Here is a 72,089-nt window from a genome sequence, read left to right on the forward strand (position 1 = left end):
AGATCCTTCTGAGAACACGTGCCTGGATATACCTGACTGTATTATTTGCGATGTGGAAGTTAGAAACAATGCCCTTCCCTAGGGGAAAGGATAAGTAAAATGCGGTGGAGACATACTATGAAAATATAATACATTATCTAAAACAACCAATGGTACGCGGAGCGACACAGAGAGATATAAATCACAAGTGGTGGGGTATTTGTAGCACTATCCCACTTATTAAAAGTACATACCTACAAAACCCATGATATATTTTCCAAAAGATATACAAACTAAACATATTGTGGTGATTGTCTTCTGGAGGAGAAGAATGGGTGGGAACTGGGAATTAAGAGAAAAATTAAAATAGAATAGGGTCTTGCATGCACTGATAATGTTATACTAAAAACCAAGGTGTATAATTAGCTCATTTCTGCACCTGCAATTTAAACACAGACACACATACAACAAAACTTCCCTCCCCAAGTTCCTCCTGAATTTCTTTCAGTGCATTATTCTAGCAAGGCAAATCTTCAATGAGGACACTGGAATTAATTAGACAGTTGCTTAATCTTATTAAACATTTTTGGCTACACTATCTCAGTGTTCACAAGCCATGGGCAATTTGTTGTCCCACCCCTCACAGGGATATCGGGTATTTGGCAATGTCTGCAAACATTTTTGGTTGTCACCACTTGGGGAGTGGGTGCTACTTGCTCCTGGGTGGGCAGGGGCCAGGGATGCTGCTAAACATACTGCAATGAAGGGGACAGGGTCCCACAACAAAGAAGCATCCCTTTCCAAATATCAACAGGGCTGAGATTGAGAACCCCTACACTATCTCACTACATTTTCTATTTAGTTCTTTGGTTTTGGGGAGGCTGCCCTTCAAGCTGACCAAGATGCTCCTTTCCTCCTTCCCATCTTACTCGTCCATTACTCTCCTTCCATCTTCCCCTTCCCATTCTTCTTTTATTTCTGCTCAAGCACAGTCTACTGTCTTAGGCTGCCACTCTCCCTCTAGTAATCATTAATCTACTTAAATACCACACTGATTTTAATTGCTCATAAAGACTGTGAACGAGATAAACTGATAGTAAGCCATTAATAATTAAAGACAATTAATTGATAAAATGCCTCTCGCCCCTTTTCCTCTTCTTTCTCATGAGTTGCTCTACCACACACCCATCTATTAAAATAAGAAAGGTACCAATCTGAGAGTCACTGAGGGCCTCTACTAAATCTTCATGAATTGGGTGAAGGAGCTAACTAATATCTTAGAAGACACCAGTTAAAACAACAAACTGGGCAGGAGGGGATCAGAAGTAGGCTTTGAGATGGCAGCCACAAAGGGACAATTTTGGGCCAAGGTGGGGGTGAAGTAGGGATTGAGCTTCACCAACTGGATGTTTGATGCTCAACTCCTTCACTGAAACAAGAGGAAGGGAAAGAGCAGAGAGAGTGACTATGACTTTTTAACTGAATTCCGGAATCCTCTGAGCAACAGAATGGGACTAATGTGTCCCAGGTGGGATTTAAGTGTAAATGAAAGGATTGATTTTCAGATAATGGAGACTGTTAAACATTGAATTTCAATGTTGTGGATATCCTGCTCTGTTGGTCTTATTTTTTTTAAAGGACTTAAGTATACTGTATTACAGTCCCATTTAGACTAATGAGCAGATCAAAATTCTTAAGAGCTGTGATTTGTGATTTTGTGCATTTTCCTTGAAGTTTCAATTGCCATTTGATAGTTTGTCCCTTGGGCATTCACATCTCTTCTTTAGTGCCTTGGAGGTTAAATTATCATAAGTTATCTCCAAAGGACCCATTATCCATTTCTTCGATATACCCTGTTTTTTGTTCTTGATGCTGCTAATGATGGCAGTGGTGTTTTGTTTATTTTCTTTCTTTTTGTTTTTTTAAGAAACAAAAGAAAAAGTCTGGAAGGTCTCTGTAGAGACATTATCCTCCCCATTTTATTCAGTCTGAGCAGTAGAAATATGAATATGTTCAGTCCTCAAAGCAGTCTTTTTTCTTCTCCAGATAAATTCCTAATTCTTATGACTCATCTGGACTTGAAGTATTTTTTTTAAAAATAAAAAAGTTAAAAGAGAAGAAAGGCAGGAAATATCTGGCACATTTGCACGTTACTCCAAGCTCCGTCCCCACTCCAGCTACCCAGGAATGAAACCACCAGGCGTGATGCTTTAGAAATAACCCTCCTGTCTCTTTAACAAACTGTAAATGAGAAGAGGGCGGGCCTCCAGAGTGTCGAAGGTTCTGATTGGTCCTTCCGGCTGGCAGGAAGTGGGCAGTGAAAGCATCGCAGCTGTTGGTGTCCGAGGCTGCAGGGTGAGAGGCCGAGGCCTGGCCGGGCTTCAGGACACTGAACCCGCCGCAGCTTCAAATCGTAGGAGTGGGGACGAAGGGTGCAAAACGGGGTCCCTTCATCGCGGTGGGCGCTGGGCCCTGGCGGCCTTTTCGCGGAGGTGCAGCGGCCTAGCAGCCGTGCGGCCGTGGGCCCTGGGTCCGCTCAGACCACCGAGACTGCGCAGTGGCCCAGGAGCTGGAAGGAAGGTGTTGCGCGGGCTCTGGCCGCTGCCCTCGCAACAGGGCCGAGGCCCCTGTCTCAACCTAGTTTCTTTTTTTCCCCTCTTCTGCAGGCTCGCTTCCGGCGTCATGGCTCAAAGGGCCTTCCCGAATCCTTATGCCGATTTTAACAAATCCCTGGCCGAAGGCTACTTTGATTCTGCCGGGAGGGTGAGTTTGGGATACCTCTGCCTGCATCCCTACGTCCAGCCCTAGTGTTGAGAAAGGAGCTCAGTTTTCGCCTGAAGGAAAGGGATGAGCATCTCCCTTTAAAAATATACGTAATTTCAAGATAAATATATAAAATACGTGTCAAAATAAACAATGAGTTCTACTTCTGTAAGAAGTCATTGTTATTAATATTCATAATTGAAATAGCCTCAGTCATTAATAATTTAAATTATAAAAATTGGCGAATATGTCGTTTTTATATGTGATTTGGCATTTTTTTTTAATCAATTTTGCTTTGCTTTTTAAAGAGGGGAGGAGGGGCGCCTGGGTGGCTCGGTTGTTGAGCATCTGCCTTAGGCTCAGGTCAGGATTGATTTTCAGATCAATCCTGACCTGAGCCTAAGGCAGATCAGCCCCGCATCGGGCTCCCTGCTCCGCGGGAAGCCTGCTTCTCCCTCTCCCACTCGCCCCTGCTTGTGTTCTCTCTCTGGCTGTCTCTCTGTCAAATAAATAAAATAAAATCTTAAAAAAAAAAAAATTAAAGGGAGGGGAGGAGTCCTGGTGGTATGTCACATGTGCCGTGTTATTGCTTTATATTTGCATGCAAACAGGGGCAGGGTCAACGATGAGAGTAAACGGGGATGTGTGGTAAAGACATCTTTAAACAAAGTGCTGAGAAAAATTAGGGACATAGGCCTGAAATTCTTCCTACTTTTGCCACTCTTTGCAGGACATCCCCACAGCTGGGGGCGGGGGGGCGGCGGGGTGATAGTAACTTAATGTTACTTATAAGCCACAGAGCAAAAGAGAAGCTGGATTTAAGGTACCCCACAGGCCTGTTTGAGTGAACATAATTTTCTCATGCCTCTTTGAACGTAATTAAGAGGAAATACAGTTCTTTTTAAGAATGCCTAGCTGAGAAATTATGAGTGTGTTAGGTTGGAAGAGTGATCTCTTTAAAGTGCGCACGTATTTTTTTTTTAATTCTACCAGTTTATTTCTTCTAAGCTCACCATACGAAAAGTGCTTCACATGAGATATAATGGCCTTAGAGATTTCGTATCTGCCAAGTTTATTTCTTCCAAGCTCACCATACGAAAAGTGCTTCACATGAGATATAATGGCCTTAGAGATTTCGTATCTGCCAAGTTAACTTTATGTGGCTCTTTCGGTTCTTCCCTGGAAACATTTGTCACGATGGATTAATTTAACATCAGTAATATAAGTAGGAGGAATGAAAGAGCTGGAGAAGAGTTGTAGAATAGAAGGGTACCAAAATATACAGGAATCTAGAGTCAATCTGATTTTTTTTTTAAGATTTTATTTATTTATTTATTTATTTGAGAGAGAGAGAGAGAGAGGGAGGGAGAGAGAATCTGAAGCAGACTCCACACTGAGCGCAGAGCCCGACTCGGGGCTCAATCCACAACCAAGAGATCATGACCGGAGCTGAAACCAAGAGTCAGATGCAACCGACCGAGCCACCCAGGCACCCCTGATTTTTTTTTTTAAGACCAAAATTGAACTACACAAGCAAAGCTTCTTTTAATGATCTTGACGTCAAATGGCTTCCTTTTGGCCATTTGGACCTGTGTTCTGTCTACCTCTGCAGATCCTGATTTTTTTGTCCTGTCTTGTTGGAGGAAGACCTGCTGTTTCATGCAGACTTGGCAGAGAGAACGCTTGAGGATTTATCCTAATGACAGAAGCCTTCAATAAAATATATCTCACTATTCAGGCTGTTTATAAATTAAATGCTTTTATAAATTTAACCATTTTATGAGAGAAAAAAATATATTCACACATTTAAACTCTGACCCCAAAAAAATAATTTATCACCTAACACATGATTTTGGACAGATTCCAGAAAGAAACTAGCATACCAGTTCTAAAATTGTTTAATGTTGAACATCAAGATTCAGACTCTGGAGATCTGTCCTCCTTAATTTGTTAACACAGACATTTCAACAAGGAATTGGTCTGTTTTCTGGCATCTATCAGAAAAAAAGGGCTTTTGGAGACTGCAAATTATTGCTAGAGTTTGAATAATTTTGTGGTCTGCCACAAGCAGTCAATATTCTCTGGCAGGTCACCTTTATTAAATGTAGTTATGTGACAAATAGAAAGTAACTTCCCTTCCTGAGACTGAGGTGTTCTCATTCTTGGTCTCAAAGTAAGGCCAGGCAAGATGATAAATTATCCATGATCTATGAACAGAAGATGACATGTTCTCATATAGATGTACTCCTCTGTCTAGTTGAGATTTATAGACCTTTTATATTAATATTGAAGTATATTTTACCTTATTAAATGTATTTTCAAGACTTGTTGAAATCTTAACCTCTTGGCAGAAATCGTTAAATAATGGGAGCATGTCCGTCAAACAATGTGGTTTCTTCTTCAGAGTGTGAAATAAGGGATCATGGTACTTCAGAAAAATTATCCAGATATGGTTGATAGTCTGATTTGCCTTCTCAGGGATGCTCTTCAGAAGTAAAATTTAATATATTTTATAATAATTCTGATACTGCCTTCTTTCTTGTTCCAGTGTTAATATGCCCTTTTTAAAAAATGAGATTATGATGTTAACAGGTAGTAGTTAGGTTTGTTTTTATAATCCTTACATGGTGAAGTGAAATGTTTGTGTCCATGTAGTATTCCCCAACATTGTTTTGAAATTTTACTGCTCTGTAAAATCCAAGTCTGGGAATCACAGCAGGTTTCTAAATTGTGGAGGGATACAGTAAAGTGACCTTTTAAGACACTTGATGATTCAGTGTATACAGAACTTGCAAAATATTTTTCAGTTGCCTTTAGGATGAATAACAGTGCTTTTGTGGACCTCACAGTTTGCCCAGCATCTGTGGGCCTTCGTATGGATATCACTACCCCACAGCCCCAGCTTTCGTGTGCTTTTTAATCCATACCCAAATTATTACTTGTTATAGACCCTTGGACTGCTAAAAATTATAAAAATATCAACAGTTACATCCCTGAATGTGAGAGACCTTAGGCACACAATCTCATTTGATCCTCAAAGTATCTTTTGAAATTGGTGGGGCAGGTATTACTATCCTGACTTTATAAAGGTAATTGAAGCATAAAGAAGTTATGAGTAGAGCGCGATCACTCAGCTAATGGTGGATAAAGATGTAGCCAGCCTCATTCATTGGGCAGTATTTATGAAGCCCCTCCTCTGCTAGGCACTGTGCTGGGCATGGGTTTTGTGATGCTAGGTCTGATGTTCTCGCCACTCTGCCTGAGCCTCCTGATGTCCATGAATTTATTTTGACTTTCATATGCTACTTTTACAGTTTTTAAAAATTGTCTATCCATTTTTTACAAATGGATTTTTATAAATGTTTATCTTCATTTTTTAAATAACAAAAGCAATGAGAGTGTTTCCTTAGGGAATTAACATTGCTGCTGCTTGAATAGCTGGAAAACAGCAAACATCTTCTGACTTGTGCTTAATTTATTAAGATGACTTTTATTATAATAAGAAATATTGGCTTAAATAACAGATGCTCCCTATTAATTGGAAATTACTGCATGCCAGTTTTTCATCAGCAGTCTACTTTAGTATTTAATTATAAATTTGATGTAAGACATTTAGTTACAAAATATTTCCTGCCTTGAGTAGGAAAATGTCATAGCACTTTTTAAGTTTTATTAATTTGTGGTTATTAAGAATAAAATAATTTTCCAGTTCTCCCAGGCAGTAGAAGTGGCCTAAGTGGAAATGAAGTACCCTCCTATGTTGATAGCCTGTAGTCCAGGAAGTTGAGTGGTCCATAATTTTTGATACTTGTTTTCCCTTTAATATCTACAGCTGACTCCTGAGTTCTCACAACGCTTGAACAATAAGATTCGAGAGCTGCTTCAGCAAATGGAGAGGGGCCTAAAGTCGGCAGACCCCCGGGATAGCACTGTTTACACTGGCTGGGCAGGTAGGAAGTGCTGACTGTGAGCTGGCATAAGCAATGTAGAGGAGGGCCAGAGCATCACCTTGTGAGAATGTGTGACTGACTGGGACACCCTCACATGCTTCCTGTGTCTGTGAATGAGTAATTGTTTCCAGGAGAATGTGGTGCTCTCAGCCTCGCCTTGGGATTTGGGTCTCTAACAGTGCTCTAAATGTAGGGCAAGGGAAGTATATTCATGGAATTCATACCTGCCACAAATTTGGATGGCTGCTTGTGGAAAGAAAAATTGATGTTTAGCATTACCTAGTTAATTTGAAGATGGAACGTCAGTGGGAAGAGTTGGGAGGAGTCCCAGAATACAGTGTGTGAAACAGAAGTACGGAGAATTAATCCACAGAAAATAAAACATGCCCAGATGTGTCATTTTTTTAAAAAAGTTACCACATAACAAGGATCCATACGTGAACACAGAGTAAACCAGAGATTCCATGAACTAATCATCTTAAATAGTCACTGCTGGTTGGTTTGCATTCACTGTTTTGCTAGTCATTGAGAGGTTGGAGAAGTTTGGGAAGAAATAGTACCTAGATGTCAAAGAAGTGAGAGAGAGACAGAGGAAAGAAGGAACGTTGAAGAACTTCAGTTAGTTTACTAATGAAGAGAGACAGAAAGATAGCTTTATAATCTCAAAGACGCACAGTTTAGAGACTCAGTGTTTTCCAGTTACTCTGAAAAGGAGACAAAGTGGAACAACCTTTCAGCTCGAGGAATTTAAATTTCGTTTTAAGGCAGTGGTGCTTGTCATGAGCATGCAGGTTCCTGAGCCTCACAGTGGAGATAATCAGTGTCATAGGTCTTGAGCGGGGCCCAGGAATATGCATTTTGCAAGCCTCAGTGGTCCTGATGTAGATAGTCTTCTATGGACTGCACTTTGAGAGCTTTTCTCTGGCAGGAATTTACTAAAAGCAAACCTTGTGGTAATGGCAAGTGATTCTCTCTGTCCTTATGAAGACAGGAAGGCAGATAAAAATCAGAATAAAATTATAGTCTCAGGGATGTTTAAAGTCAGTATTTTATAAAATAAGAGGAATGGACTAGTTAATGTTGGGCCCTCCCTCTTAGCTTAGTTTTATGATTTGGGGTGATTTTAGAAACTTAACACAAGATGTGTTAAAGATGAGAATAAATGTGAAAGTATTTTGCTTCAAGAAGGAAGTTACAACAACAGTTAACATTTAAGTGAACATTACTGTTCTCTATTTAAAATTGTGAGAATTTGAACAAAATAGGACAGGTACAATGCATGGTTATTTTTAGCTTTCCTCTTGATTTCCACATTGTTTAAAGCCCAGACTTGTAGATCTTTTCCTAATAGGAGTTTTTATTATTTTGTTATTCCTGGCAAAAAAAAAAGATACTGAGACAGATGGCTAGATTTAATTCCCTAACTGTCTATAAAAAGAATGAATTAAACCTCTATCCTATTCACTCATTCAGGTGAGCTTATATTATTACATATTATAAGGTACCTTGCTTTAGGGGGAGAAGAAGTGGAGATTGACTTCAGTTTTGAATTAATAGTTGGACAATGTTAGGGAAAACCATCAGTCAGGCCCTCTACTGCCAGGACTATTTGAGAAACTGAAGGTTAAATAGAAATGGAAATGGAAATGGAAAAGAAATTTGACTCCAAAGCAAAATGCAAGTGTGTTTAAATTTTTTGGCAATATGAGTTAACAGTGTCCTCTCCTCTGAATGCCAGTATCCTTCAATTTTTTATCTTTAAGTATTTATGATACTTATTGCTGGCTCCTGAAAGCAGCTTATATGGCAAGTGTCTTAGCCAAATTGGCATACTAAGCAGTTTAGATTGTTTCATGATGTAGCATAACATCTGCCAGATAAATTTGCTAATGGCTTTTGAGGCAGGAGTCCTGATGTCTCTTAATTGAGCTCTGTTAAAAAGCCATTATTCCCACATAAAATGGACTGTCTCCTCCAATGTTTTCATAAGTAAAATGCTTTTCTTCCCCTGCCAGTGTTTAGACAGTCTAAATAGCATGAAACTAAAGTTTCATAAGAAACTAAAGCTAATTTGACACATAAAATCATGTCAATATCTTTTCTTCCCATTATTGTATCTTACCAAGTATGGTGTCTTTATTATTGCAATTTTATTGCCAGAAAATGCATTCATAAACATTTTAACACAATAAAAATACTTGCTGTTGTGTGTCAAAGCAGTGTTTACATAATTATGTGTAGATTTGTATGTTACTGTGTGTGTTCCCCATATTATCTTCCAAAGAGTGATACCTTTTAGAAAATAAGGATTCCATTTCTTTAACTTTGTTCACCAAATTTAGTGTCATATTTTTATAAATATCTTGTTGCTAACTTGTCCAAAATTATATTATTTTGGGAAACACTAATTTATTGTAGAAAACCTTTAAAACTTGATCACTTTCTTCAACATTGGTATTTATTGAGCATTTGTTGTCAGTCTACAATGAAAGCTTTTGCAAGTTATCATTACGTACTTTGTATAAGAAACCTTCATGATTATTACTAATTAGAACTTTAAATTACCATCCTATTTTGTTAAGTTTCATTCCCCAATAGAAGTATGATCTGATAGTTAATTGTCAGATAGAATTAGGATTTAGAGTAGGGTTAGGTTCTGCTGCATGTACCCAAAAGAATCAAAATTGCAGTGACTTAAATAAGATTATTTTTCTCTTATGTAAAAGAAGGCCACTGTAGTCCAGGGTTGATACAGTGACCTCAGGATGTCAATAGGAGCCCAGTTCCTTTCTTTCTGTTCCATCATCCCTCAGCCACTGGCTTCTACCTCTTGGCCAGATAGCTGCTGAAGATTCATGCATTTCATCAGCTTTTCAGGCTGCAGAAAGGAAAAAGAGGCAAAAAAGAATGCATTCCTCCCCTTTTAAAAGACTTCCTGGAAGCCCCACTCAACATTTCAATTCTACTTACGTCTCATTGACTGGAACACAGTTACATGGTCACACCTGTCAGCAAGGAAGGATAGTAAATGTAGTCTGTTAGCTGGTTATGTGAACTTGGGGATAAGACCTAGAAATGTCTGCTGTAAGTCGTATATAGCAGAGAATAAAGCAAAATTTATTCATTTTAATTTTGTTTTCATTTTAATAAGTAATAGTCTTTTCATAAAGCCTGCCATAGAAAGTATTGTAGGAATGCCAAATCATAAATAATTTTTCTAGAGCTAAGGGTAACTTACTTCAAGAAAGGGAGTGCAACTGGTTCTAAACTTAATACTGTGAAATGTTAGCATTTTCTCAGCTTGACTGAACACTTCTCTGCCTCCTTTCCACTTCCCCTCAGACTCTTCTTTGCTTGTCACAGGATTATGAAGTTCTTAATTTGTTCGTACCATGCATTAATCCATAGTAAACCCCATAGTCATATGATTGTGTTTCTGCTTCATGACTATAAAAAAAAGCTACAGAGGTAGGCTGCCCAGTTTCATAATACCTCATTCATGTTATGACTGGATTAGCCTCAGTTGCTCACTTGATCTTGGAAATGAAAGGAGTTTTAGTGAAGAGATGAAGTACCCATGTGTTTTTAATATTACATATGTACTTAAAACTGAAAAATTGGACTCCCATCATTTTTCCCATTTTCTGGTCTTTTTAGGAAAAATTGAAACTAATAGTGACAAGAAATGTACTAGAATTTCTGTACCTGTTATATGTACCTTAGAAAGCACTGTGTGCGTAATGCTTTATTGGTAAGGGGATGTGTACAGGTTTAAATAAAAATTTAGAAGAAGCAAATCACTGCTTTAGAAAATACAGTCACTTTACAAACTGTTTTACAACTGAAATCATCTTGGTTTTTATTGTAAAATGGAAGCAGAGGATATAACACAGTGATAAGAACAGTTAACATAGGCTTTTAATCGGATTCAGACATCATTTTCACTAAAGCCTACATAGTCACTCCTGTGGGTTGTCAGTGCAGTTTTACAATCAATATTCCTGACTTTTAGCTTTTTTTATTCACAACAGAGAGGTAAAATGCCTTGACCCTAGGAAAGAAAGGAGGGGAGAATTTTTCAAACCTTACAGCTGTCTCGTATTGGGCAATGAGGCAGTTATGGTAATAAATCGCTCTGGGGTCTCATGCTTATCCAGGGATGAAGTATTGTGAATAATCAATTTTGCAGACAGTAATTGAGAATTAACAAATTATTACTGATATTCAGAAACAAGAATTCAGTAACTTAATAATAAAATATATTGAGTCCATTTTGGTTCCCAAGGGAATGAGGATCATCAATATGCAGTTTCATGATCATTTTACTGTTAAAGGACAGGCGTAAAGATTAAAAGTGATTGCTATTAATAAAATGTTGCTAGTATCGACATTTGAATGACAGGAGCCAGAGTGTGTGCGCACTTTATCTCGGTGACTAATGTTGTATGCCAGACATCATTCTAAGTGCTTTGCATTAATTAACTAACCTAAATCTCAGAACCACCCTATGGCATGGATACTATTTGCATCCCCGTTTCACAGATGAGAAAACTGAGGCAAAACAAGGCTGAGTACCTATTGAAGGTTACAGAGCCAGTAGTGAGAAAGTTAGGATTCAGCACTGCACTGAAGTTAGCACTTCAACACTGCAAGTCTAGCGTTAGAAGCCTGGTCTTTCCCCTGTGAGAGTGTTTGTCCTCGTGTGTGTGTATTTACTCTCTCCACTTCTACATCTGGGTTTGCTCCATACATTTGGTAACTGAAGGTCTGCGCATAACTGTAAGATGGAGTGATTTGAGCAGTGATAATGTGATGATACTCATGCTGTACATTTTAGAAGTGGCTAATGACTAGTCAGTTTTAAGTGTTTGAGTACATTTTAGAAGTGGCTAATGACTAGTCAGTTTTAAGTGTTTGAGAAAAAAATTAGAATAGATGAAACATGAAAGGAATTTGGAAAGAAAGAGGGAAACACGAGTTAGACAGGCAAGAGTAATTACTGTTTAAAAGTCTACAGGAAGAAGTTATTTGGGATTGGACGTAAAGTAAACCCTGGAAAGATTTATGGGCATTTGCAGCCGGAAAAATGAAATCTCCAGCATTTTGCTACAGAATTTGCTTCCATGCTTCCTAATCCTGAATTAATATATTCAGCATGGTTTCAGGATAGAAAATTAACTGGGCCAAAACAGAAGCTTTTTCTCATAATTGCTTGTATTTGAAAAGGCTTGTTGAGGAACTTCGTGTACGAAGTATCACCCATAGTCTGAAAACAATCAGTAGCTCTTACAGCTGTTAATAAGCGATATTTGAAATGAACAGGCCCAGTTGTTTTCACTGACATCCTCTTTTATAAAATTTAGTACATTGAAGTGTAATGCATCATGATATTGCTGTATCACATATGCCAGCAATAAGCACTGAATTGTTCCTTCTCAGCCATAATCCTTTCCTGGTAGATCTACCAAGAGTTCTTTATAGAATGCACTCCCAGCTTGGGAAGCAAGGCAAACATTTTGGTTCTTTAGATGTTCCATCAAGAACTGGTCTTTATACCTGTGCACATAGCAGCAGACAGTGCAGAAAAAGAACAGGCATGGAAGCCCCTTAAGATCAAACACGATGGCCAGCTACGGAGTGGTCCTAAGTGGTATTCGGGAATCTGTTGGGACTCACCAGAGAGCCTCACAGCCCCTGCCTTTCGGCTGCTCTGAGTTTTGTTCCAGGTGCTGTAAGTTCCAGGAAGGAGGAGATTTTAAAGTGCCTTATAAAATAGAAATTACAAAACACTGGTGAGGAATTGTTATTATAAAGAATTAAATGAGCAAATGAAGTATTCTCGTGTTAGAAATAAGCGTTTAGGAGAAAAGATTGCTTCCCTTGCTGATAACATAGTAGAAAAGGTAAGTAAACACAAGCGATAGCTGATCTCACTAGTGTCTTTAAGAGAGAATGAGGGAAAGTTCCAGCCCTCATTTAATTTCATTTTTTCCCCCTCTTAACTATGATGATTCCTAAGGGAAGTGATGATCAGCTCACACTCAAGGAAAAAATATTAGTATTTTTAAATACTAATACTTTTTTTTAAAAAAAAGTATTAGATAACATTTTAAATAAGAGGATATGCAGCATAATCCCTGGAGTAATATTAACTTGCGCTCTAAATGCAAGTCATTAAAGTGTTTCAAGATGCTGTTCCTCTGATCTGCCAAATGTATAGCCTTTGAGCTACAGCCTTAGCATGTGGGGCTTAGTTTCTGCTGATACCAGACTTAGTTGAAAGGAATCACTCTGGCCAGGTATCTTTTCTTTGCAATTTGATCTTTTTATTACGTAGCTCTTCAATCAGAGCCAGCATTTCATTGTCTAATTTGAGCCCCAGCCAGGTGTCCTTCACCTTCCTGAGAAGCACCTATGGCTCCCAGCCAGAGCTGTCAGGGCAAGTGGAAGGAATAAAGGGCGTGGATCTCCACTGGGCTAATTAGAGCCCCTCACAGTGACCACTAGGTAGAGACCTGCCAGAGTGCTTTCTTTCAGACTGCACTTTCTCTGAAGTTGATGTCATTGTACTGTAGATATCTTACATGGCTTAGATATAGGCTTGAAACAGCTGTAGGGTTTAAATGCTACCAGTGTGCTGGGGTGAAACACTGAGAGCAGGAAGAAAATGTTGATAGATCAGAAGAAATGGCAGGAGGGAAAGAAAGAAGACATATCTAAGCAATTTGCCTTTTACAAACAACACCAAGGAGGCTGGGGCTGTGTTTTGTCATTTTTATTCCAGTAACTTGAGCATTTAACACAGTGCCAGGTCCATAGTTGGTGCTTAGTAAATACTTATTTATTGAATGAATGAATGAATGAACGAACGAACGAACGGAGAGTGTTCTGCCATTACTATTCTATAGTATACCACCTATACAAATTAAAAACAATAAAGCAAACCAGGTGGGATGAGGGAAGAGTGGAATTTGACTCATTTCATATGTCTTAGGATGTAGAAGAGTCAATCACATCTCCTTCCCTTGACTTCTGGTCCAATTGAGAAATGAACTCAAAAATTAGAGAGGGCTTATAATATCTGCTTTATACTTGTTAAAGCTGGATAGAGAGCCTATTGTTTAGACCTGGATGTAAAATGGGTTTCTTCTTTTTTGCTGCCTGACTTGAACTTACCTCCTTAGACTCAAACAGAGCATCTGGATAGTACAAATACGGATTACTACATGAGAAAAAGGAGAAAAAAGAGGGAACACCTAAAGACAGAAGACTCCCAGAAAGCTCAAGAGGAGGGCCAGATGGCACATGTATAGAGAACATTTTTTTAGTAAGAGGAGCCAGCAAGAGTGGAGAGAGGCAGGAACATGGGAAGACTATGCTTCCCTCTGTACTTTCTGTCCTTTTCAATCAGGCATCAGAGATGAGGCAAAGTGACTGATTCAGCACTGGAAATTCACAGTCTAATGGGGTTGGGTATTTATTGAGTAGTTACTATGTGCTAGGAACTTGCAATAATCAGCATGATTCACAGTAACTATGGAGTAGCTACTGTTATTTCCATTTTATAGATAAACATGCTTAGGCACAGAGAGGTTTAGTAAATGAGGTAAAATCACACAGTGAGTTACTGGTGGCTTCAATCCCAGACATTGATTCCTGAGCCTGCGCCCTTAATGACTACTCTGTTGAAAGATTTATCACCTATCAATGGCGTCTAAATAAAAGACTAGGAGCACTTCCTATTTGGCAGTTGTGAGGCAGGGCACTGAGGGAAGGAGGAGGAAAGTATGAGGTCTCCTTTTTTTGAAGTCCATTTTCCTATTGGACGGTCAGCTCTGGAAATACATAAAAAAGAAGACACATCTTCTGAGTGCTTGTTTGCCCTATTTCTTTTCTACTTCTTCGTTTGAGATAACACTATTTAATTAATGGTGCAGAGTCACAACTGGTTTTCTCCCCATGTTACCTGTACTCAAGTATTTGGAGAACAACAGCTGTTGATGCTTGTGATGCTTGACTTTAAGCTGACAGCTGAGCAGATAATGCTGGTCCAGGCAGTGTTTATGTATAGGCTTTGTGGAGAGCACTGTGCACAGTAACGAAAGTGACTGGGAATGGGAGTCCTGCCCTAAAGAAAACTGTAATTTTTTTTTTTTTTTTTTGAGAGGGAGGGAGAGAGAGAGATGGGGCGGGGCAGAGGGAGAAGGAGAGAGAGAATCCCAAGCAGACTCCCTGCCGAGCGCAGAGCCTGATGCGGGGCTTGATCTCATGACTCTGAGATCATGACTTGAGCCGAAATCAAGAGTCGGATGCTTAGCCGACTGAGCCACCCAGGCACCTCTAGACACCTGTAATTTTGTTGAAAAAATAAAAATGCACTTAGTCAGACATCCTCACAAAATTGAGAAACCATTACAAAACAGTGTATCAGAAAGTACCAACGTGATATAGAAAGACAGGTGATCGTACTGTATGGGGTTAACTAGAGAAAATGGTCACTTATATTTTCATAAATCTGAAAGGGAAAAAAAACATGGTAATTGATAAACTTTCAAAGTTTTCACTAGGGAACAGTTTATTTGAAACTACCCATCACCCTTTTAGGGAGTTCCTATTTCCATATCACTCAAAACTATTGAGACCCTTTCTTGGGTATTAGCTGGCACCTCTAGTGACTCCAGCGGTATTTCAATCAGAGCATGACTTTTCCCACCAGAGTACATGAAGAGAATCTTTAAAAGACCCTGACCTTCAAGGAAATACCTTGTAGAGAGGAGGTACCACGGCAAAGGTTCTTACATCAGTGCAGACTGGTTGTAAAATAAATGAACGCTGTTAAGGAATAATCTCTAAAGTGCAGAATTACAGACAAGTGTTTTTGAGAGTTCATACATCTGTGGAGATTTTTATCATGTCCACATACATTTGAGACGCACGAAGGTCTTGATTGGTCAAGATGAATAGGACTAATGATCCCTCAGAAATTCAGAGGCTTAGTATTAATTACTTCTCAACAGCTGGCTATATTTATAGTACTACTGGGGATAAGTAGCTGAGTAAGGAAATTGCAGATTTAGAAGTGTCCCTAAGCAGTTTACCCTCCCTTCCCAGAGTAATAGCTATAGAAGGAGACAGTAGAAAAATCTAGTTCAGAGCTTCCGTGCTAAAAACCAGGACAGATTCCTATTACAGCAAAGTTTTCTTTGGTCCTTATGGTATCTTTTTTTTTTCTTTGAAGTAAATTAGTTGTCAGCATTTCAGAAACAGATTTCTAGGATGAACTGTGGGGGCAGTGCGAGACTTCCCGAACTTCTTGCACACAATGACATCAATCTCTGGTGTTCAGAGCAGTGCTGTCCTTAGAACGTTCTGCGGTGATAGATATGTTATTTTCTTGTCCGTTACAGCAGCCGCTAGCCACACGTAGCTATCGAGCATTTGAAATGTGGCTAGTGTGACTGAGAAACTGAATTTTAAATTTTGTTTACTTTTAATTAACTCAAAGTTTTCTAGACACTCATGGTTAGAAGCTGTCATGCTGGACACCACAGTTGGAAGCAACCAAACAAGCTCTGGGAGTTGTAAGATCAAAGTAATATATGTCTGGATTTCTTCTGGCCTCTCGGACCAAAAAGGAGGGTTTTTTGTTTTTGTTTTTATTAAAAGAAACCCTACCTACATTGGATTGGTGAGTCTTCTAGTCCACTTGCTCTTAAAGTGCATCAGAGAATCACTGACTACTCCAGGAGTCACATCATTCCCCACACCTTTGGAGGACATTTGTCCAGCCTCTCTTCCCTAAACTCCAGATGCATCCAGCTGCCCATTTAAGCTCTCCACTTGGATGTCTGATGAACATCTCAAACCTTCTCTCTGCCTCTTCCCCACTTCCAGGCCCTGTGTTAGACATGTCTAGTGCTCACCCATATCTAGTGTCGCTCTCTTTCTGGACTCCTAGCAGGGTTAAACCTCTCAACTTCAATGTCATTAGGTAAGGCGACCTCTTCTAGTCCAGGGACTGCAAGGGGAAGCAGCATGTGTCGCTTCTAAGCCAAAGCCTGTAATTGCTGGTGTGAGGCTCTGCAGCACTCTTCATGTGGTACCTGTCTAGGATCCAGTTCCCTAATAAAGTCCTGCATGTTCAGTTCCTTCTTGGAGGACCTGGACTAACACATAGGGTTATCTTTGAAAAATGCTTTTTGGGGTTCCTGGGTGGCTCCATTGGTTAAGCATCCAACTTTTGATTTCAGTTCAGGTCTTGATCTCAGGGTCGTGAGTTCAAGTCCCACACTGGGCTCCATGCTGGGCGTGGAGCCTACTTAAAAAAAAAAAATGCTTTTGGGGGGGAATACTACTCCTTTACATAAACCAACCATAGATTAGTATCAAACCTAAATTTCTGTGTCTGGTTTTTAATAATTTGAACCCCTAAGGAGTCTATCCTTATTAACCATGTCATCCCCTAGCCTTCACATCCACATGGACTTGCTCAGGTGATTCGACTTGCTGGGAGTACTATGCACAGGCTCTATTTCAGCCTTCCCCTTTTGGTCCATACCCCATCCATACCTTCTCCTCCTTGATGGTATATTTTTTCCCCCTGCAATGGAGGGGATACTCTCTCCACCTCTGTTCATTCTTTCTCCATTAAGCCAGTCTCCAAAGTTATGAATAACTAAAGAATGAACATGGCATTTCTAAAACATTTACTGACTTCACATGCTTGATTCTAAGAGGCACTTGATTGATTTTTTTACTGATGTGAAATTTATCTGGATTTGCATGTAAAATAGAGGTAGTGTCCCTATTACAACTTTCCTGTACCCTTTAGGAAATAAAGTACAACCAACCAGAATAGGAATAATCTCTTATTCCTAAAGGAGAGTACTCATTACTTAACAGAATTAGTTATCCCAAATGCTTTATTGGTCATCTTTAATGAGTTTGGGAGTAATGGGCAAATAATGGATTAGATTTTGCTTTACTCATTTTTCAGTGTATTTCTCTTCATATGGATTATTTTCCCATTTAGAATATGCCAGTAAGTTTAAGTCATATATATGAGCAAATCTAACAAGACAGTAAAATTCAGACCAAAAAAGCATTCGTTTTCATAGCTTAATCACAGTAGTTATCATAGAGTGAACCATCTAAGAAATAGAATATTTAACATCAATTTTATGTCAATGAAAATGTCAAAATCCCTCCAGATTTAAAGGGGGGTGGGGAGTGGGTTTTTTTTTTCTTTTAATAAAATAATCCTAAAACGAGTTGAAGCATATTTTTACAATTAAATGCAATCAAAACTTAAATCTCACTTCAGTCTTTTCTGTTCTGGAAGAAAAGGTGAAAGGGTAGAAGAAGGAAGCAAATCTCCTTTATCCTACCTTTTGCTTAGAAAAATAATATAGAAGGAAATTTTATCCACTACTCAAATTTAAGCCCAGAATACTCTAAGTAGCATATCCTGTGATAAAAAAAGGAAACATTAAAAAGATTAAACTCCATACATCATCCTGTGTTGAGTCTCATGACCAGTTTTGATGGTTATCCTAGAAGCTAGTACAGTGTTGTCTCTCATTATGTTAAATGTCCTGTAGAGACTGGAATCCTACTTGCTAATGAGTTTATGAATAGTCAGAACTGTAACCCTTCCCTCCCAAACTTGACCCTTCCCTGGAGGCATATTAATATCTTGGTGGATGAGAAGTATATTAAGCCTTGCAGTACTATTTGACTCTTTCCATGAAGAGCAAATTTATTTTGATAAAAATTACATTTGAAAAGAGTTTGTTAAATCATTTTTTTAAGATTTTATTTATTTATTTGAGAGAGAGAGAGAGCACAAGCAGGGGGAACAGGAGAGGGAGGAGCAGGCTCCCCGCTGAGCAGGGAGCCCAATGTGGAGGTTGATGCCAGGACCCTGGGATCATGACCTGGGCCAAAGGCAGACGCTTAACCGACTGAGCCACCCAGGCACCTCTGAAAAGAATTTTTAAAAGCATAGACAGAGGCCAGGGCTGCGAGTATATGTAAGGGGACTGGGTGAGTTTTCCCTGCCGAGCCCTTGAGGTTGTATCTTTTTCTTTCTATTTTATTTTATTTTATTATGTTATGTTAGTCACCATACATTACATCACCAGTTTTCAATGCAGTGATCCACGATTCATTGTTTTCGTATAACACCCAGTGCTCCATGCAGTACATGCCCTCCTTAATACCCATCACCAGGCTAACCCATCCCCCCACCCACTCCCCTCTAAAACCCTCAGTTTTGTTTCTCAGAGTCCATAGTCTCACATAGTTCATCTCTCCTTCTGATTCCCCCCCCTTCATTTTTCCCTTCCTTCTAATGTCCTCCATGCTATTCCTTATGTTCCACAAATAAGTGAAACCATATGAAAATTGACTTTCTCTGCTTGACTTATTTCACTTAGCATAATCTCCTCCAGTCCCATCCATGTTGATGTAAAAGTTGGGTATTCATCTTTCTGATGGCTGACTAATATTCCATTGTATATATGGACCATATCTTCTTTAATCATTCATCTGTTGAAGGGCATCTCAGCTCTTTCCACAGTTTTGCTATTGCGGACATTGCTGCTATGAACATTGGGGTGCATCTGGCCCTTCTTTTCACTACATCTGTGTCTTTGGGGTAAATACCCAGTAGTGCAATTGCTGGGTCATAGGGTAGCTCTATTTTTAATTTTTTGAGGCACCTCCACACTTTTTTTTCAAAGTGGCTGTACCAACTTGCATTCCCACCAGCAGTGTAAGAGGGTTCCCCTTTCTCCACAACCTCTCCAACATTTGCTGTTTCTTGCCTTGTCAATTTTTGCCATTCTAACTGGTGTAAGGTGGTATCTCAATGTGGTTTTGATTTGAATTTCTCTGACGGCTAATGATGATGAACATTTTTTCTTTTTCTTTTTTTTTTTTTTTTTAAGATTTTTATTTATTTAACAGAGAGAGAGAGCACAAGTAGGCAGAGCGGCAGACAGAGGGAGAGGGAGAAGCAGGCTCTCCGCCGAGCAGGGAGCCCGATGCGGGGCTCGATCCCAGTACCCTGGGATCATGACCTGAGCCGAAGGCAGCCGCTTAACCGACTGAGCCACCCAGGCGCCCCTGAACATTTTTTCATGTGTCTGTTAGCCATTTGTATTTCTTCTTTGGAGAAGTGTCTGTTCATGTCCTCTGCCCATTTTTTGACTTGATTCTTTGGGTGTTGAGTTTGAGAAGTTCTTTATAGATCTTGGATACCAGCCCTTTATCTGTAGTGTCATTTGCAAATATCTTCTCCCTTTCTGTGGGTTGCCTCTTTGTTTTGTTGACTGTTTCCTTTGCTGTGCAGAAGCTTTTTATCTTGATGAAGTCCCAATAATTCATTTTTGCTTTTGTTTCACTAGCCTTTGGAGATGTATCTTGAAAGAAATTGTTGTGGCTGATGTCAAAGAGGTTATTGCCTATGTTCTTCTCTAGGATTTGGATGGATTCCTGTCTCACATTGAGGTCTTTCATCCATTTTGAGTTTATCTTTGTGTATGGTGTTAGAGAATGGTCGCGTTTCATTCTTCTGCATGTGGCTGTCCAATTTTCCCAGCACCATTTATTGAAGAGACTGTCTTTTTTCCATTGCATATTTTTCCTGCTTTGTCGAAGATTATTTGATCATAGAGTTGAGGGTCCGTATCTGGGCTCTCTGTTCTGTTCCATTGGTCTATATGTCTGTTTTTGTGCCAGTACCATGCTGTCTTGGTGATCACAGCTTTGTAATATAGCTTGAAATGAGGCAACGTGATGCCCCCAGCTTTGTTTTTCTTTTTCAGCATTTCCTTGGCGATTCGGGGTCTTTTCTGATTGCATACAAATTTTAGGATTGTTTGTTCCAGCACTTTGAAAAATGTCATTGGAATTTTGATCGGGATGGCATTGGAGGTATAGATTGCTCTGGGTAGCATAGACATTTTAACAATGTTTATTCTTCCGATCCATGAGCATGCAATGTTTTTCCATCTTTTTGTGTCTTCTTCAATTTCTTTCATGAGTGTTCTGTAGTTCCTAGAGTATAGATCCTTTACCTCTTTGGTTAGGTTTATTCCGAGGTATCTTATGGTTTTTGGTGCTATTGTAAATGGAATCGTTTCTCTAATTTCTCTTTCTAAGGTTGCATTGTTAGTGTATAAGAAAGCAACTGATTTCTGTGCATTGATTTTGTATCCTGCCACATTACTGAATTGCTGTACAAGTTCTAGTAATTTGGGGATGGAGTCTTTTGGGTTTTCCACATAAAGTACCATGTCGTCTGCAAAAAGAGAGTTTGACTTCTTCTTTGCCAATTTGATTACCTTTTCTTTTTGTTGTCTGATTGCTGTTGTTAGGACTTCTAGTACTATGTTGAACAATAGTGGCAAGAGTGGGCATCCTTGACGTGTTCCTGATCTTAAGGGAAAGGCTCTCAGCTTTTCCCCATTGAGGATGATAATTGCTGTGGGTTTTTCACTGATGGATTTTATGAACTTGAGGAATGTTCCCTCTATCCCTATACTCTGAAGAATTTTAATCAGGAAAGGATGCTGTAGGTCGTATCTTTATTTCCCACCTTGCCCGTTACCTCTCAGCATTTGGTATTTATGCAAAGGTGATATTATGTGCATAAATATTGCTAAAGGTTGGAAGACCATAAGGATTGGGTTCAAGGCTTCTAGCTACACACAGTTCCCCATTTTTCTATTAAATTAGGGCATGTAGGATATACAGTATTGAGGAGGCATTACATGTCTTTGACTTCCATATTTTGTCTTGGACCCTGGACCCTGGACCTAGACTGATTTCTAGAAGGCTTGTCCAGGAAACTTTTTCAAATTGGCAGCAGCACTCCTCACTTGAAACCCTTTTCATCATGGGTGTTTTGTGACAGGAAGTAGACACCATAAACTGCGAGGCGCAGCAGATTGCTTAATCAAAATATATGGACACTGAGGCCCAGAATGAGACCAAGGAGAGAACCAGAACCTGAGGTTGTAGAATCCCAGAAGCTGGAGAGAGAATTCTCTGCTGATCAAAAAGAAAAAAAGTTTTTCATCTAAATGAAATATTGTGGACTGGAGAAATGACTACCTGTTTGTCGTGAGAAATGCATCCAGCCTTAAAATTGCAAACTGTAATGGGTTTTGTTTGTTAAAGATTTAGGCCAAGAGGAATTGATAATGAGAGACAAAGGTCTGAAAAGGAAAACAATCATTGGGCTTGTATTTAATCACTTCGTATTTTCTCAGACCTCAGTCATGTCATTATCTGGCTGTGGTGCTTACAGAACTTAATTAGGGGAGTTGAGGCAGCAATGGGAATAGGAGGCCAAAATGAAAGGGTAACAATTTAAACGGATCACCAGCAGGTGCCTGGTGTGGATGGAGATGAAGCCATTTAAGCACCTAATTGTAGAAGAAGCTCTTGACATTGATCATTTGTGAAAAGGAGATTTTGTTTTTCTTACATACGTGGTTTTGTACACTTATGTCTACAAACCTTCAGCACTGGTACGTCTGATCATCAGCTTGTGGAATTACAAACACCAAGCCACTTTGAAAGAGCAGAACAAGGTTATTAACTTTGGCAGGAAATGAAAATTTGGCCTTAATATACATGAGAAATTGAATTGTCTGTAGCACAAAGCTTTGGAGATTACCCATGCAAAATGAGAAAACTATCTAAATTTCAAATTGTCCTCAGTACAGTGAAAAGTAATTTTGCAGACTGCGTTTTTACTGCACTGAAATCCATGAAGAGATGGGCTCTATTAATTTAGATTTAAACAGAGACTCTGTATCTTCTAAAAATGGTAAATGAGATGGAAAATGTACTTTAAGGGGAGAAATGAGTTTCTGGAAATGCTGCAGGCAGGCGGGTTCTCTACTCCACATCTCTGAGTCTGCCCTGAGACCAGTCGGCTTCAGAGGAAGGCTCTATCTACTGTGACAGGCATTTGGAGTAAGGACATTCAGACAACGCCTCAATTATATATATAGCAGCTTCAAGAGCAGGTTAAGAAGCAAATCGAGTACGGCCCAAAGCAAAAGTTATTGGCAGTTTTTACACCATAATTCCTAACGTGGCCGGGTCCTTGGCAGAGAAAAAAAAAAAATAAGGAGGGATTGAATTTATTTTCTCAGATCTCTCTACCTCACAGTAGTTTTCTTATAATCTCTGCCTGGAAAGATACTGGAGTAGGGAATTTGGTTACTCTACCTTCCTTCTCACTCAAAAACTTAACTTCTTTATGAGGAGAAATTGAGTTTTTCACTCCCTAGTCTTTAAATTTTTTTTAACTCACAAGAACAAATATTACTTGTTTATTGATTAAAGTAAATGATTATTTGTTAAATAAACAGGTGACTGTTTAGAACCATGGTTTTGATAAGCTGTCATGTAACCATCAAGAATAGTACATGAACACACAAGAGCCAGAGTGGGACAAGGATTAATAATAAACTTAGGTTAGAGTTCTCCGAGGGTCTCGGAGTGTCTCTTCTTTACAGTTGCAGTGATGAAGAAACAGAGTGAGTGCCTGTGTCTGGTTCTTAGAGCTGCTTGGTAGTAAAGCTGTGTCTAGAACTAAGGTCATCTGAACTTACGCATAGTTTACATATGTGTTATGGTTTATCAACAATCAACACTGCTGAGTTGGCAACAAACCAAAGTAATGCAGTCAGCAGCCCGTTCCTCATCTTCACGTGATTTTCTTTTTGCTTCTCAGGTATCGCTCTGCTTTACTTACATCTCTATGATGTGTTCGGGGACCCCGCTTACCTCCAGATGGCACACGGCTACGTAAAGCAAAGTCTGAACAGTCTGACCAAGCGCTCCATCACCTTCCTGTGCGGGGACGCAGGCCCCCTGGCCGTGGGCGCCGTGGTGTACCACAAGATGAACAATGAGAAGCAGGCAGAAGACTGCATCACCCGGTAATCATGTTTCTTTTCAAGGATTATTATCGAGACGTCATTACATATTAATTCTGTATGTGTGTTAGCAAAAGAACATTTTAGTGAAGTTACTTTTCCCTCAGCAATAAATCTTACTACTGTCATTTGATCACATCGCACATCATTCCGATGTAGTTAAGGAACAACCAGTAAAATTCCCTATTTTATTGTAAGATGTCATGACACTGACCCACATCAGATCAAACATCAGTTTAATAACAAAAATGAGATCAGAAGCCTAATCCTGGGATTACTAATCCAAGGTGCTATCCAAGATCAATAATTTGAAAAATGTGGTTCATTTCCTGTGATGGGCTGAGGAAGGAAGGCCTCCTCATGGACTACAGACTGACTCAAAATTGCTTGTCTTAGGAGCAAATAACATGCAAATCCAGATTTTTATTTTTAATAGAGATCGGGGAAGCCCACTAGAAGCTTGTGAATTATGAAGAATTACTAAACTTGTGTACTAATAAACTACAATTATTGTTTTACTAGAGTTTATTGAGCATGAAGAATTCTGTTCAGAATTCTGGCAGCCATGCAACTCTACATGCAGTGCTGTGAGGCTCCCACTGAGTGTGTCCACACGCAGGGTTGCAATTCCAGCAAAGGCTTTTGGTTGTGTTTCGTTGTTTAATAGCCTTTACTTTTTAGAGCAATTTTCAGTTCACAGAAAATTGAGAGGAAGGTACAGAGATTTCTCATATACATGCATAACCTCCCCCAGTATCAACATTCCCCACTGGGGTGATACACTTGTTACAATGGACAGGCCATAGTTTGTATTAGTTACATTAGTCACATCTTGGTGTTGTGCATTCTGTGGGTTTGGACAAATGTATGATGACATGTATCCATCGTTATATTGTCATACAGAGTAGTTGCCCTGCCCCAAAAATCCACTGTGCTCCGCCTGTTAATCCCTCTTCCCTGCTCCCTGACCCCTGGCTACTGTTGATCATTTTACTGTCTCCGTAGTTTTGCCTTTTCCAGAATGTCATAGTTGGAAATATTACAATATGTAGTCTTTTCAGATTGGCTTCTTTTACTGAGCAATACGTATTTAAGGCTCCTCCATGTCTTTTCATGGTATGTTAGCTCATTTCTTCTTAGCACTGAGTAGAATTCTGCTGTCTGGATGTACCGTAGTTTATCCATTCACCTACTGAAGGACATCTTGATTGCTTTCAAGTTTTGGCAGTTATGAATAAAGCTAATGTAAACATCCAATTCTGCAGGGTTTTGTGCAGACATAAGTTTACAGCTCCTTTGGGTAAATATCAAGGAGTACAATTGCTGGATCATATTGTAAGGGTATGTTTAGTTTTGTAAGAATTTCCAAACTATCTTCCAGAGTGGCTGTACCATTTTGTATTCCCACAAGCAATGAATGAAAGTTCCTCATGCTCCACATCCTTGCCAGGGTTCCAGATTTTGGCGATTCTAGTAGATGTGTAGTGGTATCTCGTTGTTTTAATTTGCATTTCCCTGATGACGTATGATGTGGAGCATCTTTTTATATACTTCCTTGCCATTAGTATTGCTTCTTTGGTGAAATGTCTGTTAAGGTCTTTCACCCATTTTTTAATTGGGTCCAGCAACATTTTAATCAGTATTATCTCCAGTTTGACCATGGTTTTTGATTCCCACTACTTTTTCTTATAATTATTATTAGAATGCCATTTTCATCACTGATTTTGTTTGTGGAGGATCTTTGGTGAATTTTACATGTGCAGTGGTGTGTATTTCATTAACAGGCTTTTGGCCTAAAATTCTAATAACTATTCTCCCCCTCAAAATTTTATTATGAAAAATTTCAAACATACAGAAATGTTGAAACAGTAGTGAATACCTATATATCTACCCACATAGATTCTACCATTAACATTTTTCTATACTTGCTTTATCACATATCTAATCCATCTATCCATTTCAGAGTGAATTGCAGACATCAGTACCCTTCCTTCTAAATATTAAAGCATATATATCATTTACTAGAGTTCAATATCTGTTTAGTTTTCTTCTTTTGACGTAAAGTTTATACACAATGTGCTGCCCAAGTTTTATGTATATTTGTTGAGTTTTGACAAATGCATTGCAAAGCAGAAACTACCTTTCTATTTCTTTGTGGCCAGTTTAAAGCCATTAGCCACACATTTGCTTTAGAGGCTCAGAAGGAAGTCTCATTCAGTGAGTCACTCTTAAGTATCATAAAAATAAGCCGTAGTGGTCCCAATGTTTTATATGTAATGCCAGCCTTTCTCAGTGTATGTGCAGCCAGATAGTAATAGTTTGCTGTGTGAAAAATAAAAACAAGATTTGTGTATTCAGACAGGGGAAACACTATTTAAGCAAAATTAAATATACACCTTTACTGGCTGCTCAGAGTCGTCAGGAGCTTTTGACACGTGGGTGAAACTCTGGCGACTCTAGGGAGTGGAATTTGCCAAACTTGTCAAGTAGATAACCTTTTTCCTCGTGACATTTTAGAGCCTACTGTTGTAAGAAACAGTCTTTGGAGCACAGGACCATATACTAATATTGGTTTATTTATAAAACACTCTTAAAAGTAAACTAAAATTTTTTGATACCTTGATAACAAAGGTGTTTTTATTTATATCTTTTTAAAAACTTTTACAATGTTTCAACAGTATTTTATTTATAGCCAGTAGATTTGTTAAGATTAAATATATAGAATGCAGATAGTGAAAATAGGCCATTTATGGCCACAGTTTTGATTTTTCAGATTTATAGAGTTCGTGACAGAACAGGAAGAAAAAAGGAATAATGTGTAAATTACTTTCACATCTCCTCCCTTTTAAGGGAAAAATCTGTAAGTTTTTGCAACTCAGTTGAAATGATTGGATGTCATCAGATATTTAATAAACCTCCTTGGTTGTTTTACTTTTTACTGAAACTTCTTTCTCATATCACATAGGCCTTTGGAGCTATCAGAGACCCTCAAGTTCTCTACATGGCCTCTGTGTTGTGCTCCACCACCACCGTCATTTTTCAGCTTACCTTTCCTATGGTTTCTTAATATAATAGTCTTTCAGGGGCGCCTGGGTGGCTCAGTCATTAAGCGTCTGCCTTCGGCTCAGGTCATGGTCCCAGGGTCCTGGGATTGAGCCCCACATCGGGCTCCCTGCTCTTTGGAGAGTCTGCTTCTTGCTCTTCCTCTGCCTCTGCCCCTCTCCTCCTGCTTGTGTTCTCTCTCTCTCTCTGTCTCAAATAAATAAATAAAATCTTAAAAAAAAAAAAAAAAAAATATATATATATATATATATATAGTCTTTCAGAATCGTAATTCTGAGTTTTAGAGATCAAAGAAGTCAATGTTTCCCTAAGGTAGGGATTCTTAAATTTGGGGCCCTGAGAATCTTAGGGCTTCCAAAGGTATAAAATCCCCAAATTGTATTCAGCATGGAGAGAACATTTACACTTTTTTGGAGGAGTCTGTGACTCCCCAAAAAGGAGTGTGTGTGCATGTGCGCGTGTGTCTTTTCATGATCAGAATGTCCTGCAGTTGGCTGGGGCAGGTGGCAAGGAAGAGAATCAGTAGCACCAATTTTTCCTGCTGTTTGATTTGTACCGGGTTCGTTTTAACCTTCCTTCCACACAGAGGGAGTTGGTGCCACTACTCAAAGAGAACGTTGCCTATTTACAATACCCCACTAAGTCACTAACCGCACAGATCTAGTGCTGTGTGGGGCCGCTATCCAGAATGACCAAGAGTTTTGGCTTTCTGATCAGGAAGTGTAGACTCTCTTTTGTAGTGTGATGAGTAAGAAAAGGACTTCTTTTTAAAAAGTTACAAACCTTTAGATGATACAAGGTAAAAACTCTCCCCAGTCAAACCCTGGGGACTTATTGCCAGGAGTGGAACAGAACTATGCTGGTTTTCTAAGTCTCCATTCTTCCTTCAGTGACATTTCAGTGACCTGTCTCTTTGGAAGATTGGTTGCTATTAATATCAACGTAGCAAAACAAATGGGGCTGCAGTGTTGTGCTTCTGGGTTTGAGAGTTTTTGAAAACACATAAAATAACCTTTATGATTTACAAATGCTATCATTTCTTAACTTTATCTTGAGAATATAGCATGTAAAACCTGCATTTAGAAATCCTACCTTTAGCAATCATCAGACCCAGCTCAGGAGTTTTAATGACTTGAATTCAAATCCAGAAAAAAAAAAAGAATACTTCCTTTTTTACCCTAAACTATAAAATATTATTTTAACAAGATGCTCTAAGCAGTACTTCATTTTCAAGTATTTGAAAGGTATTTGCTATCTACTTTAAACTTCCCAAATGCAAATAAGTTTGGCTGCAAAATAATTGGAATGCTAATTATATATCTCCACCTAGGGGTAATACAATCCATAAGGTTGGCAAATAAAGGAAATGTGGTTCAAACACATTTAGGTGAGAACATCTTTGGAGCTCATGTGATATTTGTTCCAAGTAACTTCCATAGAGCCATTTGTTTAAAAAATTCACAGGAGTTTTTCTTTTTGAATAATTCAATTCCCTTTACAAAAGTAAAGCAACGTGCTTTTTTATATGTAAATTCTATGCAATTTGATATTAAATTGATAATAATAATCATCAAAACTTGATAATAAATTCTTAAATCAAAACTCTGAGATATTCCTTCTGTTTCCTACAACAGTTGAGTTTGTATCTAGTAAAAAGATTTTATTTTCTTAAGATCTCAACATTACTGAGCTGCCAGTTGTGACATTGAGAAAAAAATAGAATTTTTCTTAATAAATGTTTTTTAAGTTCTTTAAAAATATTAGGGTGTGTGTGTGTGTGTGTGTGTGTGTATTATGATTTTAAAGTAGCAAAATGGCCCATAATTCTGCCATCCAGACAGCCCTGTTGACATTGGGGAAAAATTCAAAGTATACAAGAAAATGAAAAGTAACCTTTGGCCACCATGTCCCTATTCCTAAGATAACCACTATTCTACTGTGAGTTTAATGCTTATATTTATAGAAGAAAAACCAAGCATGTTTAACCAATTTGATGAGATGCCTCCATTTGTTGAGGTATAATCTAACTTTGTCAGTAACTGCAACCCGCCATGCTTTTTCATACCCCTCTTTTCCTGATGGGGAGAGAATTCCCTTAAGGATACTTTTATAACTTTTTCTCAGTCTGTTTCAGAAGTGTTAGCCCCTCTCAGTCACTAAAAGCATCTCATTCTGGTTATTAAAACATGGTGTTTCCCTCCCCTCGCCACAGGCTTATGGAAGTGGAGGGGAGGGTTGGGAGAGGGGAATTGTCTGCTCTTTCCCAAGTACCCTCTCTTGGGAGCCAGGACACTCTTCGCTACACCTGTTGGTTATAGCTCGGTGGCAGCACTTGTTAGGTTTTTGTCTGCCTGTTTGTTTTTGGGTTTTTGTAGCTATTAGTGGCCTCCAGAGATTAGCAGTAGGAGCTATATACCCTGTCAGCTCTAACCTTACCACTAAGTATGTTAAAATGAAAGGACAAGCAGTGGACCAGATTCTGCCAAATAAACCAAATGTGCAAACATTGATTAGGAAGAAGATATACACACATACACACAAGTGGTTTCCTGTCCTGTTCTTGTGGCTCAGAGAAAACCACACTGTCCCCAGACAATCTTACTAGGTCTTATTTAAACAGTAATAGAGTCTGGACCCTCTCCCAAGCCTTCCACCTATCTTCATCATCCACTCCACCAACAAAAAGCCACCTGCTAACATTTTTTTACTATATTTACCAGCAAATCTTCTGGTGTAGATTTTGATAAAGTTATCTGAAGGGCCAGATGCCTCTGAATGGTGATTCCTGATAAGAACACTTCAGATATAACCAGTCACCCCAGGGGTGTGATTGTGGATACTTCACATGCTTATCGGAGGACTTATATTATATAGTGTTCGTATGCTTATAATTCCTACTGCATGGACTAAAGTTAGGTGAGATACATGCACAGGCACTGGTTATACTTAACTACTTTGAAAGTAAATTACCACATAGACAACAGGAGAGTTTCACAGCCAAATAATGGCTTTGTCATCAGGTAGTATGTTTAGTGTCCTAAGCTCGCTGATGACAAAGCCATTATTTGGTAGGGCTGATGTCCTCTCATTACTGCTCTTTTCCTGAAATTCCCTGGCTCTTCCCTCATACTTTTCCAGCATGCTAAAGTCATTTTGTCAAGTCTCCCCAAAAATTATATTGCTTTAAAACGTAACTTAAATGGTGTCACATTGAATGTATAGGATAATTTAGAGATAATTGAGATGTGCTTTCAAAATTTCATGTAATAAAAATCCAAATAACAAAGACATTTTCCCTAAATATCATATTTGCTTTCCTACACTCTCCCCACCCCCTCCCCCACAACCACCCTCAAAAAGAAGAAAGTTTCATTCTCTGAGTTTATGGTTGTTTTCCTGAGCTCATTTTCCAGTGAACCTCACCTGCTTTCTGCTTTCCTGGGGCTTCCCATGTTGGTTCTCTGGAAAGAAATCTGGGGCTTTGGTTACCCTACTCTGCCAAGTATTCCCACCACTGTGCCTGTATCTGGGGCCCAATGATGGGGAGGCGAGAAGGAAGTAAAGCAGTGGGTTCACCCCACCCTCCTGGGACCACCACTTCTCCAGTCTGTGAGGAAGGGTCCCTCCCTCAGAGACTTGGCTTCTGTGAGCTCCTCTTGCCTTCATTTCTGCTGCCACCATGAGATTGCTTGTGGCCTGGAGTGTGAGAAAACAGAAGACAAGGAAACATAAAGAAAACTGAGGGGCTGTACCCACTTTCTCTGATATTAGGAGTTCCCTTTCTCATTCTTTCTTGAAACAGAACTAAAGGGCTTCTTCCAGGACTCTCTCTTTCAGCCTTTGGTGCCCACTTCCAGATTTGGGGCTGTTCTGAAGTCAAGCCAGGGGAATACCATTGGTGAATATATGGTAAACTCACCACTGGTTTGGTGGTGCTTCAAATTCTGGTCTTCCCCACTCTGCCTGCTACTGTTTACTGTTTAGAGTCCTCACATAGCTGCTTTGTGCATTCTCTCCAGGTCCTGGAGCTGCATTTACCGAGAGAGGCAGGGTAGAGTGTGCCTACACCATCTTACCTGGAGCCAAAACCAAAAACAACTTTTTCTGAAAAGCTGAACTGAGTCTAATGATAGAGAGTTAATAAATTATCATATAGCCATTTGATGGACTACTATGCAGCCATGATAAAGAATGAGACTACTCTGATACAGAATGTTTGTCAAGATGTATTGTCAAATAGCAAGCCACAGAACATTGGGGAGATATATTTATAGATATGCATATTGATGCTTACATGTGCATAAAGAAAGTCTAGGAATATCCAAGAATTTGGTAACCATGGTTATTTCCCAAAAGAAGGACTGGAAGGGGGAGACTGGGAAGACAGGGAGGCTGACTGATACCTCTGTGCCATTTGCATTATGGTAGATGATGGTAGATCAGGCCGCCGTACAGACCCCTCAGGTAGGCCTGAGGACATACTAAGAAATGAACCAAAGAAGGAGGTAACTGGGGTGCAGCAGGCTTTTCATGTTATGGAAATAGATGACCCTTTGAGTGACTGAGTCCTTTCTCCAGACTAAATGCTGTACTGGGCAGCAGTTCTTAGCTTCTCTGACCCCAGCTGCTGGTCTTAGGGCATAGCTCCAGGAGGAACTAGGGAGGCGCCAGGTAGCCTCAGCCACACATGCCTTTTCTTTTATTCTTTGAATTTGTCAGTTCCATTGTGAACTAAAGAAAAAAGTAGTTGAGGGTTAATTTACCCTTTGTAGCCTGGCTCAGCCCACTTAATGTATAATAATATAATTTATAATATAAATATATGAAAATATTTACCTTTTATATATAAATTAATTTTAATATATTTAAAATGTTTAACTATAATAGTGGGGCACCTGGGTGGCTCAGTTGGTTAAGCGTCTGCCTTCGGCTCAGGTCATGATCTCAGGGTCCCTGGATCGAGTCCCGCATCGGGCTCCCTACACAGCAGGGAGTCTGCTTCTCCCTCTCCCTCTACTGCTCCCCCCACTCCTCTCTCTCTCTCCCTCTCTCTCTCTCTCCAATAAAATTTTTAAAATAAAATAAAATCTTTTAAAAAATAAAATAACTATAATAGTAATTTAATATATAATCCCTAACTATATATTTGTGTGTGTGTGTGTATTTTTTAAATGTACCATTTTTAAGTATCTACCACTACCCGATCCCTTCCAGGTTATCTTAGGCATGCATTTTTATTGCCAGGCTAATTCACCTGAACAAGATTGACCTCCATGCTCCAAATGAAATGCTCTATGGACGAATGGGCTATATCTATGCGCTTCTCTTTGTGAATAAGAACTTCGGAGTGGAAAAGATTGCTCAAAGCCATATTCAGCAGGTACCACATTTCTGTGCTTTTTGGAGTCCTGTTAGGATCCCAGTTATTAACTGCCTGAACTCTTGGTTTTGTTTCTCCAATTAGCATACCCCGGGTCGAAGGAAGGTGTGTGTAGGCCTCTAAAAGGTCAGGTGGGGTCAGAGAGCTGACAGCGTCACACTGAGTGCATTGGAAACACTTAGAGAGCGACTGGGAGCGAGACGTCCAGGCTGCTCCATTTGAGAGTGTCATGGCCCTTCGGAAGACGAGGGCCAGATTTCACCTCCCAGGTGCGGATGTCTCCTTTCGTGCCTGAAGAACTCATGCTTTCCTCTGTCACGTGAATTCGCATAAGCGCTAGTAAAGAGTTCAGAATTTCCATATCTCCCTCTTTTAGGCAGAATACAGTCACCCCTGCTTCCTGAGCATGGAATTAAAACTGTGCCCATCCGTGGCCGGAAGACCCCATCTGATTCACCATATTCTCCATACCTCTTAGCAAAAAGTTCCTTACGGGAAGATTCTTATTTTGATTCTCTCATTATTTTGATCGGTTTTCTCCCTGTAGATTTGTGAAACAGTCTTAACCTCTGGAGAGACCCTCGCCAGAAAGAGAAACTTCACAGCAAAGACTCCACTGATGTATGAATGGTACCAAGAATATTATGTGGGGGCTGCTCATGGCCTGGCAGGAATTTATTACTACCTGATGCAGGTAAGAGATGAAGATGGTGGAACTGAGAAATGCGCTTGCTGACTGCCCGGGCCAGGGCGAGAAGACCGAGGCTCCCCCTCTGGCTTTTCATTCTGTCAACCAACTGCCTCACTCTCCTTGCCATTTCCTGGCCTCGACAAACAAGGGCAGTGTTTGCCAGAGTGCATTTTACAGTGTATAAACATAAAAGGCTGTGCCATGGGATGCTGTCTGATTTGTAGGTGACCCGTACTTGCCTGCTTCGTGCCGCTTTGCAGACTGAAGTGTTTTGACCTGTACTTCTATATGAAGTGCCTTCTGCTCTGCTCTGCCCTTTCAGCAAATGCCTTGAATTAATATTATTGCATATTATTAGACACCACCCACTGAAACAAATTCCAAAAGAACAAAATCAATAGAAAACAAATGAGCATATGTTGCCTACGACTCACTTGGAGAGCAAAGCCACAGAGCCTTTTCAATGGATTTTGTGTAACTTAAATAGCTGGATGCACTATGCCCAGCCGTTCTTTGGCTCTAATACTATTAGGAGACATCAGCCAAAGTCAAATAGACTAAGGACAAGTAGGATTTACTGCAGCAAGCATAACCTGGAAGGGGAGGTCAGAAGAGGACTTTTCATGAGAGCATCATTTCCGGGGGCTTATTTAGCTCTCTTTAAAGAGAAACTGGCACTTGTGAATAAGAATTCATAGCTAAAGAAAATTGATTTTTAATGGCGGCAGAGGTGCCCCCCTCACCTTCCCAAAGTACAATGCAGCGTAAAGAAAAGTGTTTCATTAATATGTTCAGCGTGAGTGCTCGGATATACATACTATTAGCTGGTTGAGTAGCTGGCTGCAATAATGCAAAATCAGTGTCAGACCTTCCGTCTCCCTGTAACTAAACAATGACAACGAAGCTGAAAAACTCAAGGTTATTATTGCTTTTGAATGCAAAGTCACACTTTGAGTGTTAGTGGCAGTAAGAGACCAACTTTTGTATTTGTTCTGCACTTCTCAATTAGGAGTTTTATAATGAGGGGTTTCGACAGTTCAGACTTAGACTCCTTTATTTTTCTGGCATCAACCTCCACTGGCTCTGTATTTCCCAAAGTAAATATATATTCTTAAGTTTTCAGGAAGGAGAGTTCATGTATTGTGCAGTCTTGGGGTGAGTTAGAGTCATCTTACTTCCAGCTGCCTCCTTTTGGTGGCAGTGTGAAATCTGGAAACCTACGTTCTGAGTTTTCCATTGGCAGATAATTGTCTATTTGAAATAATTTAACTTTTTTTTTTTTTTTAAGATTTTATTTATTTTTCGACAGAGAGAGACACAGTGAGAGAGGGGACACAAGCAGGGGGAGTGGGAGAGGGAGAAGCAGGCTTCCCTCAGAGCAGGGAGCCCGATGCGGGGTTCCATCCTAGGACCCTGGGACCATGACCTGAGCGGAAGGCAGACGCTTAATGACTGAGCCACCCAGGCGCTCCGAAATGATTTAACTTTTAATACTGAAAGTCCATTCCAGTAGGTACTTACGTATCATAAACATAAATAAAAATATTAAACATAAAACATAATATTATGTTTTATCATAATATCATAAACATAAAATATTATTTGTAGCCCATTTTGGATAATTCCTGCAAATTTGAGGAAAATCCACTCCTTCTACTCCAGCATTTTAAACTGAGCTGGAACAATATTCTCTGGGTAGAGTGAAATCTATATATGCCCTCAAGAATTTAGTGCACAATCAGTACCTGTGCATCACAACACGGGCTATCTCCTTACCCACATGCCCACCCCCCTCCTGACAAGGACAACGCTTTGAATTTGTTATTTGAAGAAGTGAGTAGTGCATTGAATTAAGAACAGGACCAAAAGGAGAAACTAAAACCATTATATCAAAAATGGAGGCTCAGGGTGCCTGGGTGGCTCAGTTGGTTGAGTGTCCAGACTCTTGCTTTCGACTCAGATCATGATCTCATGTTGGGCTCTGTGCTCAGGGGGAGTCTGCTTGAGATTCTCTCTCTCTCTCTCTCTCCCTCTCCCTCTACCCCTTCCCCCCGCCGTGCTTGCTCTCATTATCTCTCTCTCTCTCTCTAAAATAAATAAATAAATCTTTAAAAAAAGAAGGCCAAATTCTTAAAAAAAAAAGTGGCTCAAATGCCCTATGTTAGTGCATCCTATAAATCTGTACATCATTGTATCAAAATAATACTGCATAAATGTCAGTCCCAAATCCTCTGCAGAAGGCTTAATCTAGAGTCACACAGCAGTTTGGGATCTAGATTCCAGGTCTCCTGACTCATTAGCTTCCTCTTTTTTTGGAAACATCTACCACTTCTCTAAATGTAAAAATGAAAGTTGCACTTACATTGTCTAATGCATCTCTTTGTGGCCTTTAAAGTATGAATAAGGTATTGGGGCATCTGGTGGCTCAGTTGGTTAAGCATCCAACTCTTGATTTCAGCTCAGTTCTTGATCGTGAGGTCAAGTCCTACATTGGGCTCCATGCTGGGTGTGGAGCCTACTGCCAATAAAAATTAAATAAAGTATGCCTAAGGTATTAAAACCTTAAGAAACATCTCTTGTGTTCATGCATTGACTTAGGAAAATTATTTATATGTATGTATACAACGATAAATATTGAAAAATAGTATGTACATAAAGTCCCAAGAGTTAAGGGATATCCTGATTTTAGTATGTTCCAGTCGGTAAAAAAAAAATTGGAATGGAATCCGACCGTTTAGTGACTTCTAGTTCCTTTTGGTCATGTTTCATCTCTGGCTTAAAACTAATCCCAGGGGCACCTGGGTGGCTTAGTTGGTTAAGCATCCGATTCTTGATTTCAGATCAGGTCATGATCTCAGGGTCATGAATCAAGCCCTGTGTGAGGCTCCGCGCTGGGTTGGAGTCTGCTTAGGATTAATTCTCTCTCTCCCTCTGTCTCTCCCACCCCCTCTATCTCTGTCTCCCTCCCTTTAAAACACACACAAAACTTATCCCTGAGGTTTAGGAAGATCTGTTTGCTTTAGCAGAACTAATAATTCCCTTTCTCATTTTTAGCCCAGCCTTCAAGTGAACCATGTGAAGTTACAAAGTTTGGTCAAGCCCAGTGTAGATTATGTCTGCCAGCTGAAATTTCCTTCTGGCAATTATCCTCCGTGTGTGGATGATAATCGAGATCTTCTAGTCCATTGGTGTCACGGTGCACCTGGAGTGATCTACATGCTCATCCAGGCCTATAAGGTACTGTGAATTTTCTCATTTTCAAAATAATTTGGAAAATGTAACCTAAAACTCCATAACTTGCAATTGTTTTATGCATAATCTTTAAAGAAGCAGTAGAGAAATTACTGTTGGATGTACAATCACTTTGCTACATGGATTATAATTCATTCTCACACTATCCATCTATATCAGAGCAGAGACTATTTTATTGGTCGGGAGACTGTTTCACTGACAGGTAGAATAGCCAAGATTACAGCATCAGTGGCAGAGCCAAGAGAAGTATCCCAGAAATTCAGTTAAAAATAGAATCTTTCTTGGACACGTGGGTGGCTCAGTTGGTTAAGGGTCTGACTTGATTTCAGCTCAGGTTATGATCTCAGGGTTGTGACATGGAGCCTGCTTAAGATTCTGCCCCCCCCCCAAAAAAAAAACAAAAAACACTGTGTAGGGGCACCTGGGTGGTACAGTTGGTTACGTGTCCAACTCTTGGTTTCAGCTCAGGTCACGATCTCAGATGATTTAAGAGCCCCGCACCAGACTCCACACTCAGTGCAGAGTCTGCTTAAGTTTCTCTCTTCCTCTCCTTCTACTACTCCTCCCCGCCACACTTTCTCTCTCACTCTTTCTGTCTCTCTCAAATAAATAAATACATCTTAAAAAAAAAAAATAGAATCTTTCTTGTGCATTGCTGGTAGGATTATAAAATGGTGTGGCTGCCATAGAAGAGAGTTTGGTAGTTCCTCAAAAAATTAAACAGAATTAATATATAACTCAGTAATTCAACTCCTAGGTGTATACACCCAAAAAATTAAACACAAGGATTCATATAGATTCTTGTACACAGATGTTCCACAGCAGCATTATTCACAATAGCCAAAAGGTGGAAACAGTTCAAGTGTCCGTCCACAGATGAATGGATAGACAAAATGTGGTGTGTGTATGTATACATATATACAATGGAATATTATTGAGCCATATGAAAGAATGAACTTCTGATCCATACTGCAACATGCATGAACCTTGGAAATATTAATGCTAAGTGAAATAAGCCAGATGCTAAAGGACAAATAATGTATGATTCCATTTGTATGGTGTGATGGTTAGTGTGAGGTATGTAGAGTAGGCAAATTCATACAGAAAGAAAGTAGAGTGGAAGTACCAGGGGGCGGTGCTGGGTGGGGGTGCATTATCACTTAATGGGTACAGACCTTGTTTGGGGTGATGAAAATGTTTTGGAAGTAGTGGTAATGATTATACAACTTTGTGAAGATAATGAATGCCACTGAATTATATACTTCAAATGATTAAAATTGTAATTTTTATATTTTCTTTCTTTTACTATAATAAAAGAAATGCAAATATCATTTCTAAAAAGCATGCTATGGCAGAGCCATAATCAGAGAAGAAAGGGGTTTTATTTGAAAGAAAAAAAATAGAAGTAAACCAAGATATCTGTGTCTATTGGTGCACATCTACAAATTACAAATCTATGGACTATAAATAAGCATTGGCATCTCATACTCTAAATAAGCTTTTAGTATATCAAATGTTACTTGCAGAAAGTTGGATATAATGGAAAAACTTTTTAAACTGCCTTATTCTACTTTTAGGAACACTTAGTTTGCAGTGAAATATTAGAAATGTCTACTCAGAATATTTCTTGAGGCTTTGATAGATATATAGAAGATTTTAAAGGCGTATCTCTATTTTTCTGACAAAGTATAGTGTTTTATAATCAAATCCATTTTTGTAATCAATTTTCTAAACTGTTTCTTCTCCAGTATGTAAAGAAATGTCCTAATAGTGAAGGGCATTATTGTTAACCAAAGAAGATAGTGTGTGGTCCTTGGGAAAGTGACTACTGCCAAGAGCAAGTCACAAGTAAAATATTGCTGCTTCTGCACTAACACCTACATCCGTAAGCAGAGCGCACATAAAACGTAGATGGCACACAGGCAAGGTCGCGGGCAGTTATTGAAAAGCAAAAAAAGCAAAGCTAGTAAACTTCTGTAATTCGTCCCCATTGACACGACCCATCTCCCTGGCTCGAAATCGCTGACCCTTTCTTGCCAAGCCACCTCCGTCCCCCCCCCCTTCTGCCCTCTCCCTTGCTTCCCCATCAGGAGGGAATGTCCGCAGAAGTTTCTTTGGCATCCCTCGTAAGGAGCCTTGCCCTCGGCTGTGCAGGTCTTCGGAGAGGAACGGTACGTGGACGCCGCCTACCAGTGCGCGCACGTGGTCTGGCAGCACGGGCTGCTGCGGAAGGGGTACGGGCTGTGCCACGGCGCCGCGGGGAACGCCTACGCCCTCCTCGCGCTCTACAACCTCACGCGGGACGGGAAGTACCTGTACAGGGCCTGTAAGGTACGCAGCACGGCCGGCGGGAAGGGGGCACCTTCCCCGGGCGGAGAAGGGCTCTAGTTCAATCTGATCTGATTCATTGATCTTTAAAACCATGAGTCTGTGGAACAAATCCAGTTACGTAAGAAAAGCCTTCAAAAACCATTCAGTTAAATTCGCCTTCTTGTATAGGGACGTAGTTCTACTCGACAGCACTTACGGGCGGGACAAAAGAAAGGAATTCTGCCCTGATAACCTGGGACGCAGCGGCTCAGACAGCTCCCAAAACTCCTCCCTCCCGTGCTTCATCCTCTTTCAGACCATCTGTTTCTCTGTGTCAGCCCCTTTTTTCTGCCTTGAAGAGAGTTTTTGACTTTTCAGAGTAATTCTTAGGGATAATTTCTCTCCACTTTTGAGGGTCTCTGGAAGAAGCCGCTACAGTAACTTACCTTGGTGTCACTTTCAGTTTGCCGAGTGGTGCTTAGACTACGGAGAACACGGCTGCAGAACGCCGGACACCCCCTTCTCCCTCTTCGAAGGTATTTTCCACATGTTTACTTAGTTGCCTTGTAATGTCAGCATCTACTTCTCTGCTTGGTAATCAGTGTATTTGAATTTGAGCTTTATCAACAAATTAATTTTATGGTCATTTCTTGAACTACTTCTTTACTTCCTAATACGAAAACTCAATATTAAAAATCAGGTAGTCCCTGGACTCCCTCAGACCTAATCCTAGCAGTCATACTGGTGACCACAATCTGTGGAGCCAGGCACCCGCTTGGCATTTTGCCGATGCCGTCATAAATCATCTCAGCAAAGACATACACGCGTCATTATCCTCATCTCACAAATGAGGACCTCAGGTAAGTGGCCCGAGGTGCCGTGTGAAGGAGCTGACGTGATAAACGGCAGGGCTGTGCCTTGAACTTCTCAGGTTCAGCTCTCCTTCCTGTCTTCCGCCCAGACGAAGAGACTGAGCACCTCACTAGTGATCTCCCCTAGTGTTGGCCGGCAACATGGATAAATACGGGCAGACGCCCCTTGCATTGAAGCCCTTGCCATTTGTATCATAATGTGGACGCTACAGAACGAAGCCACTGTATAAAACAGAGTCATTTGGCGTAATAACTTCTGCCTCTTTTTCTTCCTTCAGGAATGGCTGGAACAATCTATTTCCTGGCTGACCTCCTAGTGCCCACAAAAGCCAAGTTCCCTGCGTTTGAACTATAAAAGGAAAGCCTGCCCCCTGCAATGCACTGCATGACCCTTTCTGTATATCAAACCTGGACTAAGTGCTTTCATTGCTTTTCAAGGAAACATAGAGCCAAACCGCGTACTCCATTGAGTTGAGTTGTTGTTTTTCAGAACTTGCCTTTGGTTCCTTTTGTTCTGTCATTTACTTTTACTTAAAAGTATCCAAGGAAATCTTTTAACTTTAACCTCAATTCCTTCCTGAAGGTAGGATGAGTGATATGTACAGTGTTTTGAGGGCATAGGTATATATATATTCCAGAACTTGGAGGAAATCTCTTACTTAAGCTTATGAATATAACTATCTGTTGCTGTTCTAAAAATGTTGAAAGGAAACTAAATGTAGATAAATATATGGTTATTGGTGGATATTGCCCTCCACCTTTATAGTATTTTTCCTCCAATAGGGCAGACTGTTTTATGACTGTTTTTCTTTAGGTGGTTGATTGTGAAGGGGGACAAAAATATTAACCATATGCTTCTGAGACAAAAGTTGCACGAGTTGCAGCCTGGTTTAAGGACCGAAATACTGCTTTTCAAATTCACAGTGCTGGTTTAACTAGAGATAATAAAGATACTTTCACATTTGCTTCCTCTTGGTAGTAAAGCATCCGGGCCCTATAAGCCAGCATTTGTATCAAAAAGTTCTAAAATGCAATGGTGGTTTTGAAAATTGTGATTTGAAGGTTAGTTTCAAGATAAGCGAACAAAAAGTTTATTGTTTCTTCTAAAATAAGCGAGTGCATTTTTGAACGATTTATTTAAATTTGTTCTTTGGAATTAGTATAAGATCAGGAGACAAGTTTTCTGTATGTGAATGTTGTGACTTAGGATTTGAGTCCATCCTGTCCACCCTGCCTTCTGAACTTTGACTTGTGTTTACTTCCTTGGCAGGGACTGTCCTTTAGTGCTCATCCTTTGGTACAAGCCATAAGATATTTTCCTTCCTTTCAATCTATCTGGAAGTTTGTCTTTTTACTAAATAGTACAGTACTCTACATCTCTTTAAAAGGGGGGAGGAGGGCTATGTAGCCAATAACTTGAACAAAAACACTAAGCTTTCCATAGAAATGCTGTTTATTTAGGAGGTATTAGCCAGTGAAAATGTTTAGAACAAATAGATCCTATGTCTTTGCATATCCTAGGCTTCACTTAAATTCCTCAATTTCTGAGCCCTCGGGATCAGGATCCTATATTTATATGGTAGATGAAGGATCCCTGGTGCTTCACATTCTGTATAAATGGTCCGACTCATCAGCTTCCCCTCCCCTTCCTTCCTTCACTGCCTTTCCCAGGCTGGTTTCATCCTTTCTGTATGTTTCGACTGATTTTAGAACATTTTGCAGCTTTACAAAACAGGGTCTAAGAATTTTAAATGTGCCTATTTCATGGCTTTCTCAGTCACAAAAGCATGCTATTTTTATTTTCACTTTGAACCAAATCCCACTGGGTATATGTTGGTTCCTGTGGATAGTAGTCCCCTATTATTTCACATTCAGCACCAAAACAGCTTATATTATTGGAAATTGTCGGACCCTTGAAAGGCTTCCGACAGAAGGATCGAAAAAAACAGCCCACTGCTCAGTTCCTAGGATTGGCTTATTCCTCTGTGACTCGTGCCCGTTGGGCAAACCTCGTGCCTCTCAGATGTCGAAGTGCTGCGGGTGAGCTGTGCCTTTCTCCCAGGCCGTTCCCATGAGCTGCGGTGGCATTTACAGTAAAGCTAATTTGCCTTGGGCTGGGTGTCCAACTTGAAAGATTAAAATCCACTTAGTTTAGTTAAATGTCTTACTAGACTGTGCCTGTACTTTGAGCTACTATAATTACTAACCAAGGGAAAGAGAGCAAAACACACTTTCTCTTAGCCAGAGGAAACTTAATCATGGTACATCTCCAAACATCTTGATTAATTTAACCCCGGGAAGACTTCAAGGCAGGGAGAAGAACATTTTGAATAAGATTCTTATTAATATTTAGATTGCAATTAGGGGCACCTGGGTGGCTCAGTCGTTAAGCGTCTGCCTTTGGCTCAGGTCATGATCCCAGGGTCCTGGGATCAAGCCCCACATCGGGCTCCCTGCTCGGCGGGGAGCCTTCTTCTCCCTCTCCCTCTGCCTGCCGCTCTGCCTACTTGTGCTGTCTTTCTATCAGGTAAATAAATAGGATATTTTTTAAAAATATATTTAGATTGCAATTTAACTACTGCCATCCATCCATTAACAAATTTATCAATACAAACACAATTCAGGTCTCATTTTTTTCTTTAGCTTTTTAGGACTTATGAAACTGGCAGGATTTTCTGTTCCTGCCATTGTTGGTTTTCTTTATGGTTAAGAGGTAAGAAAATTTGATAGGATTTTAAACTCAAGCAAAAGCTATAAAAGTAAGACCAATGCCCTAATACCATTGTGGAAACAGAAGCTTTCATACCAGCTTTCTTAGTTTTAAAAGGAAGAGGCATCATTGCAGTTCTATTTCTGTTACATCCTTTCCCTCAGATATTTTCATCTTTTTTTTATTATTATTAAAAAAAAAAAAAAACTTCGCAAAAGTTGCTTCCCAAAAAACTCCACAGTATCTCTTCTCTCCCCATGCCGAGACTTGGGAGTAGAACCTTAAAAGCTTGCTGAGCAGCGTTCATCTAGCCTGTCATGTGTTTCTGTCCCCATAGTGAGGAGACATTTCAGAAGCTAACTCTTCACCATGGAAAACATGGGAACGTTATCACAGCCACTTCCGTCCAGCCCATGGGGCTTTGGTCTTTCATCCTTAGAGTCACTGGTCTCCTTTTCATCTTTGATGTCAGTTCCGATTATTTGGCATCAAAGCCTTCGTGGTAGGAAGAGTTTGAGGTAAGTGGATCCAAGACCACTTTGCTTCTCATTTCCACTTCCCTACATAATTGAATTGAGAGACATACTCTGCTCCTATGTCCCCGGGTTCATTTGTGTCTGATCTTCCAGTGCCCTGCCTTCTGCTAGCTGATCTGAAATACAGAATGTGAAGAGTGAACATTTACTCATTTACTCCTTTGGCTGCTGGAACTCATCGGCAGTCCTTTATTACTCGTACTGATTTCTGATTCCACTTCTGCTTTCCCTAAATAGGTCAGAGCATCCTATTTGCCTATTGCTGAGTTGTAGAACTTTCTCTCCTGGAGGTGTAAAACAGAGTGTTTGGGATATTCAGGGAACCCACCCAAAAGTTACATTGCTATTAACTGGGAAGGGTTGGGATCATAAGTATTTCTGTGTTCTGTAAAGGATTTCACTTACTGGTTCTCAATAAAATTTTATTAGGACTCTATGTGTCAGGTGCTTTCTGTTTGCTTTGGTTTAAACTTAAGAAATATTTTCCTTATAAATGGTAAAGGGGGGCTTTTTCTCTATACACTCATTCCCTAGGGTTTGTTCCTGACTTTTTCTTCATTGTCTTGTCAAACAATATCTGCGGTACTTTCTGAAAATGGATTTAGAGGGAAATATTTTTAAATCTGATTATGATGGAATTAGGAGGAGTCTAGTAGGATCCAAACAAGTGAGTTAACCATCTCATACATATGAGAATCCACCCTGTGGTTAATGACTAAAGACCTAGCTCTAGAAATTGATTTCCCTGCTGACCACTTCTGAAAGGAACTTTGAATAGAGGAAGAGATTAAATGAGGCATAATTATAAAATGTATATTCAGAGGTTGGACAGGAGTTGTGCTGAATCACCTGGCAGGACTTTGTACCACTCACGCCCATGCCACAAGCTGTGTGGTGTCACTTAGCACAACAGAGATTTGCCAAATTATAAAACACTTGTTTTCATCCCCGAATTAGATTTTGTCCTCTGGTACACATGATTAAAATGCCTTTCATACCCCTAGTCTTGTGTTTGAATGACGCATAATAGTAAGGATAAATGCACAGTTAGGTTTATTTCATTCCCTTGAATGGATGAATGTATAGATGGTGATAATCACATCTTTAGATGTGGCTAATGAGGCATGGAGAGGACAGTACCTCACGGGGGCCTCCCAGAGACTCCAAAGTGATGCCTGGAGCATTCACACTAACTCGCCACAAGAGTACATGGCAGTGCCCAAGGCCGGCCAGTGCCATCCCCCACTTCACATTCCCTGGCTCATCCTCCAAATGGAAGGAAAACAATGACAGGCACATTAAATTGCACCACAGTTGTGAGCTCATGAACAAACAAAACTTGAAGAACTAATTTGTCCCCTGCGACTTACCCACAGTAGTTTGATTTATTTTTTCCTAACTTTGCATTAAGAAAGAACTTTGCCTCCCTCCTCCTTATACTCTCTGGCTAGAATAAGAATTTTTTTGTGTCATTTCTTTTTCCCTCGATCATTCCCACTGTGGACTCAGTGTCATTAAGTTTCATGTATTCTCTGTAAGCATCATTGAAACAGAAAAACCTACAAGTCAGTCCCCTGATAATTTGCTTTCTTATTCTGTTTCCCATCCACCCTCGCCCTTTTCCTTCTAAAGCTGAGGGTCAATTAACAAAGCAAGAGAACACTGGCTTTTTTTACAATGGAGAACATATTGGCTTCATTGGTCCCATTATGTAAACTATTGAAACACTATTTTCCAGAAGCCCTGTGCTTGTGCATCCTTGGGGACTTATTTGACAATTTTGTGAGTAATGGGAGAAAGCAGCAAACACAATAAACCAAGAGGTAAAATAATGAGAATAGAGAAATGGATCTTAGCAGGACCACTGCTCATAGTCCCCCAGTTTAATTTCACATTTCGACATTATGTTAACTTCTCAGGCACATGCAAATGACAACCATGGTGACATTAAATCTGCAGCTAATGTTCTATCCTCTACAAATACGTGTTAGAGAAAGCATTTGTGAGGCATTTAGTCATTATGCAGGGAAAGGCAGGACTCTTGATAAATCCGTTTATAAAACAGTGCCATAGTTGCTTAATTTCTCTTCTCTGATGGAGCTGGGGTAGTAAGAAAGGCATCTGTAACCCCCAAAATACTGATGTGGTTCACTGTGAAAGTTGATGGTTACTATCGATCTCTCGAGATTGAGCACTGAGGGATTAACATGGGTACCACCTTGCTGGTTTAATCCAAACTGGTAGCACTTTCATTTAAACATTCCATGAGCAATGCTTTAAAACCGGGCTATCCCCGAAATGGACTAAATGTCTCTGTCTGCACACAAGTTGCCTGGCAAGGGCTTTCTTTGTGCAAGGGATAGGGACCCCTACTCTGACGACTCAGTCGGGTGAGGAAGACCAGTGATGAGACAAGCAATTACAAGGAAACATATTCGAATATTCCTGTTCATCCCCGACCTACTCTTTCTTGTTCCACAAACTTCAAGAATGCCCAGGTCTTTCATGTGAACCATGTGTCTGGCTATTTGGAGATACTGGGGTTTATAATCCTGCAGGGAAGAAGACACTTTGAAAGCCACTCAGCCAGTCCAGAAACACTCAAGAGTTCTTTCATTTGGAACACCCTGATGATGGGTGAGGTGGAAGGAAATCTGAGGAGCTAAAGTCACTTGCCCCCAAAATTACTTTCACTCAGTTGGCTGACTTCTCAAAAACTCCCAGCACCAGCATTATGAATGATTTAGGTTAAATCCATGTATGTCCCTCTGGAATCCAGTTAAAATACAAGAATGTTCAAAAAGGTAGTTCTTCAACCAGCTGTCAGTTATTAGTACCTCAGTACTTAGTTTCATGTCCTGTGCAGCAATTAAATTGAAGAACTTCAATCCGAACAATATTAACTGTGCTACCAGCATGTGCTAGGTACAGCGTTTAGCTAGGATTAGGAAGATAAGATGATACCTGCTCACAAAAGACTGTTGAAGCCTAGAGATCAATATAAAGTAATTTCAACGTGATAAGGAACCTCATCAGGACTGGCTTTCCATGAGTGAGTGGGGGGGGGGGGGGGGGGGAAGAAAAGGGGAGGGGGGTAAAGGAAACTCGTTGTAGAAAAAAAAAAAAAATTGAGGTCAGGGCATTTTAACCACATATGCATACAAACTACCTGGGGATCTTTTTAAAATTATTCCAAAATGTCCATGTGATGGGGCCTGAGATTCTGCAGTTTTCACAAGCTCTGAGACAATACCCGTACTGCTGTCCACAGAGGCTACTTTGAGTACAATGGACCCAGGTAGTCCTGCATGGAATCCCGACTCAGCAAAGAAGGAAGGAAGGTCAGGAGTCGGCCACAGAGTTGAAAGAACTGACTTACTGTGTGTCAATCAAAGAGCACAAGCACCAGTAGCAAGAGCGTCAAAGAGCTGGAATGGCTGGAGTCTAATTTCTGATGTGACACAATTCTACATAATGTCCAGGCAATAAGGTCTGGGGGTGATTAGTTTTCTGTGCTGGTTATCGCAGCAAGTGAAAGAAGCAGACTTGGAACAAATATGTATTTATGATTTTATTGGGAAAATTGCCAAAGTTTTGGTGTCTTTCCAATCCAAAGAGAGTCGTAGGCTTCTGGTAATATGAGAATCATACGGAAGACATCTATACTAAAGAATTAATTTGAGTCATCTGGAATCATCAAGGTTTGTATGAGGAAAATGAGACCCCTCCGCCCTTTGTTTAGAACTTATAAGGAGCCATAATTGGCCAGCCAACTTTTGGAAGGTGTTTGAAATGCAAAAGCAGGTTTTCACATTCCTTTTTCCACTTTTTTTTTTTTTCTGAGCATGTTCTGAGTAGTAAATGTACGCTAGAGGTGTCGTTTGCCTTTATTTGCCACCATCAGTCATTTGCCATGTTTCCTAAATGAGAATTTCATAAAATGGTAGAGCTCTATAGTGCCTCAGGGGCCATTTATCGAGGGACACTTCAGAGCAAAAGAACAGGGCTGATCCAGGAAGCTTGGAAACTTCATTAGAAATAGAAAATACAGGACCCCTGGGTGGCTCCGTTGGTTGGGCGTCTGCCTTTGGCTCAGGTCATGATCCCAGGGTCCTTGGGATCAAGTCCCACGTGGGGCTCCTTGCTCAGCGGGGAGCCTGCTTCTCCCTCTGCTTGTGCGCTTGCTCTCTCTCTCTCTCTCTGACAAATAAATAAATAAAAATCTTCAAAAATTAAAAAATTAAAAGAGAAAAAAAAGAAAATACATGTTAGTTCTCAACTCCTAAACTGAAAGGTTGATACGAGTGAGTATGGTCATATACTCCTGTTCATATAAGCTTTCTTGGTGTTTCCTGGGTGTTCTGTACTAGGAACTGATCCAAGTTTAGGTAACTCACATTACCAGTGCATATACTACCACTTATTACAGAGAATGTTTATCTTTTACAAGTTCTCACCTGCCCAGGTAAAGCTGAGTCACATTCACATTCTATTGAAATATACTAAAAAGAGTCTCTATAGGTCTGGCTTTGATGGCCTTTTCCTGTTTCCTTGAAAAGGCCAATTTATCCACTTTTCTACCTCTTACTCCTTCGAATTGCCCCTGAATATCTTAATTCAGTTAATGGTGTTACCTGGCTGCTTCAGCCAAAAAAGGTGAATTAACATTCTCAGATTGTTGGTTATCAAAATGCAGTCTCCAGACGGGCAACATTAAGTAGCGTTACCCAAAACTTGTTGGAAATGCACATTCTAGAGCCCAACCAAGACCTACTAAGTCATGACCTCTTGTGATGGGACTCAGCCATCTGCTTTAATAGCCCCCAGTAATTCTGATCACAGTCAAGTTTGAGAACCATTAAATTTTAAAACAGGTTAACATTACATGTTCTATAGACATTTAATTTACAATTTAGAGTTTTCAATTTGCTGTGTTCTTGTTGTATTTTAGCACACACACATATTTTAGACCCATGAAATATTCCTAAGGCCCAAGGCCCTATGTATTTCCTAGTGGACAAAATGATGTCGTTCTGGTTTATTACCGCCAAAAAAGATGTTCTGGGAACAATAGGTACAGTGCAATCATCTTGCTGCTAAGAGAAGAGACACTGTGGATAAAATATTTTCGGAAATAATCTGTTTAGATATATGTCTTCCCCCACCAGACCCTCCACTTCTTGCAAGAAGGGGCCCTATCCAAGTTCTGGACCCACTGCGTATACACAGAGTACAGCGTACACAGAGCGCTCAGAAAACGTGTGTTCAATGCAAAACTGAAATATGGTTTGACCAGCTAAAGAAATGGACTGAGAAACCTTTACTTAGATTTATTACATGCTGATTGATGAGCTTATGTTTAGCTTAGTTCTATTTTCTATGTGTTGAGTACAGCTTTGCTTGGTTGGTTGAATTAAGAGTAACCATCTTAAGTTAGTAAAACCCAAGCATTACTGAGTTGGGAACAATGGTAAGGAGTTGATAACAATGAAAAACATGTTTTGTCCAGCAGATGTCAGTAGAGCTCAGTTTAATAATTTCAATTGTTAATGAACTTGAAAAATTAATGGAGTTGATGAGAGGGAAAACACTTGCAGCAGGAATAGCATTTCTTTGTTGACATTTAAGAAATGGCGTCTACGTCAAAAACTCCTTACAACAACTAAGGCATATTGGAAATGCTGCAAGTATTGACTTCAAAACATGTGACTCCAAAACGAACATGGCCTTAATGGTAAATTTCTTCCACTTCAAAGTTCCAAGTATTTTTACGTGGACATCAGGTTATTGCTAACTAGAGCCAAAATCATGAGAGATGAGAGGAGTACAAGGCTGTATACATAAGATTATTCCAACGTGGATTATGATGCTGGTTGAGCCTGTTTTCTGAAGAGCAGAACTCATTTCACTGCACCAGTTATTTGGCCTTCTTTCGGGAGAGTAATATGAAACGATACTTTTACACTTTTAGAAATAGAAAGACCTTTCCAAGACTGTACATTTAAAAGCACAGGGAGCAAGTTAAAACAGAGCCCAAAGTGCTGTGTGTGTGTGTGTGTGTGTGTGTCTGTATGTGTGTTTTACTGAAGGAAAATTCACTTCAAATTCACCAAACCCAAAGTGTTTTGAAAGAGACTGATGCGGGGCGCCTGGGTGGCTCAGTTGGTTGAGCATCTGCCTTCAGCTCAGGTCAGGATCCCAGGGTCCTGGGATGGAGGCCCGCGTCTGGCTCCTTGCTCAGTGGAGAGCCTGCTTCTCCCTCTGCCCCTCTGCCCACCACTCGTGCTCCCTCTCCTGCCATCCCTCTCACTCTCTCTCTAAAAAATAAAAAGAAAGAGACTGATGAAGCCATCACACTGGAAATATTCTAATTATCATTAGTATCATTAGGCTTTTCCTCGCTCTGAATGTCTAATTTGTTTATACCTAAGAAAAGTCAGCAGATCTTTCTGGTAAGCCTTAAAAGGCACCTCTCTACTAAGGAAGTCCTGGAATCAAGCCCTGTGACCTTTGGCCTCTGACCCTCCCCTCGGGCTCCAGTGTTCTTCTCTATACCACAACCACACCCTCCTTTCATTGCCTTGAGGATAGATTTGTGAAATCGGACCCAAGGACCTCAGGGGTCACGGATTGGAGGCTCTCACACTGCCCCAGGGCTAGGCCCGGAGATATGCGTAGAGGTGGATTGAGAGGCCTTTAGCATTGGGCCACGTTTCCTTCAGAGCAGGTCCTTGCTAATCGAGTAGCTATTTCCCTTTTATTGACTTATTCCCAGCTAAAAGTAAATGAAATGGCTCTTTTGAAGCTCAATCCCCTCCAAAACACACACACACACACACACACACACACACTCCCAACCTCAGGGCTCTGCCACCATCTTCTTCATATCCCTCCTTCCTGTTCCCAGGAAAGTAGGCCTCACACCACCCTGAGTCCCTGGGGTACCATTCACGATGGATAGGTACTTTTATAAAATCACTTTCCTCTGCGGCAGCCCATTTACTATACTTTTTTAAATTACCATATCTTAATGGGGAGAAAGGAAGTTTATATTCTCGGCAACATTAGAGGATTAAAAAAGACAAGAAGCAACTGACTTTTATTAATAACTTTGCTGGAAAGTGGCAAGGCAACATCTGGAATACTTATTACCCATTTGGCATGCTGTTCATCTCCATGGATAAGATTCAACATGACAAGCTCTGTCAAAAGGAAATAGGCTCCATCTAGTTAAATTAGAATGATTAGGGTCATTTAGACAGAGGAAGTTTAATTTGTATGGATCTAGAAATTTTATACAAACTGCAATACCTAAGTACTTAATCTTCCCTGAAGCTCAATTTAAAATTGAAAGAGACTCTTGCATAGATCTATAATGAGATGAGACATATTAGAAATTAATTTAACAATTACTGCCCTGTGAGCGTGTAGCCCAAGAAATCAAAGAATGTTTCACTTGCAGTTTGTACACAATAATAGAAGAAAATGTTCTGCTACAAGTCATTATCTATTCTATTGTTTTATCAACTCTTTAAATGGAAACTTGAGCACCCAGAGCGAACTTGAATTTTTTTGTACTGCTTTTTAAAAATTTTCCTACCAAATTTATGCTACAAAGTAAATGTAACCTTCTACAATGAGGGTGCTTAAGCTTTCTGGTGTCTGGGACTCTTTTAACAATTGTTGGAAGCTATGGATCCCTTCTCAAAATAATGTTTTAAACATATAAAATAAAATACTTAGGATTTTTGTTTTCAGTATGAAAATAGCATTTTAATATGTAAGATTACAAAGGAAATCCACTGTATTGAAATATAGATACCAAAGTAGCTCTAAATGTGGAGTATATGTGCTTCTTTATTAGCACATCTAGTAAAATCTAGTTCTGTATCTATTATTATTTTGAAGTAATTATGAATAGAAATAACTGCTAGCCTGTGAAATAAAAATATGGGTGAGTCCCAGCAATGATAAAGTCTCAGGTAGTACAAATACAGCTGTGTTCATTGTCTACATTAATAATTGAGGAAAATGTTTAATTTCAGTTAAAACCTGGTAAAAATTAATACGTGATTGTTTTTCATCCATGTTTGTAGACCACCAAATCTATTTAACAACCACCAAGGGTTGGTTAAGAACTCTGGTTCTCTGGTTAAGCAGATGTGTAGAATGCCATTAGGACTAAGGGGGGTCACTAGCACCTGGCAAGCATTGATGGCAAAAACAGAATGCAATTCCTTAGTTAGCTAATTAACAGCCTGGCAGATATGAGGGCTGAACTACCCAACTCGATCACAGCAGAATCGTCAAATCTCCACTTCACTTCATGCCACATTTCCAGACCACGTAGGCCCATCCCAGACTTAAGAGGGGACAATGATTATAATTACCTCGTTCAAAGAACTGATCAGAGCCCCCTCATTTGGCTAATTCTGTATCTTAGTGTACTCTCTTATTTAAAATACCTTTTTCACCTGTAATGTAATGGTAAGAAGTCTTGAAGTGTTCTCATAAACTCTTTATTACCTTCTTTCGTGTAAAGAGCACAATGCCTTCCTTGAAAAGGTCAACAACATTTATTCAATGCTCATCTGATGCCAGATGCCACAAGGGCTGGGTGCTGAGGAGCCAAAATTGAGTAATATGTTGGCATTGTCCTGCCTTTAGAAAATTCATAAACTACTGGGCGAATCAAATGAGTAAACAACTAAATCCCATACCAGATTGTAGTTCTCATGGTCGGTGCTACCAAGTGCTATTGGACCACAGAAGAGAGACGTTCCTTCTGAGGCTGGAGGAAAATGAAGACTGCAGATGGGGAGTCAGGATAGTTGTCTGCAACATGTACAAAAATAGTGACAAGGAAGAATGGGAGACCAGTCAGGGGGTCTTGTTTTATCAACTCTTTTTCAGGGGTCTCACAGACTTGTGTAAAGGGAAGGCACGTTTGAGGAAAGGGTGGAGAGAAGTGGGGGGTAAGGTCATAAGTGCAAAACATAACTGTGATAGGGTCTCAGGTTTCTTGTTAAGCAGTTTGGACTTTACCTTGTTGGCTGGTGTTATGTGAACCAGCATCATCAGCATCGCTTGGGAGCCTGTTGGAAATGTACATTCTCCGACCCCAACCCAGACCTACTGCCTCTGAAATCTGAGGGTAGCACCTACTCATCTGTGTTTTAACAAGCCCTCCAGCCAATTCTGATTTACACTAGAGTTTGAGAACTACTACTGTCAACATTAGGGAGCCATATCACTAATGATAGGTTCAAAAAAACCACAAAAATGTAGGGGCAAAAAAGCAATCCTCCTCCACTGTCAGCAGAGTAAATGATACAGCTAGATTTGCAAATGGAAAAATTACTTATTTCTTCACATGGAAGATGAATTGGAAGAAAGAAAAGGCTAGGGGCAGGAAGGCCATTCGGAGGCTGTACAACGTCCCAAGGAAGCCCAGGAAAGATCAGAACCCAAGAAGCGGTGGTGAAGATGAACAGAGGAAATAGCCTTGTGATGATTGACAGGTGGGGGCCAGGTGGACATGGATGAGGAGGAGAGAAAAATGTCAACGGTGACCTATTTCTTTAGCAACTGCCTTGAAAAGCTTGCTTGGAAGTCCTCATAGCACACCTGGCCTTTGATAGTGTGGCCAGAACTCACCTGCTGGGTTCTTTTACCACTGCAGTTTAAAAAGGAACATATAGTCCTACTGTTAGTGATGGACGATGCATGTATTTGAGTTGTTTTAGGAAAGAACCTGTCCAAGACCCAGGATTTTAGGAGCAAAGAGAAGAACACACGAATCAAAAAGACCTGATACTGGATTTCTTGTGGAAGTGATTGATGCCAGGGCTGGAGAAAGGGAAGTATAAGAGGAGCCTAGGACATCATGTGATGCCACAAAATGAGGAAACACTCGCTAAAAGGTGGAGGGAACATGGAAATGACACAGGAGCCAATCTAAGAAGCTCCTAAGGGCCAATGCGAAAACAATTCAGCAAGAAAATAAGTAATAGTATTGGGTCCTGGCCCAGGAACACATCACTTCTGTAGTATTCTTGCAAAAAGTACATAACCTCAATCTAATAATGAGAAAACATCAGACATATTGAGAAACATTCTACAGAATGCCTGAGAAGAAGTCCTCAGAAGTGTCAAGGTTATGACAGAGCCTGAAGAACTGTAACAAATAAGGAGGGGCCAAGGAAATGGGTCAACTCAGTGCCATGTGGGAGCCAGAAGTGGATCCTAAAACAGAATAAACCAGTGGTGAAAACCTGGTAAAATCTAAATGAAGTCTGTAATTTAGTTAATAGTGTTATAAGAATTTCCTGGTGTCAAGAACTATGCATTGTAAGGTGTTAACATGAAGGGAAGGTAGGTGAAGAATATAGGGGCACTCTATATACTATTTTTGTAATCTTTCTGGAAGTCTAAATTTATTTCAAAATTAAATTTTAAATAAAGTAAATAACGGTCATTGTTTGAATCCTTTTGCTGGCCTGTGGAACTGTTCAACCACTACCAGGCAGCTCCTTTTGGGGGGAGTTCTAACGGCTACAATCCACTGTAATTTTCTTGAGCCTGGGAACCCAAGCTTATGTGTGTTGATTACTTCAAGAATTTAGGGAACTTAGAAACGGATTTACCCTGAAGTTTTATGAAGCTTAAACTTTATTATGATTGCTTTCCTCATTCCAAATAAACACTCACTTTTGCATCTAAGGTTGTATTTGTAATTGCCTTTTTGTAAAAAGGGTCTCCCAAATCATGTAAGATTCAGTGCCAACAAACCTGGATAAACTTCTGTACCTAGCACAGGTGTTCAATAAACATTTCAATTAAATTATCAGAAAAATCATCTCCACTTCTGTAAAATAGAATTAATGATATTGATCATTAATCACCTAACAACAGAGTTGGAAAGGTTTAATATTGGGAAGATTTTTATATAATTCTCTCTACAGCACCTTTAATCTTTTTAAAGCTACTTTTGCATTTATACTCACAGCATTTACACATTAGCGCTTTCAAAATCCGAAGAGATTTTCAACATTTCCTTTTAGAAATGAGTGAACAGTCAGTCCCAAAGAGGTTAAGTAATTCAAGGACACACAGCTAGCAGCAGATTGATGGAGGGAAGAGGGAAGGGGGCAGGCACAGGCCTACTGATTTGGGGGGAGGTCGGGGGGAGGGTTGACAGGATTTCCATACACTGCCCTAAAATAGTCTTCTATTTATTTTTTTTTTCCGTACTGGTAACTACAACAAAAGATCGTTTTGCCCCGTTTTGTACCTTCTACAGTCACACAGTACAATTTTAGTAGGCGATGAACCACTGTATTAAGCTAGCCTTGTACGCATTAACAAGCTCTACTCAAAACTCTTAAGTCGAAGCAACCACGTGCCTGTATGAAAAGAATAAAGCAGAGGAATATAGGGCAAGAGTTGGGCTTGGGCTGGGATGGGGTCAGAGGAATGTTTCTCAGGAGCCGGGAAATCTCTCGCAGGCAGTGTGTGCTCTCGGGGACACTTGATGCTTACGGACTTTTGCAGTGACTGCAGTCTGTCACCGCCTCACGGTGACTCCGGGTTGAAACCAAATCCACTGTTAGTTCATCCCTCATCAATCTGGAGCCAAGCCTAGAAATAGTTCACTGCTCCTTAATGGCATTTGGGATGGGAGCAAATGTCCTACACCGCGGCGCCTCTTGGCTCTAATCAGATAAATTAAGGAGTTGAGCATGTTTCCACCATTTGGTTTAGTTTTATTTTAGTCCCCAAGTCCCTTTGCTCCCATTTTAAGGCCTGGCCCGGCTCACTGGTGAAGCCCTTGCTGCCTTATCACTGAGAGAAGCTTCCTCAAGTAGAAGCGCCGCACGCCATAGCCGTCCTGCAAACCAGTGCCCAGCAAAACAGTTGTCAGCTGTCCCGTAACATCACAGAGGCCGGCTCCTCGTCTTGATGGGGCTTAGACTCCTCTCCTTTAAAAATAAATTAATGAAGTCTTCCTGAGAGAGTACCCTAGGTGATTTTTTAAGAGTTAAAAGGGTGTTTTTCAAGATCGGGATTAAAAACTGGGCGCATAGACTCTGTTTATAGAGACAGCCTAAGGTGTAGAGAATAATACTTAATTTCATCTTTGAAGAGAGCTAGTATTCCAATCACAAATTTTCTTCCACCGCAGTAATAGTTGAATCATAACCTTGCTGATATTCTACAGTTTTCTGACCTCCAAAACTGCAGTTTCATTGGGTTCACATAAATATTTATTGATATCTCCAGCTAATTGGTTCAGCTCTCTCTTTTTACTTCTCTGTGTAGACAGATTGCTCTTGGAATTCCTAACAGCAAGATAAATTCTATAGTCACCATAACTTGCAAATGGCATTGTTCTGGCATCACTAGGACTCTTCTCCTATAGTTACAGTGACATGAAGCGGCTCCTCTTTGCAAGTTCATATATTACCCACAAAAATATAAACAACATATAGGCAAATGAAGAAGGAGTAAAAGAAGGCAATGCCAATTGCTATTAGCTTTATCCTCCCCTCTCCCTATCTGCCTAACTAGCTGTAAACTGCAAATGAGTGCTGTTGACTGGAGAAAATCCATGCCAATCAAGTTATTTCACCAACAATATGTCCATCTTCTATTGTATAGATGAGAAGTTTGCATTGGAATAGCATTTACGTTTCTGGCGAAGACTAGTGTAACAGCAGAAAAGACTTGAATCTTGGCTCCTATGCTTATAAGTTGTGTGATGTGGGGCAAATTACTTAACATTTCTGGGACTTTCGATTCCCTAAAGGTAAAATGGAGACCACGATCCGGCTCTGCACTTTACAGAGTAGTTGTGAGGGTTCCACAGGATAACATACGTAAAGTACAAAAAGCATCTAGCAAGACACCTGGCTCCCAGGCTCCTAGTGAGTACTCAATAAATTATCCTTTTTAAAAATTATTATTATTATTATTATTTTGACAGCAGGGTGTTAAAGGTTCAACCAGTTGTTTATCACTTCTGGAAGGAGCAAGGAGGAAGAAGAGCTGGACAGTGCTTTTTTTCCATGTTTATCCTACTACCTTGCAGTTTGCTCCTTAACCCCACTACCTTTCTTACTTGCCTTGGAGTCCTAGCAAGAAATCGCCAATCCGTGTTACTAGAGCAATTTCCTGAACCTTTGAATTCAAAGGGTTTGAGACCAAATATAAAATGTGACAACAAATGAAGAGGATAGTTTGAGTATTAACTTTACCTGGAAATCATCAAAATGGCTTCCCAAGAAGGCATAAGGTGACCTTCTGAGATGTGGCGAGTATTCTATATTTTGATTTAAGCGGTAGTAAAAATTCATTTTGTACTTTATATAAGTTACATCTCAGTAAGAAAATCAGAAAAATAACTTTTCTTATTACAAACCTATCTTCTCCCTTTTTTATTACTGAAGAGATGGTTTTAAGAACTCTAGATTCTAAGTCTTCTTGCCGTTTATTAACAAAGTTAATATTTTTAAATGAATTGGAACACAGATTTCAAAGATTAATAAAGACTTCATTGGGATGAAAATAGGGCAGGCCCCAGGAAAATAGTGCTTCTCGGCTCTTCTATTTAGATATAAAACTATCTAGGAGAGAAAACAGGAATCTTGGAGGTGAACACAGTGGATATAGGAATTACACTCTGCTGGTCAGTTTCACCCAGGACTCTCACCATCCCCTGTCCACTATAAAGGCAAACACATTCACTTTTCATCCTTAGGACTTCGCACAGTGGCAGGTATGTAGGGTCTCAGGAAGTTGGATGACCACACACCTTGGGAGTGTCCTGATGTATGCCTATTGTTTCTGGCTTGATTATTAATCATGCCCTGTTCACTATCAAAAGTGTCTCAGTTTGGAAAATAAGATATAGAGTCATCCCATCAGAAAGAGTCAGTGTTTGTTGAGCCTTATTTTTTATCAATACTCTTCTTGGTATTGCAAAGTGACCTACGGCAATTTGATCTTCACAGTCATTCGATCCTTTTGGCAGATATTAGTAGCCTCTAACAAAAAGAGCCATATCTCCTTGTAACCTGGCTGACACATTGGCATATCATCTAGAAAAAGGAAATCTGAAGACAGAATTCTGTCATTTGTACAAACATCAGTTGACCAGCAGTCACAAAAGCATCTATCCAGGCATACAGCCTGTTCTGGGAAGCTCTGTGAACTCCAGCTCGTTGTCCATCAGGCACTGGGATGAGCACCTTGCACAAAATGGTGATCCAAGGCAGAGATGATGATGCTCTAATGGCAGGATCATCAGCTTTCTGGTCAGGGAAGTCAGCTGAATTCCTGGTTAAGTTGTAGGGACCAGAAACAAATGAGAATAGAACACCTTTCAAAGGATATTTTTTATTTCTCCATGTTTATAAATCCTTTTGTAGGCCTGTTCTATGTTTCAGCCAATCCACACATCTTTAGCACCACTCAATTCACCACTGAAAAGCATTTCTAACTTCCCTCATGCTAGGTAATGAACTCTCTAATGTAGGTTCAGAGAGCAACATTTGAAATACTTATCGTGTCTCTGGAGTACAGACTCCAGCAGAGGGTTTTTCAAACACTGAAGAACCACTGATGTGCTCCTGTTCCTTGGGTATATAGTACATCAAACTATATACATATATAGCATACTCCTTATGTTTTAAAGTATTTAAATATTATTTAGAATGAAATTACAGGGGTGCCTGGGTGGCTCAGTCCATTAAGCATCCAACTCTTGATCTCAGCTCAGGTCTTAATCTCAGGGTCGTGAGTTCAAGCCCTATGCTGGGATCTACACTGGGCATGGAGCCTACTTAAAAAAAATAAAGGAGAACCTCATTGTTGAATTAGATTACAGACAATATACTTGATATGTGTTCTGCATTACATATTCAAATACTCAGCATGTACCATTGAAACAGCAATAAAATTGACCCTCAAAGGGTCAACACTGACCTCCCACTCTCCCATCCTCCATTTTTCTCCAGGAGCAGAAGCTCAGAGCTATAAGCCTTGGGCAAAATGGGGTCTTAAGAAACGTATGCACTCTTGTGCCAGGTCACAAGGCTATAGTGGAAAGGGACTAGGGCAGATACTTTCTAGAACTCTGTTCGTCTCAGAAGTCTCCCTTACATGGTGTTCTCTCTACGATTCTCACCTCTCTCCCCTACAGCCATCTGATGTGGTAAATGGGACACAGACATATTTCCCACTCCCTTTTGGATGTCAGACAGAATCTGAATGGAACCAGATGAAGGGAAACAGAAGGTCAGGCCAGTCCTTTTTGGTTGGGGAATGAAGGATGCCTCTCTGTCTTCTTCTGCATTTTTCCTTACTTGCTTCTCTAGAAATTAAAAATAAGCTTGGGAGCCTCATAAGGATCTTCTCAAAAGAGAAACAGGAGCAGGTCCTTTTCAACTGCATTAAATCTAGACCTTAAGGTAAAAGAGGAAAACAAGGCATCAAAATTCACGTAGATCTGAGAAAGGAAAGTAAGGTAAAAGGGCAGGAGGGGTTCAGAGTCAGATGTCTAGAGCGTTAAGAAGTTGTACATATGTCTGGAGGATTCTTCAGAATTCTAAGCAAGGATGGCCCCACAGAGGTTGTCAAATCCAAGTTTGCACCTTTAACCTCGTGTTGGCGCCACACACTTTAGACACTCATTCCTGTCAATGATTAATCATTCTGGTCATTTAAAATTTGAGCAACAGTTATGACAAAGCAGAGAGAAAAAAATCTAAGTTGATATAACTGCTGATAAAAACTCATACTCCAACTTGTCAGGGCAAGTACAAAATGGTACAAATCCTACGATTATGTCACCATTGTATTTTTTAAAACAATGATTAGATGGGTAATACCAGCTTCCAGAAGATATTCCCCTAATCATGCATTAATAGCTTCCACACTCAAGTGTACGTAAGAGCTAAAGCACTATATTTTTGAGCCATCTAGATTTCTAGTAGGGAAGTCTTCCTGATTCCAGATGTCATTGTGCTGAGCATTCCCCAGAATCATTGTCTTGGACTGTTTCCTTCATTCATTTTATTCTGTGCTGCTTAGGAAAAAAGAGTATTGTTCACATAATCTCTGAGAACAGAGAATAGGCTCAGAAAGAGAGTTCAGAAATATTCTGCTGGCGTTCATTTTAATACCATAGCTGAAGACTTGTTCCTTTTCCCTGTGAATCTCCCACACAATCAACAAGATGTATTTAGAACTAATTATACAAATACCACTTTAAGCCCCATTGTATTCTCCAACAGCCTTCAATTAAGTGCAATGGCACTATATTTGGAAGAGAGCTTTGCACTGCCTCAAAAGTTCCAATTGGAAAGAGAATGTGCATGTCCAGAGATTCCATGCTGCACATTAAATATTAATGCTTTCAAAGAGAATTTTGCAAACATTTGTCATTAAATTTAGTCATTAACAGCACTTTCTGGGTATTTTAGAAATATTTGATGATTACAGGTGCATATTGATTCTTATTACAAGTTATCTACATTGATTAGCACCATTTTAGTAAATAAAATTCATTTCAATAAAAAATAATGTAACTTTTGGATACAGAATCATTGTAAAATTAATTAAGGAAACATTAAGAATTTTTCCTCGGAAACCTATCAACAAGGGAAGTGGCAAAGATGAATTGAGGCATTTCTCATGAGCCAGCATTTTCTCCGTGTAGGAAAACCCAGGACAGTGCAGCTTTCTGCCCCTACTTTAATTGGAACTCATGCATTATTTATTCAAAAAATATTTATTAAGCACTGCCGCTGGGTCTATCCAAGTCTAACACCCACAATTCAATTTGATGACGGCTTAAGGCATTTCCTGAGTATATGAATGACCCTTACTACCTCTGAGGGAAACTGAGTCATGCCAAAACCATGACATTTTGAGTAAATTCTGCAGCTAAGGAAAAAAAAAGGTGGAAGGGAAGCAAGGCCTGTCACTGTTTATCACAGGCAGAGGGGAAGCCAACTAGAACTCAAAATGGATTCTTTCTTGTCCCTTCATTCCCAGGAAAATCCTCTCATTCAGAAGATGAAATGGAGATGAGAAGGGGATAGAACAATACCTGTGGGAAGAATCCCAATCTTGCCTGAATCTCCATATTGAGACAGGAGTCTACATTGAAAGGGGATCCACGAACTTCCTACAACCCATGTGCATAGGCTGTATGGTGAGGTGAAATTGCTAGAAATCTTGTTTTTAAATTTTCATTCAAGGATGTGAGCCATCCAAATCAGAATAAAGAACTTGAGGAAGAGGAAGATGTAAAATTCAAAATAAATTTGAGAATCATGCCAATAATTATTGTCAATGTTAAGAAATGGTTTTTGAAGAAGAATGCGTAGTGAAAAACAATGATCTGAATCCGAAATTCCAGATTACATCAACAAATTCTAGGAAATGAGAGGGAGAAGGTAAATGTGTACTTAAATATTCACCTTTCTCAAGGAGAAGCCAGTAGAAACTGCTTAATTGTTGAAGTTCATAGTGAAATATATTTGTAACTATCCTTAAATTTATCCAACAATAGGTGTAAAATTTCTAAGTAACTAGCCAAAAAGGAAAAAATTAAATGAAGTAAATGTGATCAATTCTCAAAGACAGAAAGGTTTATGTACATTAGATTCATTTTTGATAAAATTGTAGTGAGATGAAATATACAAAGTTGTTACTAGTGATACTAATCTCCCATCTTTAATGGGGTTTTTTTGGAAACACTTAGCACTACCAGAAAGTACTATAAGACTGGCTTCTAGAATATTTTACAATCATGTCACTTAGCATAGGCATGTTCCGTGAATATTAATAGCCTGAGTCCAAGCTGTTCATCAGCAGTGACCTTCAAGCATGCTATGTACTCTTTGCAAAGCCTGAATTTAGAGAAAGAGATCTTATAGCCGAGAGTCTAATTTCTTCCTTACAATATATAAATGAGGAAACTGGAGGGAATGAGGAGGTGCTTGGTCTGTTCTATGGATCATACATTTAGTATTAAATGTACTTTAATAATAACCATCAACACACTTGAATATGATGTTTTCCCAAAATGGCATCACTGGAAAATTATCCTTCTATATAGCATGGTTTTTATACAACTGTAGTGATTGGCCCTTGAGATTTTAGTAGAGGCACAGAGAAATAGATCAAAGAGCACAGCAGACATTCAAGAAGCAGATTCTCAGATATATGGACACATATCACTTCTTGGAAGTGTTATTACAAATCAGTAGGGGAAAAAATTCACTGTTCAATATCTAGTCATGAGACATTTTATTATTAATCTGTAAAAAAATTATCCCTATTTTATATCATACTCAAAAATACAGAAATATAGAAGAAAAGACAGGAAAATATCTTAAAGAACTTGGATTTGAGAAAATTTCTTAAAAATAATTTCTTAAACAAAAAGTACAAACCAAGAAAAGATTAATAAATCTGACAACTTTAAAATTAAAAACTCAGATACAACAACCCATGAATGAAAAGATACCACAGATTTAGAGAAGATATTTATAAGCCATATAAAAATTATTTATATTCAGAATACATAAAGAGCTCTGACAAAAAATCAGAAAAAGACAAAAAACCCAGCTATAAAATGGACAAAGGCTACATACAGGCAATTCACAAAAGGTAAATCTGAATGGTCAATAAGCATATTACTAGCAATGCTCAACTTCATTAATAATTAAAATGCTAATTAAAATTAGAAGATATTTATTTATACCCATTTAGATTGACATACATTTCCAAAGCCTGACTTTGTCAGTTTGGGATGATAAATTGCAACATCAAGAACTCTCATCCATGACAGGAATGTACAACTGAGGTCCATCTTTGGAGATCAATCCAACAATATCTAGCAAAGTTGAAGATGCCTGTACCCTATGGACTAGCAAGTCTCTTCTACATACCTTAAAAAAACTCTTACAGGTATGTAAGGACATAAATACAGGAATAATCATTTCAGTATCAACAGGAGAATGGCTAAATAAATTATGGTGTATTTGCATAAATTATACAGTCATGAAAAATGAACAAATTAGAGTAGCATGTACTAATACGAGTAAATCTCAAACACAATGCTGAATATATAAAGCAAAAGTATATGTAATTTATTATAAGTCCCTATATTTTTATATGTATGAAATACTTTATAATTTTATAGGTAAAAAAAGAATAAAAACTTTCATTATGAGTACAGGAAGGGAGCAACTGGGATCCCTCTTAGTTGTGCCCCACAGTAGCTATTTGAAGCATGAGGTTGACTCAAAGTTCAGGATGGGTCTTATATTAACCAAAATTTCCTGAGAGGGAATTTATATTGCACGTGGTTATGTTTTTAAAAACAAAACAAAACAGGGATGCCTGAGTGGCCCAGTCGGTTAAGCGTCTGCCTTCGGCTCAGGTCATGATCCCAGGGTCCTGGGATGGAGTCCCACATGGGGCTTCCTGCTCAGCGGGGAGCCTGCTTCTCCCTCTGCCTGCTATTCCCCCTGCTTGTGCTCGCTCTCGCTCTCTCTCTCTCTCTCTCTCTCATTCTTACAAATAAATAAATAAAATCTTTAAACAAACAAACAAAAAAACCAGAATCACAATCTCTTTTCCCAAAGATGTTGGGGTCCGATAGTTTTAAAAGCATACAAGTAATGAAAGGATCTCTATCACCCTCCTTTAAATCTGCAAAATAACCCTGCACATTGAATCATGGCACTTATTGGCACAAGTAACCTGGTAGAGGCTGCAGTGCTAGAGAAAAAGCCAGAGGAAGGAAAAGAAGATAATCAGCTGGACTAACTGGAGAAGCCAAACTGTACATAAGTAGGGCTGCAAGATTCAGCAAATAAAAATGCAGGACTCTTAGTTAAGGCTGAATTTCAGATAAACAAGAAATAATTTCTACTATCAATGTATCCTAACATAAAGGTACTCTCCTAACTCAGAAATTCACTCTAAGCATGGCAATTTCTCTTAGGAAGTAACGTGGGATAGTGAAGAAAAAGAAGGAAAAAACAGGAGTTGGCTGTCTAACAGACCTCAATTTGAACTGCAGCTCTCTAGCTGTGTGACTCCAAGCCAATGCATAACTTCTCTGAGCTCCATTTCCTCATTTCTTAAAGGAGGATAATAATATTTATCTTACAAGAGTAATAGCGTGTGTGAGAACCTACCTGGCTCACAGTAGTTACTCAATAAAGAGCTTTTAAAAACCAACTGAACAATTATTAAATGCTTACTAGGACAGTCCCTTTACTCAGCTTTGGGGCTATTAAGATGAATAAGAAATGATCTCTTGTTCCAAAAGAGCTCAGTTTTTTTGTGGAAGACATTTACAAACCACATAAGCAAACAATCACAACACAACATGCTATGTTCTATAATTGAGCTGTGTGCAAACGATTTCTCCTTATTCACTTGTCAAAATCCAACGCTACCTTTGAGGTCTAACGCAAAATATACTTCCTTCTCAATGTGTCACTCATTCTCCTGAGTCAGAATTAGTCTCTCCCTCCTCTATTCTACCAAGCAAGTTCACTTAGATCACTGTTGTGGAACCTAAACTTAATGGCTTTAGACTGTAATTACTCCCCCTGCCTGTCACCTGCGCTAGACCATGGGCTGAAACACAATTTATTCATTTTTATGTCACCCCTACACATAGCATATGGCATGTGTTCAGTAAATGCTTGTGTTGTCTTTCCAAATGGAACTAGGCTACTATTTCTATGAATGCAAATAAACAGTCATGTAACAAAATCCTTTCTCAGGCAATTGCCTGAGGTTTTGAATCCAACTGAGACATGAAAATTTGACACAATTTTTTTTGTATTAAGTGACCCAGAATCAATACAACACACTGCAGGGTAGATGAAAAGATAAGGAGTATGTATTGTGAACGAAAATAAAGAAAGTCGCAGAGCAATATATAAAATACAATCTTTTTTTTATTTTAAAAATGCCACCATTATTATATATGTTAGGTTATATATAGAAAAAAAACTCGAAAGATATATGCTAAACTATTATTGCTGGGATTAGAATTATGGAAAATTTACCTTTTCTAAATTATGGAATTCTGCAGTATTTAAATGTTTTACAATGAGCAGTTGTTAGTTTATTAAGCAGAAAAAAAATAATTAAAAAAATAAATTAACCCAAGGACTTATGTAATTGAATCTTCTACCCATTTTTATTTTCATGTCAAAAATTTTACTTTTGTTTAGAATACAAAATAAGACTTTTCCTAAAATAAATAAGTAGCAGTAATTCTATTTTTAAAGTGAAAAACCAAACACGTCTCCTGCCTTTCTTCCCTTCTGTATTAGAGACCCAAAGGAAACAGCAACCTTGCATCATGACACCAGGTCTCATAAAAGGCAAAAATAGACAAAATTATTTCCCGCTTTCTTTTTTCCTGTCTTCGTTAGTCTGACATACTTAGGTGCTTCATTTTTTGGTCTGATCCTCTTCAATGTTAGCTGGGTAAAAAAGTCTTTAATGCTGCACATAAGGAGTCAAGCAAAAGCCAGCCAAGTGCAGTATTGATTTAGCAAAGGGATAAGGGAAGCAGGCACTTCAATATTTCCCTGCCTCCCCTGGGAAGGTTAAGGAGAACTTAATTCAACCTGAAGTGGTGTAAGTATCCCGAGATCAAGCCCCGTTAACAGAACTGATGTAAGGGAGCTAACGGCGGTCTCCAAGGGAAGGCACATCATCTGTGAACAAGTTTACAGTGGTTCAGGGCAGAGGGCAGAGGCGCAAGCATGAAGTGGGAAATGGAACATGCTTCCTGAGCTGATGAGGAAATTAAAAATTGCCCCAGAACTATCATTCATCAAGTGTTCTTTTCAATACTTAAGGTACTGCTGAGAAAGTAAAAAAGGAAGCATATCTCCACTTGAAATGTCCTTGAATGTTCATGTTTAATTTTATTTGGGAAACCTCTTGATCTTGGGACAGCTGTGGAGAAAGAGCTTTCCTTTTCTAGCTTCCTGGGAGGGAACTAAATGATCAGTGAACTCAAACCAGAACGGAGATGAGCAGCAATCTCCATTCCTGTTTAGGATTAGGGAGAATCAACATTACAGAGATGTAGTTCCTTTCTACAGAAAATGCCAGGGGAATAAATAGAAGAGAGATACGAAACTTTCACCCCTTTATTTCAGAAGTGTTATAGACTTGCTGGGTGATTTTAGTTCTTCCAATCATGCGTCTTTCACTGAGTATTCCGTCAACGTTGCCTTCATTTATTCATTTATTCAACCATTTTTTTCATGAATATATATTAAATGCTCACTATGTCCGAAGCATTGCTCAGTACTCATGACACCATTTCTCAGATACTTAACGTCCAGGAATACTGTTAATAGGCTTCTGCTTCTACTCACACAAGAGTAAAGAACGGACATGACTCCTTCTGCCTTGCATCCTAGCTGCCGGCTCTCCTTACTGTCTGCTGATATCAGGCCCGGCTTTGGATAGAATTAGCCTTTAACTAGTTACCTTCATTCTGCATAAACTGATTCAACAGTGGTTAGGACTATATGTGAATTAGGACTCAGTAAATTTTGAATCACACTTTCAGGTTCTCTCATACAGAAAAAAAAATAATAAACAATTTAAGGCAGTGGTTCATAAACTTTACTGTATGTTAGATTCACCTGGAAGTTTCTTTAAAATCCTGACACTCAGGCTGCATCCACACTCCATAAATCAGAATCTCTGGGAAGGAGACCAAGCATCAGCAGTTTTTGGGGGGTTTTGGGGGTTTTTTTTACAACTCCTCAAGAGATTCCAATGTTCAGCCAAGGTTGAGAACCAAAGATTTAATGAAACTTGGGACTACTATGTCTTTGCATCTGGGATTTAATTTTTCCTTATCCCCTAGGTTTTTGTTTCCTTGTTTGATATATTTCTGATGGCTAGGATGCTGGAAATTTCGCTCTGTCTATTGGGGTGTCATTTTCTAAAGATCACAGATATTTAGATATAATTATTGGAACTTACACTGGTACAGCCACTCCATGATAGCAAGTGCCAAGCTTCAAGACCTGTATTTCTCCAACTGAGGGTAGATGCTCAGAGGCTATATGAGAGAAATTCCTAAGCATTTATAGAAATTTAATCTGCGAACCTCCTAAACACTTGGCTAGGGATAAGGGTGTAGCAACTACGTCGTGTACAGAAAGAAGCTAGCCACTTTCAGTCACCCTTCCTTCATCTCTTCCTCTCTTCCTTTTCCTGAACTCTCTTGCAACACTAAAAAAGCAAACTGAAAGAGCAGAAGAGCAAATAATTGTTGAATGCTATATGTTGAAGATTATTTAGAATATGTGCGGGAAGCAGTTTAGAAATCCATAAAAGTCTAATTCTCCCTTTTATGAACCTAGATTTATTTCTTAGGGTCTTTATTTTAGGGCCAAATTTTTATACCTAAATCAAACACTACAGCCAAACAATACACATCAGGCCAAAAATGACCTAATGTAACCAACTCACTTTTAGATATGAAAGTGAAGGAGGGCTACATTTGATTTTATACAAAATAATCACCTGGATAAAAGGTGAAGTCCATGTTGGAAGCAGCAGAGGTCTATATAAAAAAAGAAACTCCAGTAAAAAATATCACATAAAATGTTGTTTGCACACAAGTTGAGCATTGTTAGGACTCTATCCTGATTTTTACCATCAAGTAACCAAGTTTATAGTTCTCAGAAGATCTTAGCATTTCATTTGGATTTTTCATTATGAGATATTCTACAAAGTATAAATAATAAATGTCATACACTCATCATCTCGCACAAGAAATAACACATTACAACCATCATTATATTCCTTTATCTACCTACTCCAGATCCAATTCTTCCTCTCTCCTTCTTACAAAGAAAATTTCTATCTTAAATTTGGAGTTTGTCACTTTCATTAATATCGTACTTTTATTCTGTTTAGGCCATAAAAAATATGTAATACTATTTTGCACATTTAAGCCATACAAATGGAATCATATGCTATGTATAGCTTCTACAACTTGCTTTTTATCTTTCCCTGTAATGTTTGTGAGACTCATCTATGTTGATACATTTACTATTTTATTCATTTTTGCTTCTAGAGAGTATTCCATTGGATGAATTATATCAGAATTTCATATTTTTAATGGTTTGTGTTGTCATCCATTTGTGTTTTTACCTTTTCCACTTTCCAAATTTTTCACTATACCAATGCTCAGTGCACATTTTCGTGCTAGGTTGTTGAGTATTCCTAATACATGTACCCAGGACTAGAATTACTGGGCCGTAGGATATACACAACTCTAACTCCACTAGATATTGGTAAATTGCTCTACCAAAGCAGTTATCCCATAAATGGGATATTAAATGGGAAATTCTCTTTAGCAAAGCCTAACTACCAAATCACTTAAATGAGAATCACAATGAATGGTATTCTCATGATACAAAATGTCACTTGATGCTCCCCTGCTAAAGTTGGATCTTACAGTCCCTAAACCTTTTAAGGAAAGGCTAGAGTGTGGATATTTTAAAAAACCCAAAAGCATTTTACAAATAAGTAGGATATAAATTTAAAGTAGCTGTAGCCATAGGGATAACATTTATAGAACAGTTTTTGGTGATGAATTATGACTAAGGCAAATAGGTACAGGATTAGAAATATCCATTCTGTGTATTGGGCATTAAATTTAATGATTGGAATAAACTCCACCAAATGCAAATGCTTTTTTTTTTTTTTTTCTCAACCCAGAGAAAAAGAAAGGGATAAAACCACCCATGAGTGAAAGTGAAAGAATTGTCTGGTTTGTGTTGAGTGGGTTTCAAGTCTGATAGGCATCTATTCAGACAACGAAAGTTAAAAGTTAATAGCATGTTTAATTCTTTTTGATTAAAATTGATGTGTATTTCTGAAGACTGGCAATTGTATACCTAAGTCACAGCACAAAACCAGCCCTCAGGTTCATGAGGGAAAAAATCAATCACTTTGTTTCCTTTTTCATTCTCACTCAAAAAAAATTGTATTTGTGGAGAACCTTCTATGTACTGTTATTTATGCAGGCACAGGGATAGGCCTAAGGAGATCTCTGTGCATACAGAAATTGATATTGAGGAGCACAAACAGTATTGTTTTCCTGCATGCAGATATCTACTATGGTGTCTCTGTGTCCTGAGCAATCTCTTTATTGGAGGGTTGATGTGGCTATTAGTTGATGGAGGAAAAAAAACAGGATAAAGAACCCCAGAAACCAAAGGACACAACTAGGAAGTGGCTTGTGAAAGCCAGCCTCTAAATGGCCTCCAGTAATTCTTGCCTCCTGGTATTCACACCTTTATAAAGTCCTCTCCCACATTGAATAGGCTGACATGAATAACAAATAGTAAATTGAGGATAAACATGTGTGACTCTCAAGTCTAGGTCATAAGAAACATGGCAGCTTAAGTTTGTTTTCTTGGATCACTTGCTCTAAAGGAAGTCAGCTGCCATTTTGTGAAGACCTTCAAACGGCCATACAGAGAGACCCACCTGGCAAGAAATTGAGCCCTCCTGTCAAGATCCAGCCCCTATAAGCCAGGCAGGTGAGTGGAGCACATTGGAAATGGATCATCCAGCTCCGGCTGAGTCTACAGGTGACTGCAGCTCTGGCTGACATCTTGACAACCCCATGAGAGTCTCTGAGCCAGGATCATGCATTTAAGCTGGTCCTAAGTTCCTGACCCATAGAAACTGTGTGAAATAGCAAATGTTTGTTGTTGTTTTAGGTTGTTAAGTTTTGAGGTAATTTGTTATGCAGCAATAGATAATAAATACAGGGTTGGAAAGAGGAAATGAAAGCAACTCTCTTTCTTCCTTTCTCCAAAACTGTAATAAATACTTCTGTTTATTTTTTTTATTTAAAGAATTAAAACAGTCCTCCCTGCCCCGGGATGGGGGTGGGGGACCTCTAAGACACCATCCTCGGGAAAAAAACCTAGTATAGTAAAAAGAAAAATATTATCACCATAAGTGAGTGTATTCATTCACTTATTCAACAAACATTTATTGAGCTTACTACATGTCAGATACTGTGCTAAGTTAGAGAATTACAACAGTAAACAAGAGAGCCATGAATGCTGCCTCATGGAATTTACACTGTAGTAACCAAGAGATACAACAATCAAGTAAATAAATAATTCAAATTCTTATAAATGCCATGAGTCCAGTAAATGAAGTATTGCAATATGTTATGGGGATAGTATGATAGGTCGGGCCTCTTCAAGGAGATGACATCTAAGCTAAGACTTGAAGGATAGAAAGAAAACCATCATTGAAAAAAGGTGGGAAGGGCAATCTAGGGAGAGAAAACAGTGTATCCAAAGGCCCTGAAGTACAAAGATACAATGAATGGACTGAGGAAGGCCAGAATTAAGAGAATCCAATACCTGAGGAGGAGAGTAGCATGAGATGAGACAGGAGTTCATCCATGTGTTTTCAAAATCCTAGGAAAAACACATCATTGTGAGGAGACCATAAAAATAATTTCACTCACATACAAAGCCTGATTCAGATAGTCCTTCTCCTTCACACTTAAAGAAATATTTACAATTTGATAGAAGAAATTAGTTCAGGGGCACCTGGGTGGCTTAGTCGGTTAAACGTCTGCCTTTGGCTCAGGTCATGATCCCGGAGTTCCAGGATCAAGCCCTGGGTCGGGTTCCCTGCTCAGCAGGGAGTCTGCTTCTCCCTCTCCTGCTCTCCCTGCTTGTGCTCTCTATATATATATCAAATAAATAAATAAATAAAATCTTTAAAAAAAAAAAAGAAAGAAAGAAATGAGTTCAAACCAAACATCAAACTCGAGTACTCAGAACCCGCTGGTTCCTCACTCCTCTGAGCTCCAAACAAATGTCTTTGTCTTTTTGCCAAGATATCTTGGATTTCAGGTACCTGCCTAGCAGAGTCAGTTAAGTGTCTGCCTTCGGCTCAGGTCATGATCCCAGGGTCCTGGGATCGAGCCCCATGTCAGGCTCCCTGCTCAGTGGGGAGTCTGCTTCTCCCTCTGCCCCCCCCCCCCCCACTCCTGCACGAGCTCGCTGGCACTCTCTGTCTCGCAAAAATAAAATAAATAAAATCTTTAAAAAAAGATATCTCGGATTTCTAGACTTGAATATCAATGTGCATCACTATAGGTTTTCTTTATAGACACAGGATGGCAGAGTCTAGTCTTACAGCTGGGAAAACATACAAGAATATGAATACATCTCATAAAAGCTACATTGTAGGGAACACCTAAAGCATATCGGATTTGACAATTATTCCAGACAATGAAGTGTAGTTGGAAAGTTTCTGGCACTTCTCAGGGGATTGTGTGACTGCTTTGGAGTTTAAAGACCAAGTGTTCTCAGTGTTCAGACTTAAAATTCTGTCTCTGTGTGCGACCTTTCAGACTCTGTTTGCTGAAGAAAGAAACTGCAATGTAAAGTCTCAAAATCACATTGTAACATCACTGGCTGGTTAGGTGTCGAGGGACCTTATGCTATTTATTTAGTCCTGTCATAATACCCTGTTCAATCCCAAATTCATTCTTGCCTCCAGAAGATTATTGAGATGCAACTTGTGAAATATACAGCCTATTTCAACAAACAGCAATCGACTGCTTCCTTTACAGTTTCCAGGGAAGGAAAAAACTCACCTTGCGAGCCAGGACACAGGCTGTGGTACACCCAAGCTACAAGAATCCTAACTGCCAAAAAGGCACCAAGGGGATATTCATATATACGGTGTGGATGTGTCAGAAGATGCATTTTATGAGTTTAATCTGTGCATTTGAAAGAGAATAGCAGGAACAGTCTCATGGGGCCTGCCTCCAGGACAGACAATGTTTTCACTGTGTAAAGAATCCCGCTTGATGAGAATCGATATGTGTCGTTGGTCTTGACTACAAATAGTTCATTACAAGCTGAGAAAAGGGCTGTTGCCACCCCATTTGCTTTCTGCCCAGCTGTAATGGTCCCAACTCTCTCCACGTCAGAAAAGCCCACAATTACTTGATATAAAAGAATGTATCGGGCAATTCAAAAGCTAGAAATCTCACGGTGAGATTTATAATTACAGGGGAACAGGTGTCTCGCATTTTTTAAGTCCCGATGCTGGTTTACAGCAGGACAAGCGTGCCCTTTGTTCTGTCCTCTCCTCTAGAACTCCTCCAAACGCATGGACTGAGGCTGCTGGTCCCTAGAGAATGTCTAACGTGCCACAGTGTGGCTTCCCCGGAGACATGGATACTCTCTTGCGCCTGAATTAGAAAACCTTGACCAGGACTAGGAGAGGCAAATGCACCGTCAGCCATGGGCTATTCCTGTCCCTGCAGTTGCTGCCCATCCTCAAAATTGAAGACAGCTACGCTCATGTTATCTGAGGCTCCTAAAACAAGCTTAAAAACAGCATCCCTCTGACCCTTTGATTCCATTTAATGTCATGCATTCTACTTCGGAGGGCAGTATTACATCTTTTCCTTATTGAATTTTTTATTAAAGTAGGACACTATTTGGAAGGGTACAAAAATCGTAAGTGTACAGCTTGATGAAATATCACAAAGTGAATATATTTGTGTAAACACTGGCTTCTTCACTCTCCGTCTCTAGCCCACCCTCCTCTCAGGGGTAATGCCATCAGACAGATTCACTGGATTTTGAACTGCATATGAATGGAATCATAGAGTACATATTGTCTTTTGATCTGAGTTCTTTAACTCAATACTACATGACGTTGATCCATCTTATCATATGTACTTGTACTTTGTCCATTCTTACTGCTGCGTAATATATTATCATATGAATATACCATACTTCACTTGTCCTTTCCACTGTTGGTGGACATTTGAGTTGTTTCCAGTTTTGTGCTATTATGAATAATGTTACTGAAGATGCTTATGTATATCTTTATGCATATACACAGACATTTTTGTAGGGCATGTGCCTAGAAGCGGAATTACTAGCTTTTAAGGTATGCACACATTTAGAACTTGTTCTTTTTTTTTTTCTTAATGCTTTTGTTCTAGAAGATACTTTGTGCTTTCTTTCCCAGAAAAATATCAACTCCCAGAGCCTCCTCTGCCAGTTTGTTCTTAGAGCTCTACTCTCTGTCACAGAATGACAGTGGGCTACAGGACAATCATTGCCCTTGGCCCTTCTCAGGAGGTGACCAAGAGGCATTCCTGAACAAGAGTCTGACCAATTCGTGAGTGTTCTCTTGCTGCCACAGCCCCTTTTCTTGAGGTAACATCAATACCCTATGCCTTTCCATGTCATCGTCTGGGATTTTCTGTCCCTTTCATACTCTCCTCTTGCCAGAATCACATACTACAGTATCAGAATTACACAATGAAGCAAGCTCTGAGCAATTTTAATCACTATAAATGTCCTTCCTTGAGAAACCCTACACCCCCTGCCCCTCCAAGGAAGCAGCATGATACCCATGGAAAGAATCACGCTGACTTCACTTCCCCGTGGCTCACCTTCTCTCTCAGAAGACAGGATTCCAAAGCATGGGCCCTGGCTTGCCCTGGAAGTGGCATGACCTCTAACAAGG

The 72,089-nt window shown here is 39.5% G+C and overlaps 1 protein-coding gene across 3 annotated transcripts; it reads left to right on the plus strand.

The window, feature by feature from the left end:
* Positions 1–2,268: 2,268 nt before the first annotated feature.
* On the plus strand, positions 2,269–41,641 carry LANCL1 (LanC like 1). 3 transcript variants are annotated; one of them, XM_032403015.1, is made up of 10 exons: positions 2,269–2,334; positions 2,646–2,742; positions 6,575–6,692; positions 23,449–23,656; positions 31,961–32,096; positions 32,644–32,790; positions 35,842–36,024; positions 38,194–38,370; positions 38,813–38,885; positions 39,500–41,641. In XM_032403015.1, exons 2-10 carry the CDS (start codon positions 2,662–2,664, stop codon positions 39,574–39,576), a joined length of 1,200 nt encoding a protein of 399 aa, XP_032258906.1. In that variant the 5' UTR covers positions 2,269–2,334; positions 2,646–2,661; the 3' UTR covers positions 39,577–41,641. The 3 variants fall into 3 exon arrangements, with proteins under 3 accessions (XP_032258906.1, XP_032258921.1, XP_032258914.1); XM_032403023.1 differs by having other exon boundaries at positions 2,296–2,392; XM_032403030.1 differs by lacking the exon at positions 32,644–32,790.
* The last annotated feature ends 30,448 nt before the right edge of the window (positions 41,642–72,089 follow it).

The sequence above is a fragment of the Phoca vitulina genome, unplaced genomic scaffold (genome assembly GCF_004348235.1).
Source record: "Phoca vitulina isolate PV1807 unplaced genomic scaffold, GSC_HSeal_1.0 scaffold1, whole genome shotgun sequence".
Taxonomy (NCBI): domain Eukaryota; kingdom Metazoa; phylum Chordata; class Mammalia; order Carnivora; family Phocidae; genus Phoca; species Phoca vitulina.

Excerpts from the sequence above, each read along its gene's own strand:
- LANCL1 (XM_032403015.1), top strand. The coding sequence starts at position 2,662 with ATGGCTCAAAGGGCCTTCCCGAATCCTTATGCCGATTTTAACAAATCC. Across the intron at positions 23,657-31,960 it reads GCAGAAGACTGCATCACCCG|GCTAATTCACCTGAACAAGA; the intron begins GTAATCATGTTT and ends TTTTATTGCCAG. Across the intron at positions 38,886-39,499 it reads CCCCTTCTCCCTCTTCGAAG|GAATGGCTGGAACAATCTAT; the intron begins GTATTTTCCACA and ends TTCTTCCTTCAG.